A 72,089-nucleotide genomic window follows, 5' to 3' on the forward strand; every position below is an offset into this window, starting at 1 on the left:
CAGTAATAGCTGAAGAGGGACAGGTGACTGGAACTGAAACTGAAACTGCAGCAACTGTTGATTGGAATGTAGTTGAATTAGATGAGCCTACTAATTTGGTCATTGCACCAATGCCTGACATTGAGATGGCCAAACTTTTTGGCATTCCAGTCGATGACAGAGATAAGTAGGAGAGGGGCGAATCTAGTTTTCCTGCTAATGCTAGTGAAGATGTAGATGGACAGTTGATGGAACAAGCTGCAGATGAAGTAGATGATGCACATGATGATGAGCTGGTGCATGTGTATGACAAAGAAAACCCTGTCATTGAAGTAGGCAAGTTGTTCCCAAGCATGAAGGAGTTTAGGATGTGTTTCAAGACTTATGTAGTGAAACATGAGTTTGATGCCAAGACTGTTTGGACTGATAGAAAGAATTTTATACGAGGTGCAGAGGATTTGATGGTAGTGTCAAGCCTTGAAAGTGGTACATATCTGCTAGACTGCAACCTGATGGAAGTACTGTCAGGGTTAACCAAATCCCCAATCAACACACTCGTATTACAAGTTCACAGAGAGTATCAACCATGACATCACAACTTTGGGTTGCAGAAAAGATCACCCCAATTTTAGCCAAAACACCAAACACTACTGCCAAGAAACTCAAAGTAGACATGGAAAAGATGTACCCCATTAAACTAAAATATACCACAGTGTGGAAGGCAAAACAAAGGGCAGTGAAAAATTTATATGGTGATTGGGCAAATACATTTAGGATGCTTTACAACTTCAAAGCAGAGGTGGAAAAGAGGTCACTTGGCAGTGTTGTGGAGTTAGATACAGAGGTATCAGCCAAAGGTGAAGTCAAGTTCTCCAAATTTTTTATGGCTTTGAAGCCTTGCATTGATGGCTTTAAAGCAGGGTGCCGTCCATATTTGAGCATAGACTCGTCATTTTTGACAGGCAAGTGGAATGGTCAGTTGGCAGCATGCAATGCTCTAGATGGACACAACTAGATGTTTCCTATTGCTGTTGGCTGGTTTCAGTCAGAAACAGAGGCTTCATGGACATGGTTCATGATCCAGTTGAAAATATGCCTAGGGACAGTGTCACCTTTGGCTATACACACAGATGCATGTAAGGGGCTTGAAAATTTAGTGAAAAATGTTTTCCCACATGCTGAGCAGAGGGAGTGCTTCGGTCAATTGTGGATGAATTTGATAAAAAAAATTAGAGGAGAAGAATTTCGGCGCATGTGGCCAGCAGCAAGATCTTACACTAGACAGACACACAAATATCATCTCGATAAGATAATGGCAGCATGTGATGAGTTTGGTCTATGGCTGAACATCTATCATTCTTTGTTATGGTACAGGTCAGCATTCAACACTGCCATCAAGTGTGACAACATTAACAACAATTTGGTAGAGAGTTTTAACAACAAGGTGAAGGAGTTAAAAGATTTGCTTGTGCATGAAATGGTTGACCAAATCAGGATCATGCTCATGCGGTTGTGGGAATTGAGAAGAAGGATAGGTGATTGTCTGCAAGGTGATAAGCTTCCAGCATTGGTACAACAGGTGGTCAATAGGAGCAGATGTCTTTCACATTTGTTTGTTGAAAAATCTTCACCTTGGGGTGCTGAAGTTAGAGATAACAAAACTAGAAGGAGACATGTTGTTAACACTGAATTGCATGATTGCACTTGCCTCGAGTGGCAACACACTGGTAAACCATGTGAGCATGCTATTCTTTTCTTAGCATCCCAACCGAAGATAAACATGCACCCATATTTGCATGAATATTATTCGGTAGCAAGATTCAAAGCTGCATATGCTACTCCAATTCCAGCACTTACAGATCAGTCTCAGTGGCCTGAAGTGGACATTGAATTTTTCATGTGTCCTCCCTTGACGAAAAGAAAGGCTGGCAGGCCTAAACAGAGTAGATTCAAGGCATGGTTTGAGAAAGGTTGGAGTAGTAAGAAGGGAAAGAAAGATGAAAAGCCAAAAAGGGAACAAAAAGGTAACAAAAACAGAAGCAAGTTGTGCCAGGAACTTGGGCACAGAGTGGGATCTGTCAAATGCCGTTACACTCCTGATAAGCCAAAGTGTGTTCTTGTTTATTTGTCTGTGTTTTGATTTGGTGCTTTTTTCCAATTACTATATCTAAAACATTTTCCCAATGGCCAGGAGGAAGCGAGCAAGTCAGCCCCTTGTTGTTGAACAGTGTTGGACAACAAATAAAGCAATAGTCAATGCCGGTAGAAAGAAGAGAAGTGTGCCTGAGCCTGAGCAGACTGAAGAAAATCCTGCTGTAGTCAACATTCAGACTGAAGAAACTGATGTGGAGGTGCACACCGAAGAAACTGAAATTGCAGTCAACATTCAGAGTGAAGAAACTGCTCTCGAGGTTGAAACTGAACCTGAGCGTGTCGAGGTTCAGACTGAAGAAACCCATGTTGAGGTATACACCAAAGAAACTAAAACTGGTGTCAACATTGAGACTGAACACACTGATCACGTGGGTGTTGGCGAGGTGTTGAAAAGACCAGTGAAGAAAACCAAGATGATCAGTGAACTTGTGTGTGTAGTAGAACCCAAAACAAGAAGTGCTAAGGCGAAGAAGGGCACACGACGTGGTAGGAAGAGGTAGAACAGATAACAGTTTGAAAATTTGGGGCATGTAATAATATTTGTAACTTGGTGCATACTGGTAGTCACTATGTATCCCCTTATTTCTATTCGAACTTGTTTGTTGGTACCTTGTCTAAACCAGCCAAATAAAATTCAAATTTGGGCTCAAATTTGAATTAGGGATGGGGTATTGATGTTTTAGTTCTATCTAAAGTACCTCAACTGAAATATGTTTGCTTGCTGATCATTCCAAGCCCTTTTGGTAAGTTGAACTCATAGTCATGAAAAGTGTGTTTCAAATGACCTCCAAAGGTAGGGTAAACGGCCGCATATTTAAGCAAGTTTTTTTGGCACCTTGTCTAAACCAGCCAAATAATTTTCTACACATCTATTCTACCTATATAGTGTAAATCTAAAGTCTCACTATTTATTGAATTAATTTTCTATTATTTTCTTTTCTTTTTGAAAAAACAAGGTTTAATAGAAAATTATATATAAAACAAGTTTAAAACATGAAAATGAGAAAAGTAAGTTAAGATCTTTCTTAGTCAACCCAAAATGAAGTTTTGGTGAGGTTTTCACACTTCTCATTTTCAAAACCCCACCTACTCTTGGGTGCCCACTACTCTCTCCCTTGAACTCCATACTACATTGTTTGAGGAATGACAATTTTGTGAAGGATTTTTCGTAAAAATGTATGTAAACCATATTTATATTTTTTTCTCGTTACTATACGACATAATAAGACTATGTGCACAAGTTTTATATTTTTTGATTTTTTGGAATTAGTTATGCTCAACCCTAATCAGTCAAAACCTCTCAAAACTCCTCAAAACCCCGCACACTACCTGGTCATCGATCGTTGTGCGTGGACGGTTGAGATCAGGCTCTAGGGTTAGCTACAGTGTGCACCTATCCGCATGAGACGCGCTGGTTGGTTGACGCGGTGGGGTTCGGATTAGCCTCTCTCGTTGGGGCATCAGGACCGTTCATTTGAATCCAACGGCAAGAGTGGATGCGGTGCATGGACTAAGACTATGCAGTGCCCTTTCCATCGTTGCATGCGTGCCCGTGCCTACCCGCAGCATGCATGCCCACCCGCAGAACTGCGCCCGTGCGTTGCATGCATGACCTCGACATAGCCCCGCTCCGCCACCCCTATCAACGTAGTAAGCTGTCGCATGCCTACCATTAGAACCGATGCAGCATCGCATCAAAGCATGCACCCGGCCACAATGTACCAGCCCGATGAAGACAACCAAAAAGCCAACGCTGCATGGCGTGCTCTTCTATGAGGACGCAATACTGGCATGGGGTATCGATGCAGTTCAAACGGCGTGCTGCCCATTACAAGATGGGCAAATGAAGGCGTCTCCCATCTTGTAACGTCACCTCTAGCCAGGCCCTAGCAAGATGGGCAAATTAATGGGCTACGTCATGAATGCACGAGCGGCACACGCAGAGAACACGGGGCAGGCGTGTCCCCTTGACCCACGACGGCACAGACGCGTGCGTGAGCCCGTCCCCCTTGACCCGCGACCGGTGGCACAGAAGCGTCGCAGCCCGTTTCCCACGGCCACGCTCGTGTACACACTTTCATGGGGCACCACCAAACGCCGCCCGCCCATTAATTCTAGGGTTTCTACGGGGTGAAACCACGTCGCACTTGGGCTATTTAAGCCGGGCACTATCGTCTTCCTCTCCCTCCTCATCCATCATTCCCCATCCTCTGCCTCTTCTGCCCTCCTTCTTCCTTCTTCTCCATCAAACCCGATCGAGCCCTCGAGCCACCCCGCCACCATGCAGTACGACGCCCCCACCTACCGCTTCCCCCCAACCATGCCGGAAAGGCTCCACCCGGCCGGAGCGTATGTAGAGAGAACCCTTAGGGTTTGGGCGATCTCGAGGTGGAGGGGCGCAAGGGAGTTAACAGAGTTCTTCCTTGCGGCCGGCTTCCGCCACCTCCCCCGCGACTCTCCTCGGATGTACCATCTTGAGGAGGTCAACCACAACGGCGTTGTGGTTGGGCTCCTTGCCACGTTCACCAACCCTTTCGATGATTTCCATCTCCTCGGGCAAGCGTATTGGGTTGGTTGTGAGTTCATAGCTTTCACCACCTACAATATCTTCACCGACTTCCACGACATCTTCCCCAACAACAGCGTATGCACACGCTCCCGTACCCCATCAACAACCCCAACAAGGAGGAATGAAGGGCGGCGCCCGCAGGAGCGAGGTGGCGTTGTTCACCCAGAGGAGGAGGAGAAGAAGAACCCGAAGAAGAACCCGTGTTTGGTGCCCCCCGATCTATCTAGCTTGCTATAGATCTATCTATTTGTTTTTTAAGTTGTAATCGTTATGCTACAAGTTGTATTAGTACTTTAAGTTGTAAGGCTATCATGGAGTTGTATAAGGCTATCGTGGAACTATGGGTTGCAATCGTTATGCTTCTATATAATCGTTATGCTACTATATATATTGCGTGTTTCGCGCTATTATTTGTGGATTGTTATGGGTTGTTCTTGCTTATTATTCGTGTATTGCTACGGGTTGCTACGGGCCCGGGTTGCTACACCCCAACCACCACAGACACCATCTTCAAAATATTGGCCAAACCATGGACATGCAACTAGGAGCCCCATGCAAACCCACTATGGACATGCAACTAGGAAATGCAAACTAATTTACTTCGGGCACTTCATGCAAGCATGCAACTCATTTAGTTCATGGAACCGTAGACATGCATAAAAACAATTAACACTTAGTTTAAGTGCATCAAAAAATGATCCATCACAAAATTTAGTGCAAGAAAAAGGCCAAAGTAAAAACAAGTAACATTTTATTTACCGAAGTTAGAGGTGGGCTGATGCCCCTACGCGGGTGGGCTGGTGCCCCTACGCGGGTGGGCTGGTCTCTATTTTGGGCATGGTTATTTTCTCAGGACCCATTTTCTCACGGCCCAACATCTATTCGGCAGCCCAGTTTTGTTTTTTACTAGAAACTGAATTTGGGTGTGTACTCTGTTAACTGAAGAACAAAAACAGAGGAAACAGAGCATGAACACTGAATAGGGCCCCTCAGAATATCATTACAATAATTCAAGCAAGTTTTGCTTCACACGAATTCAAATTCATCTAACAAATGATCCCTCGCTAACTCAAACTACTGGGAACCCCTGAAACTAGCTGACTAACTAACTGAAACTCTAACAAATTCTAGCGATTGATAAACATCAAGTAAAATAAACCAATAGAAATGAAACAACCAAAAAATGCTCCAGCCATCATATTTGCTTGCTGCTTCAAATTGATCAGATGCTTTAGTTGCTTGCCGATTTTCTTCAATTCACACTTCAGTTCTGCACTGTGCATCATCGGATCGGCTCTGTCCGCCAAATTGGGGGCTTGTTCCACGACAAGCCGCCCCCCAAAATTGAGCTCTTGGGTTGGGGTTGATCCCTCCAATTTCAACCTTTCAACATAGTCATTGAGCCACTCAAAATGCCCACATTTCTTCAGAACCTGAAAAACAGGGGGCCGGCGGTGCATGAATCCTAGATCCACCACCCAGATCCACCGCCCTAATTCCAGGAAAAAAGAAAGAAATCGGGAGAAATTAGACCACAGGATTGGTCAAGAACACAGATCTAAGCTGCCCCGGCTGTGGCTTGCTCAAACATTTCACAAACTCGCGCCCACGGTAGCCATTTTCTTCCCTCACACAAGTCAAACGCTTGAGAGGCTCCATGCGCGGGCAATCGGGGCATCTCTTCAATGGCAGTGGACCATACTGCGTCCATGATTGGCGGGTGGCCAAAGTCGAGCTAGACATCACTCGCCGGCGGCGCGCTTCGTTGTCGGAGCAGAGGAATAAGAAGGTGGGAAAGGAAAGGGGCAGGGCAAGCAATGGAGGGGAGCGGGTGATACGGCTCCATCGTATCTATAATTTTTTATTGTCCCATGCCAATATTATTCAACTTTCATATACTTTTGGCAACCTTTTATACTATTTCTGGGACTAACATATTGATCCAGTGCCCAGTGTCAGTTCCTGTTTGTTGCATGTTTTATGTTTCGCAGAAAATCAATATCAAACGGAGCCCAAACGGGATAAAAATGGACGGAGAATTATTTTGGAATATTTGAGATTTTCCGGAGGAAGAATCAACGCGAAACGGTGTCCGAGGTGGCCACGAGACAGGGGGGCGCGCCCAGGCCTGCCACTCTCGTGGGCCACCTGTAAGGCGGTTGATGCCCTTCTTTTGCCGCAAGAAAGCTCATTTTATGAGAAAAATCTGGGCGAAAGATTCACCCCAATCGGTGTTACGGATCTCCGGATATTAAAGAAATGGTGAAAGGGTAGAATTTGGGAACGCAGAAACAGAGAGAGATAGAGAGAAAGAGAGACAGATCCTAATAGTTCCAATCATAAGTGCATAGAATTCCAAGTCAGGGATGACATGCTAGCAGTGGCCTCTCCCACATAAAACTTGCTATCGGTCTAGTAAAGTAGTCAATTGCTTAGGGACAATTCTGCAACTCCTACCACCACTTTTCCACACTCGTTATATTTACTTTATTGCATCTTTATCTAAACATCTCCTAGCTTTTATTTACGTGCTCTTTATTATCTTGCAAACCTATCCTATCACACCTACAAAGTACCTCTAGTTTCATACTTGTTCTAGGTAAAGCGGACACTAAGCGTGCGTAGAGTCGTATCAGTGGCAGATAGGGCTAGAGAGAGTATTTGTTCTACCTTTAGCTCCTCGTTGGGTTCGACACTCTTACTTATCGAAAGAGGCTACAACTATTCCGTACACTTGCGGGTCATCAAGACCTTTTTCTGGCGCCGTTGCCGGGGAGTCATAGTGTGGGGTGAATATTCTCGTGTGTGCTTGTTTGCTTTATCACTAAGTAATTTTTATTTGTTGTTCTTAGTTGTTCTCTATCTTTAGTTATGGATATGGAACATGAAATACCAAAAAATTAGGTGTAGATGCTACTCATGGAGATGGGGAACCCCCTAAAACCCTCGATGCTTGTTATGTGAAAGACATTATGTACTACTTTAGTAATCCTGAGAAAACCTCATTCAATTATGTTATGGGAGACACGGTGGATCAACGTGAATACTTTAGGGATTATCGCTTGACACAAAAAGGGAAACTATTATGGGATCAAATTCATATATTACGTTGGTATGCTCGTCAACTATGCTTGATACATGATTATACTTGTTGCTCTAGGATGAAGGCTCCACACCTTCCCTTTTCATGCAAATTCAATGATAATAAAACCTTAGCTTCTTATGCTAATGGTATCTATGATTACTATGATGTGGAACAAATAGAAGAATTTGTTGCTTTTATGGGTGCTTATGAGATTGAAGCTATGTTTAAAGCGTTTGACGATTTTGATGATTCAGTTTATAGACCAGAAAATTTAGCTATACTTAGATATTGCTATGAAAATTATGAATACAATTACAATATTAATGCATTTATTGAGAAAGTCTCCGCTGTCCAAGAAGAGACTAATATTTTGCAGGAAGCTATGGAAGAAGAAATTGATGAAACTGTGAGCTCATTGGATGAAAAAGATGATGAGGAGAGCGAAGTACAAAAGGAGGAAGAGCGGATTGATCACCCATGCCCACCTTCTAATGAGAGTAACTCTTCAACTCATGCATTGTTTAATTCCCCTTCGTGCTTACCGAAGGATGATTGCTATGATGATTGCTATGATCCTGTTCATTCTCTTGAAATATCCCTTTTTGATGATGCTTGCTATGCTTGTGGCCAAGAGTCCAATATGAATTATGCTTAGGGAGATGAACTTGTTATAGTTCCTTATGTTAAACCTGAAATTGTTGCTATTGCACCCACACATGATAGTCATGTTATCTTTTTGAATTCTCCAAACTACACTATATCGGAGAAGTTTGTGCTTATTAAGGATTATGTTGATGGGTTGCATTTTACCGTTGCACATGATGATTTTGATAGATATAATATGCATGTGCTTGCTGCTCCTACTTGCAATTATTATGAGAGAGGAACTACATCTCCGCCTCTTTATGTTTCCAATATGATAGAATTGCAAGAAACTGCTTATACTATGCATTGACCTTTACTTGGTGTGCATGAATTGTTCTGTTATGACATGCCGATGCATAGGAAGAGAGTTAGACTTCGTTGTTGTATGACATATGTTAATTTGTGCTCACTACTAAATTACAAATCACTATTAATTAAAATTGGCTTTGATATACCTTGGGACCCGGGTGGATCCATTACTTGAGCACTATATGCCTAGCTTAATAGCTTTAAAGAAAGCGCTGCCAGGGAGACAACCCAAAAGTTTTAGAGAGTCATTTACTTCTGTTGAGTGCTTTTATATAGTTTAAAAACAAAAATAAATAAAGAGGGGAACCTAAAAACTTTTCAAAAAGGAAAGTGAAAGTGAGAGAGACAAGCATTGTTGAAGTGGGAGAGCTCCTTGAACTTTGTGAATCTTAATTACAGACACTTTTCATCAAAAATAATTATCCCCTTGTATAATTCCATTGTATTATAAAAATAATTTGCCAAGGTTTTCCTTTAGGATGTTTACAATGCTTGTTGGTTTGTACGGTGCAGGACAGAAACTTTGGATGTAGTGTGCAATTTTACATTTTTAACTGGAACGTCAAATGGTTCTGATTCCTTTTGCACTGTCTTGCTGTACAACTTGTTTATTTTTCCTAAGTTTGGTAGAATGTTTGGGGTACCATAAGTATGGTGAATGTTCAGATTGCTACAGACTGTTCTGTTTTTGACAGATTCTATTTCTGATGCATAGTTTGCTTGTTTTGATGAATCTATCAATTTATATCAGTGGATTAAGCCATGGTAAAGCTATATTACAGTAGACACAATGCAAAAACAAAATATGAATTGGTTTGCTACAGTACTTAGAGTGGTGATTTACTTTATTATACTAATGGATCTTGCCGAGTTTTCTGTTGAAGTTTTGTGTGGATGAAGTGTCTAATCGAGGATGTCTCGATATGAGGAAAAGGAAGAGAGGCAAGAGATCAAGCTTGGGGATGCCCGAGGCACCCAAAGTAAATATTCAAGGAGACTCAAGTGTCTAAGCTTGGGTATGCCCCGGAAGGCATCCCCTCTTTCTTCAATGAGTATCGGTATGTTTTTGGATTCGTTTCGTTAGTGCGATATGTGCAAACTTGCAGTGTCTTCTGCATTTAGTTTTCACTGTTCTTTTATGCACCATGATGTTCTGAGATAGTCCTTGGTTGATTTATAGAATGATCATTGCACTTCACTTAGATCTTTTGAGTATGCCTTTATAGAATGCTTCACGTGTTTCACTTATATCATTTAAAGTTTGGATTGCCTGTTTCTCTTTACTTAGAAAACCGCCATTTGTAGAATGCTCTTTTTCTTCACTTATATTTGGTAGAGCGTGGGCATATCTTTTGTAGAAAGAATTGAACTCTCTTGCTTCACTTATATCAATTTAGAGAGATGACAGGAATTGGTCATTCACATGGTTAGTCATAAAATCCTACATAAAACTTGTGGATCACTGAATATGATATGTTTGATTCCTTGCAATAGTTTTGGGATATAAAGATGGTGATATTAGAGTCGTGCTAGTTGAGTAATTGTGAAACTGAGAAATACTTGTGTTGAGGTTTGCAAGTCCCATAGCATGCACGTATGGTAAACCGTTATGTAACGAAGTTGGAGCATGAGGTGCTCTTTGGTTGCTTTCCTTATGAGTGGCAGTCGGGGACGAGCGATCGTCTTTTGCTACCAACCTATCCCTCTAGGGGCATGCGTAGTAGTACTTTGCTTCGAGGGCAAGTAGACTTTTGCAATAAGTATATGAGTTCTTTATGACTAATGTGAGTCCATGGATATACGCACACTCACCCTTCCACTTTGCTAGCCTGTATTGTGCCGTGCAACATTCGCCGGTATCATGAACCCATTATTTACCTTCCTCAAAACAGCCACCATACCTACCTATCATGGCATTTCCATAGCCATTCCGAGATATATTGCCATGCAACTTCCATCATCATCATATACATGACTTGAGCATTCATTGTCATATTGCTTTGCATGATCGTAAGATAACTAGCATGATGTTTTCATGTCTTGTCCATTTTTTGATGTCATTGCTATTCTAGATCATTGCACATCCCGGTACACCGCTGGAAGCATTCATATAGAGTCATATCTTTGTTCTAGATATTGAGTTGTAAGTAAATAAAAGTGTGATGATCATCATTATTAGAGCATTGCCCCAGTGAGGAAAGGATGATGGAGACTATGATTCCCCCACAAGTCGGGATGAGTTTCTGGACTTTATAAAAAAATAAAAGAGGCCAAAGAAGCCCAAATAAAAAAAGAGGCCAAAGAAGCTCACCAATAAAAATAAAAAAAGGAAAATAAAAAAATGAGAGAAAAAGAGAGAAGGGGCAATGTTACTATCCTTTGACCACCTTGTGTTTCAGAGTAGCACCATGTTCTTCATAGAGAGAGTCTCCTATGCTTTCACTTTCATATACTAGTGGGAATTTTTCATTATAGAACTTGGATTGTATATTCCAATGATGGGCTTCCTCAAAATGCCCTAGGTCTTCATGAGCAAGCAAGTTGGATGCACACCCACTTAGTTTATTTTGTTGAGCTTTCATATATTTATAGCTCTAGTGCATCCGTTGCATGGCAATCCCTACTCACTCACATTGATATCTATTGATGGGCATCTCCATAGCCCGTTGATACGCCTAGTTGATGTGAGACTATCTTCTCCCTTTTTGTCCTCACAACCACCACCATATACCACCATAGTGCTATGTCCATGGCTTGCGCTCATGTATTGCGTAAGAGTTGAAAAAGCTGAAGCGCGTTAAAAAGTATGAACCAATTGCTCGGCTCGTCATCGGGGTTGTGCATGATTTGAATGCTTTGTGATGAAGATGGAGCATAGCCAGACTATATGATTTTGTAGGGATGAGCTTTCTTTGGCTATGTTATTTGATAAGACATAATTGCTTGGTTGGTATGCTTGAAGTATTATTGTTTTTATGTCAAATGATAGACTATTGCTTTGAATCACTCGTGTCTTAATATTCATGCCATGATTAGACATATGATCAAGATTATGCTAGGTAGCATTCCACATCAAAAATTATCTTTTTTATCATTTACCTACTCGAGGACGAGCAAGAATTAAGCTTGGGGATGTTGATACGTCTCCGTCGTATCTATAATTTTTTATTGTTCCATGCCAATATTATTCAACTTTCATATACTTTTGGCAACTTTTTATACTATTTTTGGGACTAACATATTGATCTGGTGCCCAGTGCCAGTTCCTGTTTGTTGCATGTTTTATGTTTCGCAGAAAATCAATATCAAATAGAGTCCAAACGGGATAAAAACGGACGGAGAATTATTTTGGAATATTTGGGATTTTCCGGAGGAAGAATCAACGCGAAACGGTGTCCGAGGTGGCCACGAGACAGGGGGGCGAGGCCCACCCCCCTGGGCGCGCCTGACACTCTCGTGGGCCACCCGTAAGGCAGTTGATGCCCTTCTTTTGCCGCAAGAAAGCTAATTTTATGAGAAAAATATGGGCGAAAGATTAACCCCAATCGAAGTTACGGATCTCCGGATATTAAAGAAACGGTGAAGGGGTAGAATCTGGGAACGCAGAAACAGAGAGAGACAGAGAGACAGATCCAATCTTGGAGGGGCTCTCGCCCCTCCCTTGCCATGGGAGGCAAGGACCAGAGGGGAAACCCTTCTCCCATCTAGGGAGGAGCTCAAGGAAGAAGAAGAAGAAGGGGGGCTCTCTCCCCCTTGCTTCCGGTGGCGCCGAAACGCCGCCGGGGGCCATCATCATCACTGCGATCTACACCAACACCGCCGTCATCTTCACCAACATTTCCATCACCTTCCCCCTTCTATCTACAGCGGTCCTCTCTCACGCAACCTGCTGTACCATCTACTTGAACATGGTGCTTTATGTTTCACATTATTATCCAATGATGTGTTGCCATCCTATGATGTCTGAGTAGATTCTCGTTGTCCTATTGGTGGTTGATGAATTGCTATGATTGATTTAATTTGCTTGTGGTTATGTTACTGTCCTTTGGTGCCCATCATATGAGCGCGCGCGTGGATCACACCATAGGGTTAGTTGTATGTTGATAGGACTATGTATTGGAGGGCAAGAGTGACAGAAGCTTCAACCTAGCATAGAAATTGATGCATACGGGATTGAAGGGGGACCAATATATCTTAATGCTATGGTTGGGTTTTACCTTAATGAACGTTAGTAGTTGCGGATGCTTCCTATTAGTTCCAATCATAAGTGCATAGAATTCCAAGTCAGGGATGACATGCTAGCAGTGGCCTCTCCCACATAAAACTTGCTATTGGTCTAGTAAAGTAGTCAATTGCTTAGGGACAATTCCGCAACTCCTACCACTACTTTTCCACACGCGTTATATTTACTTTATTGCGTCTATATCTAAACAGCCCCTAGCTTTTATTTACATGCTCTTTATTATCTTGCAAACCTATCCTATCACACCTACAAAGTTCCTCTAGTTGTTGGGGAACATAGTAATTTCAAAAAAATTCCTACGCACACGCAAGATCATGGTGATGGCATAGCAACGAGAGGGGAGAGTATTGTCCACGTACCCTCGTAGACCGTAAGCGGAAGCGTTATGACAACGCGGTTGATGTAGTCGTACGTCTTCACGATCCGACCGATCCAAGTACCGAACGTACGGCACCTCCGAGTTCAGCACACGTTCAGCTCGATGACGATCCCCGGGCTCCGATCCAGCAAAGCGTCGGGATGAGTTCCGTCAGCACGACGGCGTGGTGACGATGATGATGCTCTACTGGCGCAGGGCTTCGCCTAAACTCCGCGACGATATGACCGAGGTGGAATATGGTGGAAGGGGGCACCGCACACGGCTAAGGAACGATCCGTAGATCAACTTGTGTGTCTATGGGGTGCCCCCTGCCCCCGTATATAAAGGAGGGAGGGGGAGGCCGGCCGGCCCTTGTTGGGCGCGCCAGGAGGAGGAGTCCTCCTCCTAGTAGGAGTAGGACTCCTCCTTTCCTACTCCTACTAGGAGGGGAAGGAAGGGGGAGAGGGGGAAGGAAAGAGGGGGGGCGCCGCCCCCCCCCCTCCTAGTCCAATTCGGACCAGAGGGATAGGGGGAGCGCGGCCCTTCCTGGCCGCCCCTCTCTCTTCCCACCAAGGCCCATGTGGCCCATTAACTCTCCGGGGGGGTTTCCGGTAACCCTCCGGCACTCCGGTTTTCTCCGAAATCACCCGGAACACTTCCGGTGTCCAAATATAGTCCTCCAATATATCAATCTTTATGTCTCGACCATTTCGAGACTCCTCGTCATGTCCGTAATCACATCCGGGACTCCGAACAAACTTCGGTACATCAAAACTTGTAAACTCATAATAAAACTGTCATCGTAACGTTAAGCGTGCGGACCCTACGGGTTCGAGAACTATGTAGACATGACCTAGAACTATTCTCGGTCAATAACCAATAGCGGAACCTGGATGCCCATATTGGTTCCTACATATTCTACGAAGATCTTTATCGGTCAAACCACATAACGACATACGTTGTTCCTTTTGTCATTGGTATGTTACTTGCCCGAGATTCGATCGTCGGTATCCAATACCTAGTTCAATCTCATTACCGGCAAGTCTCTTTACTCGTTCCGTAATACATCATCTCGCAACTAACTTATTAGTTGCAATGCTTGCAAGGCTTATGTGATGTGTATTACCGAGAAGGCCTAGAGATACCTCTTCGACAATCGGAGTGACAAAACCTAATCTCGAAATATGCCAACCCAACATGTACCTTTGGAGACACCTGTAGTACTCCTTTATAATCACCCAGTTACGTTGTGACGTTTGGTAGTACCCAAAGTGTTCCTCTGGTAAACGGGAGTTGCATAATCTCATAGTTACAGGAACATGTATAAGTCATGAAGAAAGCAATAGCAATATACTAAACGATCAAGTGCTAGGCTAACGGAATGGGTCATGTCAATCACATCATTCTTCTAATGATGTGATCCCATTAATCATATGACAACACATGTCTATGGTTAGGAAACATAACCATCTTTGATTAATGAGCTAGTCAAGTAGAGGCATACTAGTGACTATGTGTTTGTCTATGTATTCACACATGTATCTTGTTTCCGGTTAATACAATTCTAGCATGAATAATAAACATTTATCATGATATGAGGAAATAAATAATAACTTTATTGTTGCCTCTAGGGCATATTTCCTTCAGTCTCCCACTTGCACTAGAGTCAATAATCTAGATTACACAGTAATGATTCTAACACCCATGGAGTCTTGGTGCTGATCATGTTTTGCTCGTGGAAGAGGCTTAGTCAACGGGTCTGCAACATTCAGATCCGTATGTATCTTGCAAATCTCTATGTCTCCCACCTGGACTTGATCCCAGATGGAATTGAAGCGTCTCTTGATATGCTTGGTCCTCTTGTGAAATCTGGATTCCTTTGCCAAGGCAATTGCACTAGTATTGTCACAGAAGATCTTCATTGATCCCGATGCACTGGGTATGACACCTAGATCGGAAATGAACTCTTTCATCCAGACTCCTTCATTTGCTGCTTCCAAAGCAGCTATGTACTCCGCTTCACATGTAGATCCCGCCACGACGCTTTGTTTAGAACTGCACCAACTGACAGCTCCACCGTTTAATAAAAACACGTATCCGGTTTGCGATTTAGAATCGTCCGGATCAGTGTCAAAGCTTGCATCGACGTAACCATTTACGACTAGCTCTTTGTCACCTCCATATACGAGAAACATATCCTTAGTCCTTTTCAGGTATTTCAGGATGTTCTTGACCGCTGTCCAGTGATCCACTCCTGGATTACTTTGGTACCTTCCTGCCAAGCTTATTGCTAAGCATATGTCAGGTCTGGTACACAGCATTGCATACATGATAGAGCCTATGGCTGAAGCATAGGGAACATCTTTCATTTTCTCTCTATCTTCTGCTATGGTCGGGCATTGAGTCTTACTCAATTTCACACCTTGTAACACAGGTAAAAATCCTTTCTTTGCCTGATCCATTTTGAACTTTTTCAAAACTTTATCAAGGTATGTGCTTTGTGAAAGTCCAATTAAGCGTCTTGATCTATCTCTATAGATCTTGATGCCCAATATGTAAGCAGCTTCACCGAGGTCTTTCATTGAAAAACTTTTATTCAAGTATCCTTTTATGCTATCCAGAAATTCTATATCATTTCCAATTAATAATATGTCGTCCACATATAATATCAGAAATGCTACAGAGCTCCCACTCACTTTCTTGTAAATACAGGCTTCTCCAAAAGTCTTTATAAAACCATATGCTTTGATCACACTATCAAAGCGTTTATTCCAACTCCGAGAGGCTTGCACCAGACCATAAATTGATCGCTGGAGCTTGCACACTTTGTTAGCACCTTTTGGATCAACAAAACCTTCTGGTTCCATCGTATACAACTCTTCTTCTAGAAATCCATTCAAGAATGCAGTTTTGACATCCATTTGCCAAATTTCATAATCATAAAATGCAGCAATTGCTAACATGATTCGGACAGACTTAAGCATCGCTACGGGTGAGAAAGTCTCATCGTAGTCAACCCCTTGAACTTGTCGAAAACCTTTCGCAACAAGTCGAGCTTTATAGACAGTTACATTACCATCAGCGTCAGTCTTCTTCTTAAAGATCCATTTATTCTCAATGGCTTGCCGATCATCGGGCAAGTCAACCAAAGTCCATACTTTGTTCTCATACATGGATCCCATCTCAGATTTCATGGCTTCCAGCCATTTTGCGGAATCTGGGCTCACCATCGCTTCTTCATAGTTTGTAGGTTCACCATGGTCAAGTAACATGACTTCCAGAATAGGATTACCGTACCACTCAGGTGCGAATCTTACTCTAGTTGACCTACGTAGTTCAGTAGAAACTTGATCTGAAGTTTCATGATCATCATCATTAACTTCCTCACTAATTGGTGTAGGTGTCACAGAAACCGATTTCTGTGATGAACCAATTTCCAATAAGGGAGCTGGTACTGTTACCTCATCAAGTTCTACTTTTCTCCCACTCACTTCCTTCGAGAGAAACTCCTTCTCTAGAAAGGATCCATTCTTAGCAACGAATGTCTTGCCTTCGGATATGTGATAGAAGGTGTACCCAAATGTTTCCTTTGGGTATCCTATGAAGACACATTTTTCCGATTTGGGTTCAAGCTTATCAGGTTGAAGGTTTTTCACATAAGCATCATAGCCCCAAACTTTCAGGAACGACAACTTTGGTTTCTTGCCAAACCATAGTTCATAAGGAGTCGTCTCAACGGATTTTGATGGTGCCCTATTTAACGTGAATGCAGCCGTCTCTAAAGCATAACCCCAAAATGATAGCGGTAAATCGGTAAGAGACATCATAGACCGCACCATATCTAGTAAAGTACGATTACGACGTTCGGACACACCATTACGCTGTGGTGTTCTAGGTGGCGTTAGTTGCGAAACTATTCCGCATTGTTTCAAATGTAGACCAAACTCGTAACTCAAATATTCTCTTCCACGATCAGATCGTAGAAATTTTATTTTCTTGTTACGATGATTTTCGACGTCACTCTGAAATTCTTTGAACTTTTCAAATGTTTCAGATATATGCTTCAATAAGAAGATATACCCATATCTGCTTAAATCATCTGTGAAGGTGAGAAAATAACGATATCCGCCACGAGCTTCAATATTCATCGGACCACATACATCTGTATGTATGATTTCCAACAAATCTGTTGCTCTCTCCATAGAACCGGAGAAAGGTGTTTTAGTCATCTTGCCTATGAGGCACGGTTCACAAGTACCAAGTGATTCATAATCAAGTGGTTCCAGAAGTCCATCAGTATGGAGTTTCTTCATGCGATTTACACCGATATGACCTAAACGGCAGTGCCACAAATAAGTTGCACTATCATTATTAACTCTGCATCTTTTGGCTTCGACATTATGAATATGTGTATCACTACTATCGAGATTTAATAAAAATAGACCACTCTTCAAGGGTGCATGACCATAAAAGATATTACTCATATAAATAGAACAACCATTATTCTCTGATTTAAATGAATAATCGTCTCGCATCAAACAAGATCCAGATATAATGTTCATGCTCAACGCTGGCACCAAATAACAATTATTTAGGTCTAAAACTAATCCCGAAGGTAGATGTAGAGGTAGCGTGCCGACCGCGATCACATCGACTTTGGAACCGTTTCCCACGCGCATCGTCACCTCGTCCTTGGCCAGTGCTCGCTTATTCCGTAGTCCCTGTTTTGAGTTGCAAATATTAGCAACAGAACTAGTATCAAATACCTAGGTTCTACTACGAGCTCTAGTAAGGTACACATCAATAACATGTATATCACATATACCTTTGTTCACCTTGCCATCCTTCTTATCCGCCAAATACTTGGGGCAGTTCCGCTTCCAGTGACCAGTTTGCTTGCAGTGGAAACACTCAGTTTCAGGCTTAGGTCCAGACTTGGGTTTCTTCTCTTGAGCAGCAACTTGCTTGTTGTTCTTTTTGAAGTTCCCCTTCTTCTTCCCTTTGCCCTTTTTCTTGAAACTAGTGGTCTTGTTGACCATCAGCACTTCATGCTCCTTCTTGATTTCTACCTCCGCAACTTTTAGCATTGCGAAGAGCTCGGGAATTGTTTTGTTCACCCCTTGCATATTATAGTTCATCACAAAGCTCTTTTAGCTTGGTGGCAGTGATTGGAGAATTCTGTCAATGACACTATCATCCGGAAGATTAACTCCTAGTTGAATCAAGTGATTATTATACCCAGACATTTTGAGTATATGCTCACTGACAGAACTATTCTCCTCCATCTTGCAGCTATAGAACTTATTGGAGACTTCATATCTCTCAATCCGGGCATTTGCTTGAAATATTAACATCAACTCTTGGAACATCTCATATGCTCCATGACGTTCAAAACGTCGTTGAAGACCCGGTTCTAAGCCGTAAAGCATGGCACACTGAACTATAGAGTAGTCATCAGCTTTGCTCTGCCAGACGTTCAAAACTTCTGGCGTTGCTCCTGCAGCAGGCCTGGCACCCAGCGGTGCTTCCAGGACGTAATTCTTCTATGCAGCAATGAGGATAATCCTCAAGTTACGGACCCAGTCCGTGTAATTGCTACCATCATCTTTCAACTTTGCTTTCTCAAGGAACGCATTAAAATTCAACGGAACAACAGCACGAGCCATCTATCTACAAACATAGATAATCAAAATACTATCAGGTACTAAGTTCATGATAAATTTAAGTTCAATTAATCATATTCTCAAGAACTCCCACTTAGACAGACATCTCTCTAGTCATCTAAGTGATCACGTGATCCAAATCAACTAAACCATAACCGATCATCACGTGAGATGGAGTAGTTTTCAATGGTGAACATCACTATGTTGATCATATCTACTATATGATTCACGCTCGACCTTTCGTTCTCCGTGTTCCGAGGCCATATCTGCATATGCTAGGCTCGTCAAGTTTAACCTGAGTATTCTGCGTGTGCAAAACTGGCTTGCACCCGTTGTAGATGGACGTAGAGCTTATCACACCCGATCATCACATGGTGTCTGGGCACGACGAACTTTGGCAAGTGTGCATACTCAGGGAGAACACGTCTTGATAATTTTTAGTGAGAGATCATCTTAAAATGCTACCGTCAATCAAAGCAAGATAAGATGCATAAAGGATAAACATCACATGCAATCAATATAAGTGATATGATATGGCCATCATCATCTTGTGCTTGTGATCTTCATCTCCGAAGCACCGTCGTGATCACCATCGTCACCAGCGCGACACCTTGATCTCCATCGTAGCATCGTTGTCGTCTCGCCAACTATTGCTTCTACGACTATCGCTACCGCTTAGTGATAAAGTAAAGCAATTACATGGCGTTTGCATTTCATACAATAAAGCGACAACCATATGGCTCCTGCCAGTTGCCGATAATTCGGTTACAAAACATGATCATCTCATACAATAAAATATAGCATCATGTCTTGACCATATCACATCACAACATACCCTGCAAAAACAAGTTAGACGACCTCTACTTTGTTGTTGCAAGTTTTACGTGGCTGCTACGGGCTTAAGTAAGAACCAATCTCACCTACGCATCAAAACCACAATGATAGTTTGTCAATTTGACTCCGTTTTAACCTTTGCAAGGACCGGAAGTAGCCACACTCGGTTCAACTAAAGTTGGAGAGACTGTCTCCCGCAAGCCACCTATGTGCAAAGCATGTCGGGGGAACCGGTCTCGCGTAAGCGTACGCGTAATGTCGGTCCGGGTCGTCTCGTCCAACAATACCGCCGAACCAAAGTGTGACATGCTGGTAGGCAGTATGACTTATATCGCCCACAACTCACTTGTGTTCTACTCGTGCATATAACATCAAACCATAAAACCTAGGCTCGGATGCCACTGTTGGGGAACATAGTAATTTCAAAAAAATTCCTACGCACACGCAAGATCATGGTGATGGCATAGCAACGAGAGGGGAGAGTATTGTCCACGTACCCTCGTAGACCGTAAGCGGAAGCGTTATGACAACGCGGTTGATGTAGTCGTACGTCTTCACGATCCGACCGATCCAAGTACCGAACGTATGGCACCTCCGAGTTCAGCACACGTTCAGCTCGATGACGATCCCTGGGTTCCGATCCAGCAAAGCGTCGGGGATGAGTTCCGTCAGCACGACGGCGTGGTGACGATGATGATGCTCTACCGGCGCAGGGCTTCGCCTAAACTCCGCGACGATATGACCAAGGTGGAATATGGTGGAAGGGGGCACCGCACACGGCTAAGGAACGATCCGTATATCAACTTGTGTGTCTATGGGGTGCCCCCTGCCCCCGTATATAAAGGAGGGAGGGGGGAGGCTGGCCGGCCCTTGTTGGGCGCACCAGGAGGAGGAGTCCTCCTCCTAGTAGGAGTAGGACTCCTCCTTTCCTACTCCTACTAGGAGGGGAAGGAAGGGGGAGAGGGGGGAAGGAAACAGGGGGGGCGCCGCCCACCCCCCCTCCTAGTCCAATTCGGACCAGAGGAAGAGGGGGCGCGCGGCCCTTCCTGGCCGCCCCTCTCTCTTCCCACCAAGGCCCATGTGGCCCATTAACTCTCCGGGGGGTTTCCGGTAACCCTCCGGCACTCCGGTTTTCTCCGAAATCACCCGGAACACTTCCGGTGTCCGAATATAGTCGTCCAATATATCAATATTTATGTCTCGACCATTTCGAGACTCCTCGTCATGTCCGTGATCACATCCGGGACTCCGAACAAACTTCGGTACATCAAAACTTGTAAACTCATAATAAAATTGTCATCGTAACGTTAAGCGTGCGGACCCTACGAGTTCGAGAACTCTGTAGACATGACCTAGAACTATTCTCGGTCAATAACCAATAGCGGAACCTGGATGCCCATATTGGTTCCTACATATTCTACGAAGATCTTTATCGGTCAAACCGCATAACGACATACGTTGTTCCTTTTGTCATCGGTATGTTACTTGCCCGAGATTCGATCGTCGGTATCCAATACCTAGTTCAATCTCATTACTGGCAAGTCTCTTTACTCGTTCCGTAATACATTATCTTGCAACTAACTTATTAGTTGCAATGCTTGCAAGGCTTATGTGATGTGTATTACCGAGAAGGCCTAGAGATACCTCTCCGACAATCGGAGTGACAAAACCTAATCTCGAAATACGCCAACCCAACATGTACCTTTGGAGACACCTGTAGTACTCCTTTATAATCACCCAGTTACGTTGTGACGTTTGGTAGTATCCAAAGTGTTCCTCCGGTAAACGGGAGTTGCATAATCTCATAGTTACAGGAACATGTATAAGTCATGAAGAAAGCAATAGCAATATACTAAACGATCAAGTGCTAGGCTAACGGAATGGGTCATGTCAATCACATCATTCTTCTAATGCTGTGATCCCATTAATCATATGACAACACATGTCTATGGTTAGGAAACATAACCATCTTTGACTAATGAGCTAGTCAAGTAGAGGCATACTAGTGACTATGTGTTTGTCTATGTATTCACACATGTATCATGTTTCCGGTTAATACAATTCTAGCATGAATAATAAACATTTATCATGATATGAGGAAATAAATAATAACTTTATTATTGTCTCTAGGGCATATTTCCTTCACTAGTTTCATACTTGTTCTAGGTAAAGCGAACACTAAGCGTGCGTAGAGTCGTATCAGTGGCAGATAGGGCTTGAGAGAGTATTTGTTCTACCTTTAGCTCCGTGTTGGGTTCGACACTCTTACTTATCGAAAGAGGCTACAACTATCCCGTACACTTGTGGGTCATCAGCGGGCTGGCTCGGGCTCGTGGCTGGCTCGGGTCGGGGCATGCTGATGAAAAGGGCATGCTTGTGTGGATAAGTTGTGGGTCCCACCTGCATGCGAGTAACTAGTGGCTTCCGTGTGTCATAACTCAAATCGCTAACCCTCGTGTTTTTCATTTCACGGTTAAACAGAGTCATGTCGCATTGGAGCTATTGTTGGCTTTGAAGACGTCGCATCACAACCATTCATTCCAACAACACCGCACTCCTTCCAATTCGCATGAAAAACGTCGCACAGGAGCTATTGGCCTGCTTGATCACATGCATCTTATGGAGATCCACGAGACCTCAAGGTGTTGGCTATCCAGACAAAGGCAAAGGCAAATTAGCTTTACGCAAAAAAAAGGCAAATTAGCAGAACAAAAAGAAAAACGCAAGAGATGGTAATTACCATTGTGTGAGAAAGGAAATTGTGGCAATCAATTAAGTTGATTGATACCGACGGCCCCGGCTCTCGCTCTGCCAGGCTATGCTGGGAATGTCAGAGGAAGGGTTCCTCCCTCCCTCCCCCCGCCACCGCCGGCCTTCCTAGGCCCCGCCGCTGCCGCCAACCGCCGGTCGCCCCCGCCCCCCCGCCCCCTCTCCCTTCCCCCGGATCCGCTCCGTGCCGCCTCCCCTGGAGGTGGCCAGGGCGGCGCGAGCCCTGCCCCGCCCCCCCTCTTCGCCGCCCTCGTCTCTCCTTCCCTCCCTACCGCCGCCGATGGGCGCCACCGGCGCAGGCCAGGTGGTGTTGGCGGCGGTGGGGCCTGCCTGTCCCCACGCGCGCGGCTCCCTGCCCGGGGCATGGGGCGGCGGCGGTGCTCCTCGGCTTGATGACGGCCGGCGTCCCGGTAACGGGGGCCGGCGGCTTGCGCGGTGGTGGTACGGCCCCTTGGCGGCGAGACGGCGTGGTGGCGCAGGTTGGTCGGTGGCGCACCCCGGCCCAGATCGGGGCCCGTGGGCCCCATCTGTGTCCTAGCAGGCCGGGCCCCGGCGTGGCTTCGTCATCGTCTGTGTGGTGAGGAGGTGGAGTAGATCGGACGGGGGCCAGCGACGTCGACGGCGTGCCAGCTGCGGCGCGGAGGTGGGAGTTGTCCGGGCCTCTGAGGGTCCGGCCGGGCCTGTGGGGCCACGGGCCCGGTAGGCTCCTGCTTTGGCATCCGGTCGGCTACCGTCATGGACGGTGGAGGTGGGGCCCTCTAGTTTGCTGACGGTGCTACTGCCCTAGTCCCGGTTCCCCTTCTTCGTTGTGCAGGCCATCTTCACGGTGCTGTGGTGAGACAGCGTGGGAAGCTTCGTGTCCGTGTTGGCGCAGGGTCGTGTCGGTTTGGTGGCGAGCTCCGGAGTGCCTGAGGTGGAGGATGGGATTGGGAGAAATCCCTGTTAGCTTGGCCGACATCGACGCGGTGGCGCCTGAGGGTACCACTGGACCTTCCTGGAGGGCGTCGGGGCTACCCTTCCTCTCTCACCACCGCGTACCGGGGGAATCTCTTGGCAGCAGCGTCGTGATCGTCGCGTCCCTTCTTGGAGGTGTTGATTGGTACCGGCGCTTCGGAGTCTCGAAGCTTGGGGGACGATTTCCGGTGGACGCAGCGGTCGAGGCTTCGTCGTTTTTTGTCGATCCACCGTTATCGGAATTTGTTTCTTTTCTTTTTTTTTCTCTTTCTTTTCTTTTGGACGTGATTGTGCTACTTCCGCCCCAGCAGCTATCGTTGATTGTATTGGATGATTGCTTTGTAATATAAAGCGGGAAAACTCTTTTTCTTAATTAAGTTGATTGATTGATTGACTGGTTGATTGAGTGCATCTCTGTATTGCTAGACAGCACACACCCACACATGCACCTTCGTGCTTGCAAATGACCAGATCCGCAATTTCCGCGGTGCCTTTTCATTTTCTATACATGATGAGAATGTAGGACGATGTGAGTAACAATAGTAACTAACTTATCTTTTTTCAAGAAAACCTCCAATCTATACATCAACTCTCGAGGTAGTAAAGAAAACACTGGAAGTAAAAAATACATCAGGTATGTAGACCACCTAGCGACAACTACAAGTACTGAAGCAAGCCGAAAGCGCGCCACCATCATTGTCCCTGCCTCATCGGAGCCGGGAAAACATTGTTGTACTAGATACTGGGGAAGTCGTCGTGCTAAGGCCCCATAGGACCAGTGCACCACAATAGCAACCGCCATAGATGAAGAGAAGCGTATATCGAAAGGATCCACCTTGCAGACTACACATACATAGACGAACGTAGACCGGATTCACCGAAGACAAAGGCTGACTGGATCTTACAAGATCTGCCGGAGACACACCTCCACACATCCTTCGACGACGCTAGAAGCTCCGCCGAGACGGGGCTAGGCGGGGAGGACCTTATCCCATCTTCAGAAAGCCGTGACCGCCTCGTCTTCCCGAGCATGACACAAATCTTAACAAAACTTTTAAAAAATAACTAAAAACAGAGTCCTCCGGCCAGCAAGCGTTGGGATTCACCATGCCTCCATGGTCCAAGAACCGTAGGAGATGAGGCGGACCGGCGGCGGCGCCGGCGAGAGGCAGGGAAACCCTAGTGCCTTGGTCACATGAGGCTAGAGCGAAGGGGTGTTTCGTCTGTAACTAACTTATATGCACTTTATTTGCGAAAGCTTATATGCAATTGAAAATGGTGCGGCCCGGAGTAACTCTGATCAGTGTTCGTTTTGAACCTTGTATATACATTTAGACTGCGACCAAAGTGCATATTATCAAAAAAAAATCATATAACCCAAATTTAGTCTGACTGGATGATATTGACTTTATGATATGTCAATATTGTCTTTTGTCAGCTCTAGTCTATTTTTCTTGCTAATTTTAGCCAACTCATCTGTCATAAAATGACAGTACAAAATATTTGACTGGCTAATAATTTGATAGGACAAGCTTAAACATCATCCAGACACACCCTACAACTAATGCAGCTAAACTATCCAGACACACCCTACAACTAATACAGCTAAACTACAATGAGTGAAAAAAAAGACAGGCGCTAAACTGCATATCTCAAATAGATCTACCTTTGACGGGCTTGTAACCCGTCAATACGTCTGTCAACCTGTCAGTGATGTGTGTTCCATAATCGAGAACAAAAGTATTGTCTGCTCGATCGAGGGGTTCTGGCACAATAATGCCGTCACACCAGTCACCAGTGCCACCATGGCCGCAGGCCCAACAACCGCGACTCGGGTGATGGTTGTTGGTGCTCATCGGTGGTTCGCCGAGCAATGCTAGAAGTACGGGCGTTGTACGGGGGATTTACAGGCTCGTTGACTGTGATTGGTTGGAATATGATTAAGGGGGACGGCCCCACCCTGAAAATCAGGGGGGGAGCAATTAGATTAGGCCATGTTGTCATCCTGTAAAACTTTGTACGATCATCCTGTACGTGTAGTATTATTGGTGGTTCGCCACTTGCTTTTGTGAACGCGCTGCATGCGCACGTCGAAAAGCCGCGTCCGTACATTTTTCTAATCATCTACTTGCTCACAACTTTACAGCTGCTGGCTTTACGCTTGCTAGTACCAAGTGGGGGCTTATGCCTGGTAGATCCAATAATTAGATCCAATAATTAGGCTCCAACAAGTGGGTTCTCATCTATACTACTTCCTCGGTTCCGATTTACTCTCGTGGTTTTAATTCAAATTTGAACTAAAACCACGACGAGTAAATCAGAACGGAGGGAGTACTTCTTACTAAAATACCCGTTAGCCGTAGGGAGAGAAGAACAATAATTCCCGTTCGCGCGCTATAAAAGCAGCACTGCAGCTTGCATTGCTTTGCTACGCCGAGTTCACTTCTTACTCCTACTCCTCAACACCCCACCAAAGCGTTGTTTGTGAGAGGATCATATCGGCCGGCCGGAGATAATGGCGGAGACCGTGCTGAGCATGGCCAGGTCCATGATGGTGGGCGCGATTAGCAAGGCCGCCTCCGCCGCCGCGGACGAGATGAGCCTCCTGATGGGTGTGCGCAAGGATATCTGGTATGTGCACATGCACTTCTTTTGTTTTTCTCATGCACTTCCCACTGCCTCTTACATCCTTTTGTCGGTTAAGAACATCTTATTAGATGAACATTAGTCAGACATATAATTTTTGAAACAACCAAAATGTTTTACTCAACTCTTGTATATAGAATGGCACCAGGTATTCATGGTAGGCTTGAAATCTATTCATGGAGGTGCATATTTCTTCTTCTTCTTCTTTGCATGTCACAGGCTGCAACAATGACACAAAGCGAGCTGTAATAAAGTTACTTTTCCATTGTTGATAGGTTCATCAAAGACGAGCTAGCAACGATGCAGGCTTTCCTGGTGGCCGCTGAAGATATGAAGAAGAAAGACTTGTTACTCAAGGTGTGGGCAGAGCAAGTAAGGGAGCTATCATACAATATTGAAGATTGCCTTGGTGAATTCATGGTGCATGTGGCAAGTCAAAGCTTGTCGCAGAAGCTTATGAAGCTCAAAGACCGACATCGAATCGCGGTGCAAATCCGCGATCTCAAATCAAGAGTTGAAGAAGTCAGCAACAGGAACACACGCTACAACTTGATTGAGAAGAACCAAATTACCAGAACAAATGATGAGAGGGATTCTTGCATGGAAGATATTCGCAACCATTCTGCTAGCAACATGGATGAAGCAGGACTTGTGGGGTTTTCCAAGCCCAAACAAGAGTTGATAAAGCTTATAGATGTCCATGCCAAAAATGGTCCTGCTCAGGTAGTATGCGTCGTCGGCATGGGCGGTTTGGGTAAGACTACTCTTACAGGGAAGGTTTATGAAAGTGTGGAGAACTTTTCATGTTGTGCTTGGATCATTGTCTCGCAATCATTTGTCAGGATGGAGCTTCTCAAGGTTATGATCAAAGAATTTTTTGGCAAGGAAGCATTGAAGAAGCAACTTGAAGGTAATGTAGTGCGAGAAGAGGACCTCGCCAACTATCTGAGGAAAGAGCTGCTTGAAAAGAGGTACTTTGTTGTACTTGATGATTTGTGGAACATCGATGATTGGAACTGGATAAAAAATATCGCTTTTCCGAGTAGTAACAACAAAGGTAGTCGAATATTGGTAACAACACGAGATGTTGGTTTAGCTAAGAAGTGCTCATTGGAGTCTTCCATACCACTTATCTACCACCATAAACCCCTAGAAACAAATGATGCCATATATTTGCTATTAAGGAAAACTAGGAGAAGTGAGAAGGACATGGAAAATGATGTGAAAATGAGGGAAATAGTTACCAAGATAGTCAAAAAGTCAGGACTGTTACCACTAGCTATTCTCACAATAGGAGGCATGCTTGCCACTAGAGAGGTTAGTGAATGGCAAAGTATTTACAACCAGATCCCCTTAGAGCTAGAGAGCAACCGAAGTCTTGAAGCAATGAGGAGGATGGTTACCCTAAGTTACAACCACTTGCCTTCTCACCTGAAGTCATGTTTTCTATATTTAAGCATATTTCCTGAGGATTTTGAAATCCAAAGGAGGCGTGTGGTAGAAAGATGGATAGCCGAGGGGTTTGTTATCGTCAGGGATGGGCTAAGTGCCGAGGAGGTTGGGAATAGTTACTTTGATGATCTAGTCAACCGAAGCATGATTCAGCCATCAGGAGTGAACATAGAAGGGGTTGTAAAGAGCTGCCGAGTCCATGATATCGTTCGCGATGTCATGATAGCAATTTCTAGGGATGAGAATTTTGTGTACGTGGCAGGGAATAATTTGAGTAGTGTTGTAAATAAGACCTTCCGCCATGTAGCATGCCATGGTATCATGTGCCAAAATATCGGCATGGACTGGAGCCACGTCCGGTCACTAACTGCGTTTGGTGAGAGATCATTGGGGCCATCACCATCAGTTTGTTCACCTGACATGCGAATGCTCCGGGCCTTGGATCTAGAGAATGCACAGTTTCAAGTCACACAAAAGGATATCAGCAACACAGGATTGTTGCGCCACTTGAAGTATCTGAATTTTTCTAGCCCTCAAAGCTATTCGCATATTTATAAACTTCCTAGATCCATAGGGAAATTACAAGGCTTGCGTACTTTGAACATAACAGACAGTTATATTACAGAACTGCCAAATGAGATTAGTAAGCTCAAGAGTCTGCACAGTCTCCATTGTAACAGAAATAGTTCCTATGAAAGGTTTGACCTGGATAACCCCAAGGAATGCTTGCTGGCCATATCTTGTCTGCCCATGCAGTTCCTACCTTCGGTTGATCCTAGTGAGCGTGTTGAGGTAGTTGCTGAGCTACATATGGCATGGTCTAGCCGTTGGTCAAAGTCAGTTGGTGTGAGGGTGCCAAAAGGAATCGGCAAACTGAAAGAGCTGCAAATACTAGAGGTTGTGGACATCAGCCGAACTAGTGGCAAGGCAATTAAGGAGCTAGGTGAGCTTGTGCAACTGAGAAAACTGAGCGTGGTAATACAAGGGGCCACCAAGCAAAAATGCAATGTACTGTGTGATGCCATTCAGAAGCTCACTTGCCTCCGGTCCCTTTCAGTGGGTGGTGCACTCGAGTGGCTGCATGTTGTCTCCTCTCCTCCTCCTCTGTTGAGGAATCTGAAGTTGGATGGATGTCTTGGAGAGATTCCTGGCTGGGTTGGCAATCTGATGCATTTGGTGAAGCTTTGCTTAAGGCGCAGCGTAATAAAGGAAGAAGGTAAAATCATGGAATTACTTGGGCAACTTCCCAACCTCATGCACCTTCGTCTTCGTTGGCACTCTTATATTGGGAAGAAGTTAGCGTTCAAAACGGGAGCATTCCCAAATCTCAAGAAGCTTGAAATTGATTATCTGAGAGAACTGAGAGAGTTGAAATTTGAGGTTGGCACCTCACCCCAGCTGGCAATGATAGATATCAGTCGGTGCAATTTGGCATCAGGAATTATTGGAATCAACCAACTTCCAATGCTCAAGGAGATCTCACTTGGTGCCCGTGGTCGAGTGGAGAAGTTTGCTCTGCTGCAACGTGAAGTGGACGCACACCCCAACAATCCCGTGCTGCGACTGTTCGAGGAACCGAGCAAGCACGACCTGGGTGACATTGTCCAAGGATCCACTAGTGTAGTACATGTGGATGAAGCAACGGAGGGGGAGGAATCATCATCTCTCCATCCCGAGCATGCAGCAGAGGGGGAGACGAAGGGGAGCGACAGGTCAGTAGTCATCTTCTCTTTGGTTCACTAGTATTAGCAGATAAGTATGGACTGAACTAATGATGTCCCTTAATCTGTTGTTGGTGTAGCAGGCAAGACCCTGACATATGGGAGGTCGAGGGCTCTGCTTCGGTGGAAGACGATTTCTGGTCCTGCAATTCCGACGACGACGATGCTTGATGGTGGGTTGATGCTCCTCCCTTCTTTGTTCAGATCCATTGCTGCTTCTCGAAGACTAACGCACAGGTCCAAGGCACCTTTGCTGGTACCTACAGGTATAATTTCCGTCTGTTTATTTCCTGCCATATGATCCATTCATAGTTCCGTTTGGGTATCTGACGATGATATATATAGGCCTTCGTTTTCCTTCCCATTGCTTCTGAATTTCTGGTCGCTGCCGCCGTCTTCTGAATTCTGATGCCATGTTGGTACAGCTCAAACCTCCTTCCATTCGGACTTTCTTTCGTGCACACCAACTGTTTAACTCGACGTCTGTAAGAGATTATGTCTGTGCTACTGAATTTATAATTAAACACAACTATCTTATAGATCCATATTTGGTTGTCATAAACTCTTCTTCAATGTGATGTCGTTATTTCCATTGCAATTTACATGGAGGACATATGAAGCTTATATGCCATAGTTCCCTGACTGCAGCCTGCAGGTGGCTGCTTTTTATGTCCGTGGTTTCTACTTGGATTTTTTTCCTTCGAAGCTAATCCACTTTGTAGCTCAGACGAAGATCATATTATTTGTTTGTTTGTAAACAGATAGAAAAACAAATATTTCAGTGTTCACTCTTCAGAGTAAAAATAACAGAAATCTTGATTTCTTGGAGGAACCGGAGCAACTCTGCTAGATGGGAAGTGAGCAGGTAGCTTCTTAGCCATCCTATGCTGCCAAGGGGTACCGAATAATATCAAGCGAAGTTGTAAGGCATGGGATTTCTTTCTGCTCCAGGAGGGAGTTAACACTCGACAGTCCGCCTCCAAGCATGATAGCTGGTCAGTTAAGCAAGTAACAACTCCTTTTCTTTCTTTGTAGTTAGTATCATGTTACATTGTTCAGTGTGATTTCTCATGTTGTTTTCGGCTTCAACACATAACAGATTTGCTGGTAAAATTAACTCATGCATGCTCTCTTTATGTATTTCAGTCGGGGAGGAAAATGATATGGACTATACAACACAAGATACCATTATCAATTAAGCTGCACTGCTATGATGCAACAGGTCATCGTGTTCAACTTCCAAATTCCTACGCTGGCAATGTAAGAGGAGTCGTCCATTCCGTGCTGACAGGTCAGTTGCTAATGTCTCTTTTGTTCTTGCAGTAGGTACTAGCTATAGACACATTTCAATTCATCTCTTCTTTTGTTTTCTCTTACAGCGAAGATCGCATTAGCTGCCGCCTGCAGGTGAATGTTATTTCCTTATATCCATGGTTTTCTACTTTGATTTTGTTTTCAGCTTTTTATTTACGACAAAGCTAAATTCCTGCCGACTGGAAATCTGCGACAGGTCCGAACGCCTCGCGCACCGTCGGATCCGCATCCTGCGGCCACCTTCTCCACCGCATCTATCCCTTTCCCCACCATATCTCTCCCTTCTCCCCACCAGTCTCCCCTTCCCCCGTGCTAGATCCACTTCCTTCCCGCGGCGAATCCACCTTCTCCTACTCCCCAAGATCTTCCATCCACACCATGAAGGAAATGGAGGAGGTTGACCTCACCATGGTCGGGTGGTGGTGATGATGGTGCAGCAATCACGAAGCTGTAGTGCCTCCCGTTCTTCAACGGCGTGAGCGAACCCATGGGACATCGACAGGGGCGATGTTTTTCCGCACGGGCAGGTGGTGCATGTAGTCATCGGGATTTATCATTCCCGCAGCCCTCAATGCCCACGGCGGAGGCACCTTCTCCTCGAACCTCCGGCGCGCCCTTCAACGGAGCCCGACTCGTACATCCACAACGCCTCTGTCGTCGCCCGCTTCCTCCCCGACCTGCTGCTGCGAGCCTCTCAGGTGCGTGTGTGGTGTTCGTCTCAATTCTCCGGCGTGGGGGAGGTGTTGCGGTGAAGCACGAGTATCAACAGGGAGCAGTGTGTGCGTGTGCGGCTCTCCATTGTCAGGCGCGGGGATGATGGGCAGAACTTACATCGAATAGCTGCTCTCTATGACCCCTTCCTCGACCTCTCACTGATGTTGGTCACTAGTGAGTCTCAATCGATCTTTTTTTGCAAGAACATATGTGCACTGAACATGCTTGTTGAAATGACCAGTGTTCATAACTACCCAATTATCACTTTCTTTGTTGCTTCACGTTGTGTGGTTGTGACTGTTAAAGCCTCAGTCTGTTACATCAGAAAACAGAGGATGTTTCATACATGCCTTTGAGCTAATCAGCGACATACACAAAGAGATGTCCACCATATGTAGCAACAGCTTGCTTGTCATCCACTGTGTCTTCCTATTTTTCTTAGTTTGTTGAGGAAGAAGAGAAACCCGGTCCTTTGAAGAAAGTGCTTTTTTTTGTGGGATTAGTGTGTATGATGTATCCAGTGCTTGGTATTTGGTAGTGTAGCGACACACAAAAATAGTTACCATCTTGTTTTAGGTTCATAGATTCCACCATGGCACCGGTGTGTTTATCAACATGGTTTAGCAGTGACCACGGTCAGCGGGGCATCTTGTGTGCTATGAGATATTTTTTAGCAGTGTTGAAGATCATGTGTGTTTGCGAAAATAATGTTTCTTAGGTGTAGATTTTTTTGTGTGGCTCAGTGCATGCCCAATGCACTAGGTTCTGAAAGACATGAAGATGAAGCAAGCTTGCTTCACAATCTGATTTGTTTAACTATTTCTTTGTAGTTGTACAAACATTTTTTGGTAACTCTCATATAATATGATGAGTCACTCTATTTCTCTTTCACTGGCACATACATCAATTTCAACTAGATCACAATCATGTGCCGTGCATTTTCCAGATCCCAATGGCCAAACAAAGGAAAGTGATGGCTGTTGCAAACATGGATGAAACACAAAAGAAGCGCAAGGCACCAGCGGTGGTGAGTGTATAACTCATGTTATGTTAGCCTGTTTAACTCGTTATTTACGACATGGTAGCTCAAACTTTTTTTCTTGATAAGTTATATTTGCTTCGGCCTGATAACTTATGGTGTGTCAGCATGTTTAACTCGACTGCTTCAACACTCATATTTTACTTCAACTTGATAGCTTATACAACTTGAGTCAGATAACCTATGTTGTGTCAGCCTGATAACTTTTAGTGTGTCAGTATGAGAATATTCGCTTTGTTAACCTGTTTAACTCATTCTGTGTTTAATATGGTGACTTAAACGTTGTTTCTACCTCATAATCCATACTGATTTAGCCTGATAAGTTATAACATGTCAGCATGTTTGATTCGAACCACTTTCAACCTGATAACTTATGCAACTTGATCCTGATAATATTTTTAGCGTGTCAGCATGATAACATTCACTTTCTTAGCATGTTTAACTCATTCTATTTTTAGTATGGTAACTTAAACTGCTTCTACTTGATAATTCATACAGCCTGGTAAATTATACCGTTTCAGCAGGTTCAACTTGAACCGCTTTCAACACTTCTATTTTACTTCAACCCGATAACTTATGTTACTTGGGCCTAATAACTTATAGTATGTTAGTGATAACTTATAGTGTGTCTGCACGATAACTCACATTTTGTTAGCCTTTTCTTTCAACATGGTAATTTAAATGTTTCTACCTGATAATTCATGCTACAATTGCGTGTGTGGGTGGTGCTCCATTTCCAGGCGTAGTGGTGGTGGGCGGAGGAGAAGTTGTTCTCTGAAGGAGGGCATTAGCAGCATGCTCAACACCCACGTCTCCATCCTCGACCTCTCTCTCAGGTTTTTGTCACCAGCGAGACTTGATCCTTTCTGTAAGGGCATTTTGTGCACCACAAATGCTTCCTGAAATGATGAAGCGAGCATGACTAATTGGAAATCACTTTTCCTTTGCTGATTTTTTCACCTCACATGGATGTGGTTGTGCCAAAAGCTCAAATCGCTTCAACAAAAAAATAGGGGGTTGTTCCTTTGACAACCGCCTTGACTTACTCGACAAATTGTATAAATCGGAAATTGACGACACGACACAATAACTTGGTTGTGATCATTGTTCTGTTTAGTTTGTTTAGGAAGAAGAGGCATCCCACTGTTTGGTAGTGTTTTTTTTTGCAAGATGGACCATGTACAAGTGTCCATGATCCATTAAAAGTGTAGGATTTACGACCTCCACTGATTATGATTAACAAACACCGTTTATATTTCTATTCTCTGTTGTCGTATGATACTTTTGTTTTGTGTTATTGGAAATTACGGGTATGGAGTGAAGTTGGGGAAAACGATTATATGAGGTTTCTTTCTGGGCCAGCTGTGTTGTTCTTTGTTTCCTGATTTTCTAGTAATGTTTTAGCCTGTTAACTTATACTATGTTTAGCCTGGTGGCTTCTAGTGTGCCAGCGTGATAACACTCAACATGTATTGAACTTCGCATCACTTTGCTTAGCAAAATCTGTATGATTTTGTTTGTAATGTGTTAGCCTGTTTGGCTCTTTTTTTAGCATGGCATCTAAACTGTTTATCTTGACAATTCATATTTTTAACTCGAATTTGTTTGAACTCAGCTTGAGCCCGATAACTTATTCGATGTTAGTCTGGTAGCTTTCTACTGTGTCAGCATAATAACACTCACTTTGATAGCATGTTTTAACTCATTTTATTTTTCAGCATGGTAATTCAATTGTTTCTACCTGATAATTCATACGTTTTTGGCCTGATAATTATACCATGTGTAGTAGTTTAACTTGATCTGCTTCAAACACTTTAACTTTACGTTCAACCTGATAACTTATGCAACTTGATGCTGATAAATTATAACATATCAGCATGATAGGTCGTGATGTATCAGAATGGTTAACCCGGACTGTTTTTTCAGCAATCATATTTTTACTTCATCTTGATGACTTATGCAGCTTGAGCCTGATAACTTATAATATACTTCGTATCACCCTGATAAGTTCAAGTATGTGGGCATGATAACAACCAATTTTGTTAGCTTGGTTAATTCATTTTTTTCAGAACGGTACCCTAAACAATTTCTACCTGATAATTCATACTTTTTAGCCTGATAATTCATACGTTTTTGGCCTGATATATTATACTGTGTGTAGCAATTTAACTTGTTCCGCTTTCAACACTTAATTTTTTACTTTCAACCTAATAACTTATGTAACTTGAGGCTGATAGTTATAATATGTCAGCCTGATAAGTTGTGATGTGTACGAATGATTAACTTGAACTACTTTTCAACACTCATGTTTTTACTTCCACTTGATTACTCCTAGGGTGTCATGATAACAATCATTTTTATTTCCCTATTTAACTCATTTTGTTTTTTAGTGTGGCAACTCCAATTTTGTTTCCACCTGATAATTCATATTGATTTAGCTTGATATATTACATTGTGTCAGCATGTATAACTCTAACCGCTTTCAACACTTATAATATTACCTCAACCAAATAACTTATGTAACTTGAGCCTGATAAATAGAAAATGTCAGCGTGATAACTTGTGATGTGTTACAATGTTTAACTCGGACTGCTTTCAACACTCATGTTTTACTTCATCTTGATGACATAGGCAGCTAGAGCCTGATAACTTCAAGTATTTCAGCATGATAACAACCATTTTTTTGTTAGCTTGGTTAATTGAATCTATGTTTTTCGGCATGGTATACTACCTGATAATTCATATTGTTTTAGCCTGATAAATTATACCGTGTGTACAGTTTAATTTGATCTGCTTTCAACACTTTATTTTTACATTCAACATGAGAGAGCTTTATGCAACTTGATAACTTATATAGTGCCAGAATGTTTAACTCACACTCTCTTAGCTCGTTCAACTCATTCTTTTTTTTCCAGCATGGTAAGTTAAATTGGTTCTACCTGATAATTCATACTGCTTTGGCCTCATAACTCACATTGCTTCGGCCTGATAACTTATAGTATGTCAGCATGCTTAACTCTACCGTTGTGATTTTGTGGTGACATGCATATGTGATCATATCTCTAGATTTAGGAAGAATTTTACATAGTTAGCAGATTGATTATGCTAAATTATCGCCATGGCATGACGCAGGTTACCCAGCTTGCTAGGTAGTAGCAAAAACACTACAGTAGTGATGTAGTTACGTGGGTGGTTGCGGTAATATCTAGTATTCGTATTGATAATTGTCCATGAGTAGTTTAAACAACCGATGTAATGTTGCCAGTAAAAAAACATATGAACAATATGGGTAACTCGGGTAACTCTTTACAGAATCAAGTGATAACATTCGACCTACAGAAGTCATTGAAACGTTGCCAAAAACTTCCAGTTTAATTTGATGCATGATAAGTCTTGTGTGAATAGATTGATAACTTATGTAGCTTATGCATATGCATGGTAACTTTTGACAAAAAAAATCATCGAAACATACCAACATGGGATCTAGTTTCGAAGATCTCGTCGTGACAATTTTTTTACGTGAAAACAATTTTCAATCGGATCAACGGTTTGAGCTACAAAACATTTTGAGATCTGAATTTCAGAGGAATCTTGGCTGACGTCAGCATTTTTGTCCTGTTTATAACTAGTATTGGTGAGCGACTGTATGCATGCAAACCTGCGCTGGAAATGGCATCGCATGCTGGCAGGGGGCAATAATTCGGTAATGAAACAAAAGACCGGGTTTACGATCGTGTGGATGTAATGCTTAGCGAACAGTCGACTGTTTGTTAGTCACGTCCTTTTATTTATTCTGATACTGTACCAAATAAAAACACCGCACTTGGTTTTTGAAAACTAAAGCACAACGTCTCAAAACAGAAGCAGTTCTTTATCATTAGTTCAATGATTTGAAGAACCCTTCTGTTACCACGCTTTATAGGAAATTAGAATTTTGCAAATCCGGGACAAGCTGGAGCATGGCATGATCAAACTCATGATGCAATTAATGCGGCTTATGGCAGCGCATTACATGATTTTCTGCTGAAGGTTGTATAATAGCAAGGACACAACCGGAGTAAGGTATAACCCAGTGGAACTAATAGAGGTGTGCATCGGCTAACCTTCTTTTCCTTCTTCGTATCTGGGTAAATGCGAGGAAGAATTTAGGGTTCATAATGTTTAGTATTTCAAAATGTCAGGAGTCTCGATATTTAGGAGGAGCTGGAGCAACTCTGACATATGAGCTTTGAGTGTGGTGCATACTTCTGCAAGATGAGAATGTTCTGAAGTGTGGACTGTGATCACCCTAATAACTGGTCAGTTCATCTACAGCTCCGTCTCATTGTTGTCATGTTGGATTTTCCATATACTTATGGTTATTGGTATTGAATTCATCTTGTGAACATGCATCTGCTGATGAAATGTACTAATTAATGCTCTGTTTTTTTATCTCAGCAGGGGAAAAGATTGTTGGGATATCCTCCTCATGTGGGCTGTGAGGAGATGACCATTTGAGGCCTTTTAGGCAGCCCAAAGAGGTGCATAAGCCCACTACCCATTAGGGTTATGACCTAGGGTCATTTTGGACTTTGCACATGTGTGGATGGGGATGCTTTACCCTCCATCCAGCAGCCACCACCAAGTGTGACGAAAATCAGTTCATCCTCCAAGAGAGAAGAAGAGAGAAAACCAAGAGAGCAAGGGAAGAAGAGGAAGATTGAAGGAAGAAGCAAAGGGAGCTCCTCCCCAAGGTTGTGATGGTCCAGATCCACTACCTTGTCTCCTTCAAGCTTTGGTTCCACCATCTTTGGTGAGATTGTTCCAATCCCTAGTTCTTGAGCCCCAAATCCTATTGTATTCATTCAAGATTCAGAAATCTTGATGTATGAGATCCTCTAGTACTGTCTAGAGAAGAACTTGTTGTATCCCACATTTAATAATAGTGGAAGAGGATTTGGATGGCTCCGGCCTGTGGTTTTTCCCATCAAGTTGAGGGGTTTTCCACGTAAAAATCTGGTGTCTCTTTGTTGATGCTTGATGCTGTCAGGAAAACTTACTCCTACCACAAGACACTAGGCTGAGGAGTGTTTTGTCTGCTGAGTAACATTTTCTGCCTCCATATATGCTGCTGCATATGTTTCCTTCCGTGCTAAGCAACGATCCTTAAGTTAGTACATGATGTTGTGCTGAGATTACTTGTTTCCGCTGCAGTTTTCAGTCAACCGCAAGTGCATTTGTGTGCTAATTCCCAACAGAGTGGCATTAGAGCCTTGGTTGCTTAGAAGGTTGCAAATCCCAGTTGCTTTATTGTTGCTGGAAGTGCTGCTCACAATGGCTTTGGAAGAAAGCGCTACTACAAGTGGCATGATAAAACTTGATTCTTCCAATTACTCATTATGGAAGCCCATGATAGAAGACATCCTTTATTGCAAGGATTTGTATGAGCCAATTGTGAAAGACAAGATACCCACAGATGTCACGGAAGAAGAATGGAGAGTGTTGCACAGAAAGGCAGTAGGTATGATTATATCAACCACAACATTTTCCACCATGTTGCAAATGACACAAATGCATATGAGATGTGGCAGAAGTTGGAGTCCATGTATGAGAGGAAGACATCAATGAACAAGGCATCGGTGATCAAAAGACTTGCAAAGCCTGAGTACCAAGATGGCACAAGCGTGATTGAGCACTCAAATGTCTTCCAATGCCATATAAATCAACTTTCAGCCATGAAGATCAACTTTGAGGATGAGGTGCAAGCATTGTTGCTGCTGAGTTCCATGCCTGATAGTTGGAACACGCTTGTTGTGTCACTTAGCAATTCAGCTCCGGATGGGAAGCTGACTTTGGAGATGGTGAAGAACAGTATGCTGAATGAAGAAGCCAGAAAGAAGGAAAAGGGTGATGCCTCTTCTTCTGATGCGTATGTGGCTGAAACCCATGGGAAGAATGAGAACCGTGGATGCAGCAATACAAGATTTCAGCAAGGCAAAAGCAAATCCAGGGGGAGATCAAAGTCAAAACAGAGAAAAGATATCACTTGCTTTCGTTATGGCAATCCGGGACACATAAAAAGCGAGTGCAGGAAGTACAAGAGAGAGCTTGCAGAGAGGAAACTCACAAAGAAAACCGAGCAAAAGGCTGAGAGCAGTTCAGCCATGACCGCAACAGATGAGCACTATCTAGTCATTGAAGATGAAGATTGCTATAGTGCTATTCGTGATGATGCCATGAGTTGGGTTGTGGATTCAGGTGCGTCCTGCCACATCACATCACACAAGGAGTATTTCACACCTTACACTAGTGGTGTTACTCGCCAAGTGAGGATAGGAAATAGTGGTTCGTCAGCAATTGTTGGCAAGGGCTCTATATGCATTGAAACAAACACAGGTTGCAGATTGGTGCTCGATGATGTGAGGCATGTTCCCGACATAAGGCTGAATTTGTTGTCAGTGGGCAAGCTTGATGATATCAAACATCCTAGTTATTTTGGCGAAGGAAAATGGAAGCTCACCAAAGGCTCTATGATTGTGGCTCGAGGAAGTAAGCAAGGTAATCTCTATGTGACTAAAACCAAGTTGTGCAATGAGGTGTTGAACATTGTTGAAAAAGACATTTCGGTTGAATTGTGGCACAAGAGGCTTGGGCATATGAGTGAGAAGGGCATGCATGCTCTTGCTCGCATGGAGTACCTCCCTGAGTTGAAAGGTATATCCTTGAAACCGTATGCACATTGTTTTGCTGGCAAACAACATAGGGTTGCATTTCGTACACTCCCTCCACATCGTGCAGAAAATGTTCTTGATATTGTGCATACTGATGTTTGCTCCATGACTGAAAAATCTCATGGTGGAGCATTGTACTTTGTGACCTTTATTGATGACCATTCCAGAAAGGTTTTTGTGTATGTGCTGAAACACAAATACCAAACGTTTGAAGCCTTCAAGGAGTTCCATGCCAAAGTTGAAAGAGAAACTGACAGGAAATTGAAGTGCGTGAGATCAGACAATGGTGGTGAATACAAAGGTCCTTTTGAAAGGTATTGCAGAAATGTTGGCATCAGGCTTGAGAAGAGTCCACCAAAGACACCTCAGCTCAATGGTCTTGCAGAGAGAATGAACAGGACACTCACAGAGAGGGTCACAGCTATGCTCTCTCATGCTCATTTACCTAATTCATTTTGGGCTGAAGCATTGATGAATGCTATGTATGTGGTTAACCTATCTCCCTCAGTTCCTCTTGCAGGTGATATTCCTCAGAGAGTTTGGTCAGGGAAGGAGGTATCATACAAGCACTTGAAGGTCTTTGGTTGCAGGGCATTTGTACATGTTCCAAGGGACGAGAGATCCAAGCTTGATAGCAAGACAAAGCAGTGCATCTACATCAGCCAACCAAGTGAAGAGTTTGGCTACAGGTTGTGGGATCCGGTAAATAGGAAGATTGTGAGAAGCCGAGATGTGGTGTTCATTGAAGATGAAACAATAAAAGATATTGGGAAACCAGAGAAGACAATGACCAGCACACCTCAGGTTGATATGGATCCAATCCGTCCTCCTCTCGTGCATGACAATCATGGGGGAGATGATGACACTGAAGACAGTGGAGATGCAATTGATCAAGGCAGTACAAGTCAAAGTGACGAGCAGCCATCAAGTGATGATGATGATGAAGTTCGTAATGATGATGCCAACGAAAATCCACCTGATTCACCACCAGTGCATCAGCAAAGAAGAAGTGAAAGAGGTCACATTCCTTCTTCTAAATATCCACCACATCAATATGTGTTGATGGCAGATGCAGGTGAGCCCTCATGCTATGAGGAGGCAATGTCTGATGAGAACAAGAAAGAATGGTCAGAAGCCATGCAGGATGAGATGAATTCCATGTATGAGAATGATACTTTTGAGTTGGCAAAACTGTCAAAGGGCAAGAAAGCACTCAAGAACAAGTGGGTGTACAGAGTGAAGACTAAAGAAAACACCTCACATCCAAGGTACAAGGCCAGATTGGTTGTGAAAGGATTCAGTCAGAAAAAGGGCATTGATTATAGTGAGATATTCTCTCTAGTGGTCAAGATGTCTTCGATCCGAGTTGTGCTTGGCATGGCTGCCACCATGGACTTGGAAATTGAACAACTTGATGTGAAGGCTGCATTCTTACATGGTGACCTAGAGGAGGAGATATACATGGAGCAGCCAGAGGGATTCATGGTTGCAGGCAAGGAGCACTTACTTTGCAAATTGAAGAAGAGCTTGTATGGCTTGAAGCAAGCTCCTCGGCAGTGGTACAAGAAGTTTGAGTCTTTTATGACTGGGCTTGGTTACCATAAAGCACAACCTGATCATTGTGTCTTTATGAAGAGGTACGCCGAGGGTGAATTCATTATTCTCTTGTTGTATGTTGATGATATGCTGATTGTTGGAAATGGCACAAAGAGGATTGCTCTCCTCAAGAAGGCATTGAGTAAATTATTTGCCATGAAGGATTTAGGACCAGCTAAGCAAATACTTGGCATGAAGATCTCCCGTGATAGATCAAAGAAGCTGCTTTGGCTCTCACAGGAAAGATACATTGAGAAGGTACTTGAAAGGTTCAATATGAAAGATGCAAAATCTGTTATCTCTCCGCTTGCAGGCCATCCCAAACTGAATTCAAAACAATGTCCTACAAGCAAGAAGGAGAAAGAAGAAATGAGGAAAGTACCTTACCAATCTGCTGTGGGCAGTTTGATGTATGCCATGGTATGCACTAGGCCTGACATTGCCTATGTAGTTGGAGTTGTTAGCTGGTTCATGACAAATCCAGGTAAAGCTCATTGGGAAGCAGTGAAGTGGATTCTCAGGTATCTCAAGGGTACTTCTACATCTTGTCTATGCTTTGGAAATGGTGATCATGTATTGTAGGGCTATAAAGATGTAGATTACGCAGGTGACAAGGACCGTAGGAAGTCCACATCCGGATACCTGATGACTTATGCAAGGGGAGCAGTGTCATGGCAAACAAGATTGCAGAAATGTGTTTCTACATCAACTACAGAAGCTGAGTACATTGCAGCAGTTGATGCTGGCAAGGAAGTTTTGTGGATGAAGAACTTCTTGCAAGAGCTCGGCATGAAGCAAGAGAAGTATGTTATGTTTTGTGACAGTCAGAGTGCTATTCATCTTGCCAAGAATTCAAGCTATCACTCTCGAACCAAGCACATTGATGTGAGGTACCATTGGATTCGAGATGTTGTGAGTTCCAAGTTGTTGAAACTTGAGAAGATCCATACCGACGACAATGGTTCGGATATGATGACCAAGATATTACCAAATGAGAAGCTATAATCATGTTGCAAGGTAGCGGGCATGGCGGTGCCCCCCTCATGAGTCGGAGGGGGAGATTTTTTGGGATATCCTCCTCATGTGGGATGTGAGGAGATGACCATTTAAGGCCTTTTAGGCAGCCCAAAGAGGTGCATAAGCCCACTACCCATTAGGGTTATGACCTAGGGTCATTTTGGACTTTGCACATGTGTGGATGGGGATGCTTTACCCTTCATCCAGCAGCCACCACCATGTGTGACCAAAATCAGTTCATCCTCCAAGAGAGAAGAAGAGAGAAAACCAAGAGAGCAAGGGAAGAAGAGGAAGATTGAAGGAAGAAGCAAAGGGAGATCCTCCCCAAGGTTGTGATGGTCTAGATCCACTACCTTGTCTCCTTCAAGCTTCGGTTCCACCATCTTTGGTGAGATTGTTCCAATCCCTAATTCTTGAGCCCCAAATCCTGTTGTATTCATCCAAGATTTAGAAATCTTGATGTATGGGATCCTCTAGTGCTGTCTAGAGAAGAACTTGTTGTATCCCACATTTGATAATAGTGGAAGAGGATTTGGGTGGCTTCGGCCCGAGGTTTTTCCCCTCAAGTTGAGGGGTTTTCCACGTAAAAATCTGGTGTCTCTTTGTTGATGCTTGATGCTGTCAGGAAAACTTACTCCTACCACAAGACACTAGGCTGAGGAGTGTCTTGTCTGCTGAGTAACATTTTCTGCCTCCATATATGCTGCTGCATATGTTTCCTTCCGTGCTAAGCAACGATCCTTAAGTTAGTACATGATGTGGTGCTGAGATTACTTGTTTTCGCTGCAGTTTTCAGTCAGCCACAAGTGCATTTGTGTGCTAATTCCCAACAAAGACGTGGAAAATGCAATTGATTGAGCTTTACATACATATTGTTATGCTGCAATTGGTCATCAAGTTCTCTGCTGGCTGGTGGCCTCTCATATGGTGCAAGGTGAAGCTGAGAAAGATCTCCACATTTCGCCGTTGTGAATGGAAGATGAGTGCATTGATCTTAGGGCTTCAGTGTGACGGAGGGGAGTAGCAAGCTGCAATGCCATTTTGAGATCTCTGAAGGAATTTACAAGTTTCAATTGTTAGCCCAGATGAATAATCCGTTCTTGGGGGAACACCATGGAATGTAATGGCTGATCAGCCAGATGAAAAAAGCTGCAGTTGTGAATACAGACTTAATTTGTTTTCTAGTACTCTGTTTTCCTAGAGATGGTTTGTTGGTGTGACTATGTCTGTGCTTGTTTGCCAACAAAGAGAATGATGGTTGCATCTCTTGTTATCCATTTTCTGCAAATTTAAAGCGATGAAATGATATATGCCATTAACTTTATGAGAAGCAGTATTTTTCCATCCTTAAGTTAGTGAACATGCATCCTCATTTCAACTGACAGTCTAAGCATGGATTGAGCAACAGGAGAGATAGGGCCCCGTGTACAGAAAAGTGGGCGAGCCGGTGGTCTAGAAAAGAATGCATACTATCCAGTTTCGGAATTTGCACAAATTTAAAGTTGATGCAAACTAAGTTTCGGATATTGAAAAAATTAAAGTTGATGCAAACTAACTAGGGTTCTCCTCTGCTGCTATATATCTTTGGCTTTCGAGACGCTTCTTCAGCTATGCAAACTTGCATGGTGAATAAAGTTGATTTCTAAGAACATTTACTTGGGAAAGGGAAAACGGCTGTCATTAAGGCGATGGTGAGCCCAGCTGTTCAGTACACACTTGGTATACTTTCAGAGTTTACAGTTTTACATAGAGACACAAGAACGAAGCTGTATGTTTCGTCAGTGCTGTGAAGTCTTCCCCATTCGTCCATTGATCGAAACGGATCCAAGGTCTAACTATGCTTACAAACTTATCAATTCCAACTTGAGAGTAATACAAAAACGAACTTGCCAAGCACCAAGCAGATAGATCCAAGTCTTAACCACTCTTTACAGCGTTTTCTTGACCGGCGAGTCAGATTAGATCAAGTGACGAACAGTGGCCAATCAGACTTCAGACACCATCTAACCTTGCCCACCACTGTGTATATCATGTATGATTAAGTTGAGCGCTGGTGCCCTCCAATTATTGGAGGTTTGGTTTGAGCAATGCATCACAGTCCACACTTCAAAACATTCTCATCAGTTGCAGAAGTATGCACGACACTCAAATCTCATCTGTCAGAGTTGCTCCAACTCCTCTTAAATATCGATACTCCTGACATTTTGGAATACTACACATTATGAACATTAACTTCTGCCTTTCATTACGATGGTTAATTAACTAGTATATTAGCAATGCTTACCCTTGACTGTGTATAAAATATAAAGACTTAGCAGAGAACACACTTATAGTCATTGCTAATTAAGATGCGGTGGGTTGAACAACAAGACCCGCCCGGGCTGTATTGGTGGAGTCTTCATTTAGAAATTCAGGCCGACTGTAATAATCATGATGATGTTAGCTATAGCTTGCTGGCAATGGCAATAATTGAGCTGCTAAACGATAAAATTGACGTTTGTTACGAATTAAGTAACCCCCACCGTACATGTAATAATCGCTTGTTGAGATGTCATCTAGCGACCCACTTGATATGTGTTAGAGTAAGATGCTTATAATTTTTTGTGCTAACGGAGCAGCTCAATCGTGGTAGCTTAGGGCATCTTCAACGACCACCCGTAAATTTTCTCCCGCATCCGTCCGCGGACAGGAGGAACCAGTCCGCGGACACGGACGAGGTCGTTAGCCGCATACATTTTAAACTTTTTTTAGCCAAATACCAAACTCTTTTTCAACAAACCGGATGAAATTCATGCAAATACGGCCAGATTTCATATAAACATGACGGATTTCATACGAAAACGGTTCCATTCTAGACATATTTAACTAAAAAGATAAAACTATGTGTACGTATCACGCGGAGCTCCACTCCCACGACACGGATACACTACACTAGTCTACGGCCGGTCGCGGCGGATCCCTTTGTCTTCGCCATGTCCGGCGGCCCGCTAACCGGGCTGCCTGGAGTCCCGGAGACATATTCTTCCCCCGCATCTTTCCTATGTCCGGCTGCGCCGCTCATCAGAGTAGCAAAGAGGGTGCTTCAGCCGGAGGGAAAGGGTGCTTCCGTGGAGCCCAGACGGGTGCCAAGGTGGCCTTCTTGGAACCCAAGCGGCGGCGGCCTCCCGTGTTCTACTTTACCTGGATGTTGGCAGTGGACTCAGACACGCTGGCCACCGACTCATTGATCTCCATGCACCCAACATCTATCTCTGTCGACAGGGCGCGGCTACGCATGCGTTAACGGTGGATGGCATGGTCGCATGCACGGGAGGCGCGGGACGACGTGGCGTCATCCACGGCAGCGATGATGCCCGTGCCCGCCGTGCTCCCCCTGTGCCGGGCTGGCGTAACTTGCCCCTTCACGAGCTGCCCTGGAGCGGCGAGTTGTGAAGCACGCACTGGCTTTGGGGTGATAACTTGCTCTATCAGGCTTGGCAAGGGAGGTGGAGCGGCGAGCTGCCTCGCTCGTATCCGGCGGGTTCGGCGAACCACCCAGCCGGAGAACTACTCTTCCTGCTCGTCAGATGCCAGTGAAAGAGTCGATAAAATGGTGGAAGGAGGAGATGGGGAGCGGCGGAGTGGTGCGGTTCTTTCACGGCATCTGGCCTCGTTTAAATAGAGGACGGACGGGAGGAGTTTGTCGGGCGTTGCCTTTACTGTCGGCCCGCTCATGAATGGATATGTGGCTGTAGTAGGTTTCTCGGCTTCCACGCGGGTTTAATGGAGGCGTTTAAATGCGACGAGGAGGCGTGTTCAGCCGGGCGTGCAGTGGGCGGCGCATCGGCCGGTGCGTTACTTTAATGGCGGAGATAGTGAGAGGTCGCGTCCGCACTGAGCCGCCTTCAATGTGGAGCGGTGTGCTCTACAACGGCATGAAAGCGGACAGTTAGAGACGGCGGGAAGCACGCGCGAGTTTTTTTTTTGGCGTACAAGGACGGTGAGAAGTGGGTACGAGAGTGGCCCGGACTCCCACAAACCTCATCCACGTTTGTGTTCGGTTTACGGGAGAAAATGCGGCTGGACCGTGTTAGATGGTTTTCACGGTCTAAACGACGTGATCTAAACAGATGCGGGAGGTTTGTGGGTCGACGTCGGAGTACATTGATAGTCGCATGGGCATTGGGCATCAGAAAGACAGAAACTCACAAGCCATGTATGTATGCCATCGGTCGTTGCGGCAAGAGGGGAAGCGCGTACATTAAGAAATTGCAACCATAATTAATGGCCTCGATTAGAGGACAAGACGAAGGTGTCTGCTTGCTAGACAGCTAAATTAAACTAGAATTTGCTCAAAAAAAAGCTAAATTAAACTATACATGCATGTTACCGTTTGATATAAACTCCGGACGATATTCACATGGGCTCGCTGTCAGCCTGTCACCAACTCAGGGGTTTCGCTATAAGAGCACTGCAAACATGCCCTGTTAGTGGCAGGACAAAGAGCACCGAGTCATAGTCCACAACACACACACACACACACAGAGATAGCGATTGTGAGGTGTGAGCTCGATCAACTGACTTGTTTCATATCGGCAGGCCCGAGATAATGGCGGAGACGGTGCTGAGCATGGCGAGGCCCATGCTGCGCGCCGCCATTGGCAAGGCCGCCTCTGCCGCCGCTGATGAGATGAGCCTCCTCATGGGTGTGCGCAAGGATATCTGGTATGTTCACATGCACTTCTTCTGTTCAGGCCATGCACTTCACACAGCCTCTTGCACCCTTCTTTTCTGTTGCTCTCGTTGGATATATAAAATCTTGAAACTGAAAAAATGTTTTAAATCATATATATAGAATGACACCAGGTATTCATGGTAGGCTTGAAATCTCTTAATGGAGGTGCATTTTTTTTCCATTTATGACATAGGCTGTGGGAACAATTACATGCGCGTTGTAATTAATTTTCTTTCAAACCATTATCTATCAGGTTCATCAAAGACGAACTAGCGACCATGCAGGCTTTCCTGGCGGCCGCTGAATCAATAAAGGAGAAAGACATATTACTCAAGGTGTGGGCAGAGCAAGTAAGGGATGTCTCGTACAATATTGAAGATTGCCTTGGTGAATTCATGGTGCATGTGGCAAGTCAAAGCTTGTCGAGGAAGCTCATGAAACTCAAAGATCGCCATCGAATTGCGATCCAAATTCGCGATCTGAAATCAAGAGTTGAAGAAGTCAGCAAAAGGAATATACGCTACAACCTGATTGAGAAGAACCAACTCATTAAAGCCATTGAAGAAAGGGATTCTTGCATGGAAGATATTCGCAACCACTCAGCCATCAATATTGATGAAGCTGAACTTGTGGGATTCACCAAGCCAAAACAAGAGTTGATAAGTCGCATAGATGTCCAAGCTATAAACAGCCCTGCTCAGGTAGTCTGTGTCGTCGGCATGGGTGGTTTGGGTAAGACTACTCTCACAAGGAAGGTTTATGAAAGTATGAAAAGCTATTCATGTTGTGCTTGGATCATTGTCTCTCAGTCATTTGTCAGGATGGGGTTCCTCAAAGTTATGATCCAAGAACTTTTTGGCAGTGAAGCATTGACGAAGCAACTTGAAGGGAATGTAGTGAGCGAAGTGAATCTCGCCAACTATCTTAGAGAAGAGCTACTTGAGAAGAGGTATTTTGTTGTTCTTGATGATTTGTGGAACATAGATGATTGGAATTGGATGAAAAGTGTTGTTTTTCCTAGAAGTAACAACAAAGGTAGCCGGATAGTGGTAACAACACGAGATCTTGGCTTAGCTAAGAACTGCACTTTGGAATCTTCTAGCTCACTTATCTACCGCCATGAACCCTTAGAAACAAATGATGCCATTAGTCTCCTACTTAGGAAGACTAGGAAAAGTCACGAAGAAATGAAAAAAAATGGGAACATGAGAAAAATAGTTACTAAGATAGTCAAAAAGTCTGGACAGTTACCCCTAGCTGTCCTCACAATAGGAGGCATGCTTGCCACTAGAGTGGTTGATGAGTGGGAAAATATTTATAAACAGCTCTCCTCAGAGCTAGAGAGAAACGGGAGCCTTGAAGCAATGAAGAAGATGGTTACTCTGAGTTACAACCACTTGCCTTCTCATCTTAAGTCATGTTTTCTATATTTAAGGTTATTTCCTGAGGATTTTGAAATCAAAAGGAGGCGTCTAGTGGATAGATGGATAGCCGAGGGGTTTATTTTTGCCAGGAATGGGGTGAGTGTTGAGGATGTTGGGATTAGTTACTTTAATGACCTAATCAACCGAAGCTTGATTCAGCCATCAAGAGTGAACCTAGAAGGAATTGTCAAGAGTTGTCGAGTTCATGATATTGTTCGGGATGTCATGATCTCAGTTTCTAGAGATGAAACTTTTGCATGGTCTACATCAGATAGTGTAACCGGCATAGCAGTGGATAACTTTCGTCATGTGGCATACCAAGGAGGTTGGAGCCCAAATAGAGGCTTGAATTGGAACCATGTCCGGTCATTGACTGTGTTTGGTGAGAGACCAATGAAGCCGGCCCCTTCACTATGTTCGCCTGACTTTAGGATGCTTAGAGTGTTGGATCTGCAAGATGCCCAGTTTAAAATCACACAAAAAGATATCAACACTGTATGGTCATTAAGTCATTTGAAATATCTCAACATCGGGTTTTCTTCCGATGTTTACAAGATCCCAAGAACCATAGGGAAACTACAAGGCTTGCAGACTTTGGACATAAGAGAGAGCTCAGTCGCATCACTACCAACTGAGATCACTAAACTGCAAAGCCTTCGTAGCCTCCGTTGCAGCAAAGATTGTACACATGCTGATTTATACTTACTTTACCCTGCAAACTGGTTCTTGTCCACATTCTGTATGCCTATTCTGTTCACTCCTCCTTTAGTTAGTCCGGAAGAGCGTTCACGCATAATGATTGAGTTTTACATGGCCTGGACTGGTGGTTTTAGCAGCTCTAATGGTGTGAGGGTGCCCAAAGGGATCAGCAACCTAAAGGAGTTAGAGATACTAGAGATTGTTGATATTGAACGGACAAGTAGGAAAGCAGTTAAAGAGCTCGGGGAGCTAATAAAGCTCAGAAAGTTAAGTGTCACAGTAGGGACAAGCAAGCAGAAGAGCAAGATACTCTGTACATCCCTTGATAAGCTCATTTCCCTCAGATCCCTTCGTCTTTCTGTGGACACTAGTTATCGGAGAAGCGGTGCATCACTTAAGTGTTTGCATTCTATTTCTTCCCCTCCCCCTCTCCTGAAGAACCTCACTTTGGTTGGAGATCTTGGGGAGATGCCTGACTGGTTTGGGGGTCAGGTACATGTGGTGAAGATTTTATTATCGTTGAGCAATCTGAAGGATGGAGATAAAAGTATGAAACTATTAGGCGCACTGCCCAAGCTCATGCTCCTTGGTCTTGGCGAGGGTTCTTATGTTGGGGAGAAACTGGTTTTCAGAGCGGGAACATTCCTAAATCTCAGGAGAATTGATCTTCTCTTCCTGAGGGAACTGATTGAGTTGATATTTGAGGACGGCACCTCGCCCCAGTTAGAAAAGATAGCAATCAGAGCGTGCAGGTTGGAATCGGGAATTACTGGTATCAAACACCTTCCAAAAATCAAGGAGATTTCACTTGGCTATGGACTTCAAGTGGCGAAGTTTGACGCGCTGCAAGGTGAGGTGGACGCACACCCCAACCATCCCGTGCTACGACTGCAGAAGGACCGGAGCTACCACGATCTGGGTGACGTTGCCGAAGGCTCCACTACTGCAGTACAAGTGGAGGTATCATCTCTTCATCCCGACCCTGCAACAACGGGAGAGAGCTCCTCCTCGCAGGTGGTGGCCGATACGACGGGGAGCGACAGGTCAGCTAATCTCTCTTTCATTCAGCTAATTTCTCACTGAGCTGATGATGTCCTATAGACACTTAGCACAACTGAACATGCTCTTGCTCTCTACTTTTGTCGTTGTAGCAGCCAAGATTCCGAAGATGATTTTTGCTCCTGTATTACTGCCCACGACGACGATGCTTGATTATCGATCGAGGCTGCTCGTTTCTTTCTTCAGCTCCATTGCTGCCGCTCTGTACAGATTCTCTGGTACAGATCGAACATCCTCTTTGTTTCTTTCAATCCGCAATGCTGGTAAATAGTTTGTTTTTCGCTTATCAATTATTTCTGACAGGAACTTGATGTACCGCTGTGCTCTCATGGAATCTCGCCATTACCACTTGGGCTCAATTATATATGCCCCTCTTTCTCAACCTGGTCTGGAAGATGGCATTATCAATCAACTCATGAATCATCAAGAGACGCAGCCTGCATTCTCTGATCTGCCCACTACATACAAATGCTGGAAGATGGCTCCTTAAATTGGTCTGATGTTTACTCAGCTCACCCGAGAGTAGAAAATCCTGTCTCTATATAGTATATACCTTACCTGCATGTAAGTATTAACTGATGATGTTTATTACATACACACTGACAATCCATTTCTATTCTGTTCTGCTTTCTTGCCTTCTATAACAGCAAAGATGGGTGTCTAGTTGTAGTTGATGATCGATCTCTTCTCCACTCCATTGTTTTGTTCTTCGCTCGCCTCAATTGACCCGTGCTGCATACTGGTCTGTTCTGCCACACTCAGGTCACCAGGAGCCTTCACTGGAACACCATGAAAGCATGCTTTGATTAGTTGATTCAGTTTGGGTTTCTGACGATGTTTCTCTCTATATAGGAGGTTTTGCTCGTTTGCACTTGTTGCTGGTGATGATACGGCCATCCATTTCCACTTATCTGCTGGACATGTAAGGACTAACTTATACTGTAAACTTTGGCGTGGTCTTCTGATTCGAATTTCCGCTAAGCATTTATTTCTAATAATCCACTTTGTTGCAGAGAGCCCCACGACCTGGAGTGAACAAAGATCCTAACATCTTCTGCCACTAAGGAATGATCTCGAGTGAATCTGAAGCTTGAATTCCATTTCCAACCCAGGAGAGAGCTAGTTCGCGGTGCCTTGACAGTCAAAGTGCCTCTGAAACGTGAACCGTGAAGTGATCATGCAGATAACTGGTCAGTTATTTATTCATAGTTATCGTGTTGTTACGTGTTCATATACGTGCAATTTTTCATGTTGTTTTCAACTTGTGAACACGTACTACATTTGCCAACGAAATAAAACTAATGCATGCTCTGTAAATGCATTTCAGCTGGGAAGAAGACGTTGAAAGTGCAATGGACTGCATACACCACACAAGATGCTGCTACCAATGAAGCTGCATATACATACTGTTAAGCTTCAATTGGCCAACATCTCCAACATCTCTGCTGGCCGGCGGCCTCTAATATGGTGCAAGGTGAAGCTGAGAGGGATCTTGTCATTTCTCCACTACGAATGGAAGAGGAACGCATTGTTCTCGGGGCCTCGATGTAACAGAGGCGAGTAGCAAGCGGCAACTCCATTTTGAGATCTCAGAAGGAGTTTTCAAGTTGCAATTGTTAGCCCAGATGAAAAACCGGTTCTTGGAGAACACCGTGGAATGGACTGGATGATCAACCTGACGAGAAGACCTGCAATTTTGAATACAGGCTTGCTCTGTTTTCTAGTGCGTACTCTGTTTTTTTAGAGATGAATTACTACTCTCCATTTGTTGCTGCCACAATGTCTATGCTTGTTTGTAAACAAAGAATGATGATTGCATCTGTGGTTATCCATTTTCCAGCAAATTTGACTTGATGAAACAATACGCCTGCTGCCCTGCTATATATGGTATTAACTCTGCGATTTTCATCAGTTTCGCTTTCCAAATTACAGTTTGCCAGCAAAAAGGTCTCGCGACGGTATCCGACATCCACAGTTTTATTTCGGTATGAGCAGTATTTTTCATCCATAGTCAGTGACCATTTTGCACAGTGTCGGCAGTTTCTTGGACCGCGGGGAGCCTGCAGGCTGAACTGAGCAGTCAGCAGACTGACTGAGATACAAACAGAGATCTTAGTGGCTATCCGAGGGAATCACCGGGCTCATTTATGTGTCCCTCAACCTTTATCCTCATCAGTATGCCAACAGCAAGAACATAAAAGAGCAACAATCAAAATGCTCGAGAATATTTCGAAACCACTCTTATGCAGGGATTTGATGGTTTAGAATTTAAAATGGCCCTATGTACAGGCCCTGTCCAATAACCATGCCACTATATAACTGCATGCTCATCAGCCAAGTGCAAGGTGTTCAGACTTGTGGAGAAAATCATCAGCTACATGTCCAGTTCATGGCTAAACGAGAAAGTGTGAACTTCCTGCAGCAGGATAGCTACACCATGACCATGAACATGAGCGATACCGACAAAATACTACTCCATCCGTTCCGAAATAGATGACTCAACTTTGTACTAATTTTAGCATAAAGTTAGTATAAAGTTGAGTCATCTATTTTGGAACGGAGGGAGTAGCTTAGATTGTTCAGTTTAAAGCAGCTGCTGTGTGATTGGATTGGATTGGATTCAGCAACAGGAGAGACGGGGTAAAGATCAGTGAGCGTGCAGACCTCATGCCGAGACCGGCTGCTGTTGGTGCCGCCGAAGCCTTCTCGTTGCCGGCGGCCGCGCTCTTCAGTGGCTGTGGCTTCCTCCGGCTTTTCGTCAGAATGGCCGTGTCGTCGCGTGACTCGCGTCTGTTCGTCGGTGCTAGCGGTGGCGGCGCTCATCGATCGATGCCCCCGTCTTTTTTTTTTAGCCATCGATGCATCCGACTTAACCCGGGCCTGGTACAAGTTTTTTTTTTTCTGATGAACAATTTTTACGGTTGCACTTCTCGTGTCGAGATCTACAAAACTAGATCTCATGATGACAGCTTTGGACAAAACTTTTTTTACAGCAAAATCTGTGCTCCAAAACTATAATAAAACATTCTTCAAAATAATACTGAATTGTGCTTCAAACTATGCTAAAGTGTTATTTACTTTATTTCTGGGCGGCCCAGTTGTGCTTTTTCACGCATGTGTTACTTGTGAAAACTGAAAAAGAAGACCCAATAAAAGGGAAATGACCATCTCCCCTCCCCCTCCCGCTCGCTCCCACGAGCAACGCGGAGGGGAAACCCTGGCCGCCAGCCCCCGGGCCCCCTCCCCCACCTCTCCCCTCGCCGCCGCCGGCTCGCGCGGAGCCCTGTCTGCGTCGGCGGCGGCGGGGCATGTCTTCCCTTGCTCCGACGGTGGCTGGCATGGGCCGGCGAGGTCGAGCGGTGGCGTGGCGCTAGCAGTGGGCGTGGCGGCGGGCGGCGATGGCTGGGTCGGTGCCTGACGGCGGTGTGAAGGGCCTGCGATGTTCGTCCCTCTCGTGCGCGCGGCGGGCGCTGGTGCTCGCAGCGTGGTGCGCCAGATCTGTGGCGGCGGCCACTTTCGGAAAGCACATTGGCTACCCTGCGGTGGGCGGCCGTTGTGGATGCAGACGGGCGCCGTGCCTGGCCGCATGGGCGGCGGGTCGGCGGCGGACATGGAGCTGGCAACGGGGGTCTTCCCATTGGCCCCCTGAGCGGGATCTGAAGCAATGGCCTCCTCCCATGTGCCTCTTCCTGCCCCGCCGGTCTGCATTGATGGCATCCATATGCATGGCTCTGGCATTCGGTTGGGAAGGGAGGTTTGGATGGGCATGGACCAAGGGAAACCCTCGGCTGGCTGCTGCAACCACGATGTCGGCGGCGCTCCGGCGTCGTTCTCCTCTGGTGGCGGCATCGAGGTCCTTCCCTCACCCTCTACCTCTGTGACCTGGGCGAAAGTCCAAACTCTTCGCTTGGGTGGTGATGACGCACCTACGCCGTTATTCTTCTCGAAGGCACCACCTTTGGTCGGCGGAGGGGCGGTTGAGGCTTCGGTGCGTGTGGGGGGCGGTCTTCTTCAACAATGTTCCTGCCGGCTGCCTTTGGTTGACATTGATCCGGCAGCGGCGGTGGCAATGTATGGGGTGTGGCGCTATGACAGGAGGTGGACTTGATGTTGTCTTCTCCCCGGCTTTCGTTGGATCTGGCCTTCCGCTTGGGGTGAGCGGCTTTACTTGCTGACGGCATGGTGTCCTACGGTCCAGATGAGAGGGCAGGAGGCCTTCTTCGGAGGTAGAGACAGCTGGTTGATCGACCATGGGCTCGTGGAGTTGACAGAGCATGGCCTCCTCCGACTGCGAGTCACTGCACTGCCTTTGTCATGTCGTGTGCAGGATCGGGTTCACCGAGGGCCTCGATGCGTAGGCTTGCTTCTTGCATTCGACGCTCGTTAGTGGCTCGTTCGGTGTCTTGTATTTTTACCGTTCTTGCTCTTTTCTTTTTCCTTTGTTGTATGGCCGGTTATATGCTTGGAGTGTTGCTTTATAATATAAAGCGGGGGAAACCTTTTATCATTAAATTGAAATAACAAGAAATAAAAAATAGAAACCCAAAAAAAGGAATTTAGAAAACCAGAAACGAGGAAACAAATAAAAATTAAAAAAATCAAGAAAAAAGAAACCGAGAGAAAAGCTAGAAGCCGGAAAGATATGAGACAAAAAGTTGTACTTCACACGGAAGCCAACTCTGCTTCACTTTTTCGAAGCTTCACTTTTACTGATAAGCACAACTAAGCTTCACATTATATAAAAGCACAACCGTGCTTTTCATGCTCAGACAGATAAAAAAAGGAGAATAATAAAAAGAAAGCAAAAGAAAACCAAAAACAAACCAAAAAAATCTATAAGCATTCAAATACCCCAAAAAATGAGACTAAAGAAAACTATCCAATGTGAGAAGCGCCAGCATGCAACATGTGGCGGTGTTGAATCGTTCCACATAGAACGATGGGTGCTCCGCGTAGTAAAAGTGTTTGCTAGGACCCCCTACTCCCGATTTGCCGCATTATGTGGGAAACTACCACTGCTTCGCACAGGCAAGTGATCCGATCAAACCAAAAAGGGCATGTCCATCTGTACGTCGACAACATGCTACAAGAACCTGGTTTTGGGAACCTTCTAGGAGGTTTTTGATCGACTTTTCTTTTTCTTTTTCTCTTCTATTTTACAATTTTTTGGACTTTTTATTATGTTATTTTTATGAAATGGTTTTTTTTCACCTTTTTATGAAAATGTTAGATTTTTTATAAAAATATTCAATTTTTTTGTAAAAGTCCAGAAACAATTACAGGCTAAAAAATGTTCATGTTTTCTAAAAGGTGGTAAAAATCATTTGTGTCTCTAAAAAACATATTTGGGATGGTTGTTCATGACTTTAAAAAATATTTTTTTTTGAAAAAATCCCAATTTTTCAAAACGTGTTCACTCTTTAAAAAACTGTTCACCCTTTTTTGAAAAAAAAGTTTGAAGTTTTAGAAAATGTTCATGTGTTTCAAAAAGTGTTCATTTTTTCACAAAATTTTCAATTTTCAAATATTGCTCATTTTTCCAAAATGTTCACGGTTTCCAAATTCTTTAGGTTCTCAATTTTTTTCCTTTTCATAAAATGTATTTAAAAAATATTGGGGAATTAAAACATTTTTAAGTTTCCCAGAAAAGTCCATGTTCAAAAATTATTCATGTTTCCGAAAAATGCTAGGTCACCTTATTGCGAGGTAGTAGCGACTCTCGCCTACACAACTTGCTTGGTTTGGGTAGCCAATAATCCGTGTAAGAGTGGTTAGCTGGCATTCAAGGTTCTACCTAGGATGGAGAATGAATATCGATTTCTTCAACCTTTTTGTGTGATTTTCGGAAGTTGTGTGTGTTTTCTGTGTTGGTTTTCACCTTTTGGTGTGTTTTTTGTTTTGTCTTTTGTCTTTTCTAAGGCATGTTTGTCTGAGCAAGTTTGACAAACTGAATACCATTCACATATGTCTGCTATATGCGATAGTTGAATGTTTCTCATGTAACATGTTGTTGGCCTGGACTCTTGTGGCCTTAGGGCCATGGAGGTGCGGTGGATATCTGTTCTTGCCAGCGGGAGGGCTTTGTTTTTGGATGCTTTTGTGAGATTTGTTAAGGTTTGTGTCCTACTTAGTGAGTCGAGGCCGTGACGGCACATAGCTATTAACTGGTGATGCTTATAATATATACTCTAGTATTTCTTCTACTTTATTGCCCTGTACAACAGCAAGAATTCCAGATAGTTGATGATTTATCTCTTCTTCCTTCCATTCATCGGTTCTTTGCTTACCTAAATCGATCCCTGTTACATGTTGGCATGTACTGCCTTACACTCAGGTCACCAGGAACCTTAACTGGAAAACCATGGTTGCATGCTTTGATTAGTTCATTTAGTTTGGGTTTCTGACGATGTTGGTCTCCCTATGACAGGAGACGTTGCTTGTTTTCACTTGTTGATGCTGATGATACGTCCGTCCAACGGTACTTATGTGTTGGACGTGTACGGGCTGTCTTATACTGTAAGCTTCATTGTGGTCTTCTGCTTCGATTTTCCCTTATGCATTTATTTAGTATAATAATTCAGTTTTTTGTAGGGAGCTCATCAACTTTGAATGAACAAACACACTAACATCTTCTGTCGCCAGGACAATGAATGATCTCAAGTGAATCTAAACTCTGAAGCCTGGGATTCCATTTCACAGCCAGGAGATAGCCAGTTTGTGCTTTGCGGGGTGCCTCGACAATCCAAGTGCCTCTAAAACGTGAATCATGAAGCGATCATGCTGATGACTGGTCAGTTATTTATATATAGTTATCATGTTACATGTTTTTCCTATAATTGCAATTTGTCATTTTGTTTCCAACTTACGAAGGCATAATAATTTTCCGATGATATAAAAGGAATGAAATGCATTTCAGCTAGAGAGAAGTCGTGGAAAATGTATTGGGTTACATCATGCAACATGCTGCTATTACTTATTAGGCTGCATATAGTCACAGCTATGCCGCAATTGGACATCACGCCCAGTTGTCCAAGTTCTCTGCTGGGTGGTCCCTCTGGTATGGTGCAAGTGGAAGTTGAGAGGGGTCCTGACGTTTCACCGCTATATGAGTGCATTGATTTTGGGGCTTCAATGTAAGTATGTAACTGAGGGGAGTAGCAACCTGCACTGCCATGATCTCTGGAGTAGTTTAAGTTGAAATTGTTGACCCAGGTGAAGAATCGGTTCTTGGGGAACAACATGGAATGTAATGGCTGATCAACCTGATGAGGACACCCGCAATTCTGAATACAGACTTACTTTGTTTTCTAGTACTCTGCTTTTTGAGAGATGTTTAGGTCATCTATGTTTGTTGCTGCCACTATGCTCGAGGATGCTTATAGCCTTCAATTGTGCATTACCAAATCTTAGAGAGAGGTGATTCCAGAAGAGCAACTCGGAAAAGAAGGAAATGATATAGTTACCATTTTGCTAACTAGTGTCGTGGATTGTTGGCATGAAGCACCTTCGCAGGCTCAAGGTGATCTTAGGGTCATTTTGCAAGTGGAGAAACTTTTTTTGCGAGATGCAAGTGGAGAAACTTGGTGTGCTTCAAATGAGAACGAGAAGTATAAGCCAACTATGGGACTCAAAAAAAATACCTGCAATTACTATATTGATTCCTCTATTGACATATGAATCTATCACAAGTTAAATATGCACAAAATACGTGACAAATATCATTCATATAACATTGAAGTCCACCACACAATTAACATTTGGTACAAATCACGTTCACATTTTACACTCACACTTCTTATGTCAGAGCTTGAACTTAACAACAACACACTATAGCCTAAGCGTGTGTTAGGCATGAAATTATGATTTTTTACCTGTATTTCTTTGCTGTTTTTCTTTGTGCTAATTAGAATGACTATATTGACCTTGGTGATGACCTTATTGTTGAGTGTAACAAATATTCCCGCATTTCCCCTGGAGCTAGGCGGTAGAGGGTGGCAGAGGATAATGAGAGAGTTGAAATAGGAAAATGGTCGTGTATATATGATGCACACTTTGGAAAACGTTTAATTCTTTTATGATTATTTATAACAATACAAGATATTATGTAATAATTTTTATATTACACTTAGGAAATTTAATCACGTACTTTTACTTTGAACAAACTTAATATGTCAATTGATGCAACTAAGTGTTTATTTATAACTCATTCTTTTAACATAGGATATTAAGAAATATATTTGGTATATCAATTAAAAAAATAAATCACATTTTATATTTATTTATAACTTATTTTATCAATATACATTATTATTAAGTATATTTAGCTATTAAGGTTGCAAAAAAGGATTATATTTTTTTATTTCTTTATAACTTATTTTATTAATGTACTATTTCACAGGTATTATTTATAATCCACTTTAATAACTCATATAATCTGGTAAGATTCTCCTATATGGCTAATATATTTGGATAACATTTTATTCATATTTAATAAACAAATGTACATTAGTTATTTATTATATCTATTTTTCCCTTGGAAACCCACTTTTAAATCAAACGATCGTAGATTGGTTTTTAGAAAAGAAGGATTACCTCCGGCCTAATCATCATAGATGGATTTGAGAAAAAAATATAACATCACAATCCTCCACAAAATAACTTATGCCACTTAGACGAGCTATTGTTTGCCTTCCGCAATACTTAAATATATCTCGTCAAACATCTCTAATTAATAGGGAGTAACAATTATCTTCGTAGAGGCTTCCCAGGTAGATGATTGCCCATCTTGGTTGTACATATTTAGAAAATTCTAGAGTCTATGAGATGTTTACAACGGTTTGTCCTCAAATCCTTGGCGCTACTTGTCTATTGATTTTTTATGGTCAAATAGGTATTTACATGTTCTCATAATGCAGGTGTGCTCTATACTCGCCGGTACTGCAATAGTGCATCACTTGTAATAAACTTAAAAGAGAATTTACGCACGAAATGTTCTCTAGCTTTGATCTATATTCCTCATAAAACCCAACAATTATTAATGACTTTCTCCAAAAAATGATTAGAGACTTTCGTAGTAGAATTTTCCTACCAAGTTTGCACATCACTTGGTTCCATTGATCAAGTGGAAAATCTTGATTTGCTTCAAGGGAATGTAGACCTTGACCATCATGTGATGTGACTAGAGTGATACTGTACTCCGGTAACAAGCTGGCTATGGGGATTACCGAGCCGTGTATTTGACTCACATCCCCATCCCCAATGCCATTACCATCCCCGTACCTTCCCGCGGGGATAAAATGATTATTGGACAGGGCCTGTACGTAGGGCGATTTTAAATTCTAAACCATCAAATCTGCACCATTACCATGAACATGAGCAATACCGAGCAAACACTAGCTTAGATTGTTCATTTTAAAGGCAGGGCAGCTGCTGCGTGCTTCGATTAGATTCAGCAACAGGAGAAACAGGGTATAGGTGGGTGACCGCGCAGACCTCGTGCCGAGACCGGCTGCTGGTTGTGCCGCCGAAGCCTTCTCGCTGCCGTCGGCCGCGCTCTTCAGTGGCTGTGGCTTCCTCCGTCTATGGACGCACGCCCCGTCTCCCACCAGAATCGCCGCGTCTGTTCCTAGGTGGCAGCGGCGGCGGCGCTTGTCGATCGACTTAACCCGGGCCTTGTATAAGTTTATATGGGCTTCTCGATTGAAGAGGAGCCACCACGACAACTGGCCCGGTACTACAGGCCCACATGGCAGATGAGCCCATCCCAAAGATCGCTCCTACGTGGTGACGACATTGGAGGCAATTCCTATTTGGCGCCTGCGGCGCCCGTTACAGTGCAATCTGCAAACGGGCGCCTGCAGCGGTCCGAGCTGGGCCGGCCCGTTCTACGTTTTTTTTTCTGGAAAGGATAAAAAAACAGCCGTGATCCAGATTCGAACTCAAGACCACACAATAGAAAGCAAATCGAAGTAACCACTAAGACACCACCATGGGTCATGCATTCTTTCTTCTTTCCAACTTTTTATTCCTTCCTGCTCGCGAAGCTTTCCCTTTTTCTTTTCTTTGTTTCTTTTTCTTAAATGCGCGAGTATTTTTATTAAAGAAAATTTCAAATTCGCCGGAGTTTTTTTTTCTAATTCTATTTTTTTCGCATTTGGTGAACTCTTTTTCGAATTCAGTGAACTTTTTTTGAATTCGATGAAGTTTTGTTCAAAATCAATGAACTTTTTTAAAATCCGGTGAACTTTTTTCCAAACCCGGTGAACTTTTTCCAAATTCTGTGAACTTTTTTTCAAATCGGGTGAAATTTTTTCAAATCCGGTGAACTTTTTTTCAAATCCGATGAACTCTTTTTGAAATCTGGTGAACTTTTTTTCAAAATCGATGAACTTTTGTTTCAAAATCGTGAACTTTTTTGCAAAATCAATGAACTTTTTTAAAATCACGATCTTTTTTCTAATTAGTTCAAGAAAATTAAGTGGTATAGTAGATGAATAAAATACCGCTGCAGCCCTGTTATTACGCTGTCGCCTCTGGTGCTAATCAACAATGGCAAGTAGGTTGTCTGGCTAGTAGCACTTGTATGTTAACACGATGTGGTAAGTTCGAATCCTGTAGAGATCGTTATTATTTTCCATTTTTTTGCGAGGTTTTTGCGTTCCCTGGTCATCGCGGTTCGTGGGCCGGCCCAGCGTGGGGCGCCTGCAGCGCCGTATAGGAGCTCCCGACATTGGACGCATCGTATGCATCCCACTTATCGCAACCACACAATTGTGACGGGTCTTCCGTGTGGAGGTTGTCTGTTGTTTTTTTTTTCCATAGATTCGCTTTTTCAAACTGATTTATTTCTCGAACCATGCATTCAAATCATGAACCATTTTCACCTTGTGTTCCTTGTGTCGAGATCTACAAAAATAGATCTCACGTTGATAGGTTTCGACAAACTTTTTTTGAGAAAAATCCGTGCTCGAAAACTACAGTAAATCGTTATTAGAAAAATACTAGATTGTGATTCATACTATACTAGAGTGTGCTTTACAATATTTTTGGGAAGCACGGTTATGCATTTTCATGCGTGTGTTACTTGTGAAAATAAAAAAAATACCCAAAAAAGGAAAACCAAGAGAAACAAGAAAAACCAAGAAATAAAAAAACAGAAAGCCCCAAAAAGGAAGTAAGAAATCGGAAACGAGGAAAGAGACAAAAACCAAAAAAAATCATGAAAAAAAGAAACCAAGAGAAAAGCGAGAAGCCGGAAAATATAGGAAACAAAAAGTTGTACTTCACTCGGAAGCACAACTCTGCTTCACTTTTCCGTAGAGGACACAACTGTGCTTTCACGCGAGAGGCACAATTAGAAGCACAACTAAGCTTCACATTACAGAGAAGCATAACTGCGATTTTCACGCTCAGACAGATAAAAAGAGCACAAGAAAGAAAAAACAAAGACAAAATGGAAACAATCAAATACCAAACAAATGAGACTAAAGAAAACCTCCCAATCTGAGAAATGCCAGCGTGCAACACGTCGCGGTGTTGAACCGTTCCACATAGAATGCTGAGTGCTCCGTGCAGTAAAAGTTTTCGCTAGGACCCCCTACTCCCCTATTTGCCACATTATGCGGCAAACTACCGCTGCTTCGCAGAGTCAAGTGATCAAACCGAACCAAAAAGGGCGTGCCTATTTGTACATCGAAAAACAAACTACAAGTACCTGGTTTCGGGAACCTTCTAGAAGGTTTTTAATTGTTCTTTCTATTTCTTTTTTTCTCTTTTATTTCTCCTTTTTTGTTATTTTGGATTTGTTATTGTGTATTCTTTTTCTGAAATAGTTCTTTTTTTTATTTTTTCAGAAAGCATCTGATGTTTTAAAAAAATATTCATATTTTTTGAAAATAAATTCACAAACATTTAGAAGCTAATTGTTTTTCTTATTTTTTAAAGGTGTTAAAAATCTGTTCTTGTTTCCCAAACAAAAATGGTCAGGATGGTTGTTGACGACTTCAAAAGAATTCACTTTTTTTGAGAAAAGTTCCCGATTTGAAAACTTGTTCACCCTTTAAAAATTGTTCATATTTAAAAAAAATGTTCGAAGTTTCACCTAATTTTCATGTGTTTCAAAAGTGTTTTTTACATATTTTTCATATTTTTAAAAATTACTCTTTCTGAGAAATTGTTCACGGTTTCCAAATTCTTTACGTTCACAGAAAATATTCTCCTTTTCATAAAATGTATTTCAAAAAAAATTGGGGATTTAAAACATGTTCACGTTTCCAAAAAATGTCCACATTAAAAAATTATTCACATTTCCGTAAAATGATAGGTCACCTTATTGTGAGATAGTAGCAAGTCTCGTCTCCGCAGTTTGTGGGTTAGCCAGCCCAATAATCTGTGTAAGAGTGGTTATTGCCGGCTTTCCATGTTCTACGGGTGGTGATCGATTTTCATGCACCTTTTGTGTGATCTTAGGAAGGTTTTGAGTGTGTGTTTTGTGTTGGTTTTCAACTCTTTTTTTTTGTTTTTTTGTTTTGCTTTTGTCTTTTGTAAGAGTATATATAACAAATTGAATATCATTCACATATGTCTGCTATATACGATATTGAATGTTTACCATGTAACAGATTGTCGGCCTCGCCCAATGTGGCCTTGCCGGCGGGAGGACTTCGTTTTTGTATGTTTTTTGAGTTTGTTATGGTTTATGTCCTACTTAGAGACGCGGTGGCGTCATGTAGCTATCTTGTGATGATGCTTATTATATATACTCTTATAATCCTTTTATATTTCTTTTGCTTTATTGCCTTCTAGAACAGCAAAGGTGATATGCGTTGAAGACAAATATCCAGATAGTTGATAATTGATCTCTTCTCCATTGTGTTAAACTGTATAGTTATCTGATATGGTTAGTATCTAGGGTTGTAGTTATCCCTTGTAACAACCTGTACTTATCTCTTTGTAAATCCTAGCGGCAGCCCTAGAGGTGCCCTATATATTGATCCTGCGGCCATCGTATTTGGTGTGTCGATCCAATCTCCTTTCCCTTTGCTTCACATGGTATCTGAGCCATCCCGCATAACTGCACGATGGGTTCTCCTTCTTCCGGCGCCATGACTTCCTCGGCTCTTTACATTATTTTCTTGGAGTACACGGGGAGTCATCGCCAGGGGGAATCATTCTGTCTCAGCAGAAGTATATCAGCGATATTCTCCATCGTGCTAACATGGAAAATTGTAACATATCTACCACGCCCATGTCCTCCAGTGAGAAGATCAGCAAGGACAGTGGATCACCACTTTCTCAGGACGACAACACCAAGTATCGCAGCTTGGTTGGAGCTCTTCAGTATCTGACACTCACAAGGCCCGACATCTCATTTGCGGTTAATTGTGTGTGTCAATTCCTTCGTGCACCTACGACTTCACATTTTTCAGCAGCCAAGAGGATTTTGAGATACTTGAAGTATACTCACAGTATGTGTCTCTCTATTCAAAAATCACCCTCAATGCTACTAAGCTGTTTTTCAGATGCAGACTGGGCTGGGTGTAGTGATGACCGACGATCCACAGGTGGCTTTGCAGTCTTTCTTGGATCTAATCTTGTCTCTTGGAGTTCAAGGAAGCAAGCTACGGTGTCTAGGTCAAGCACAGAATCTGAATATAAGGCGCTTGCGAATGGAACAGTTGAGGTGATCTGGATACAGTCAGTCTGGGGTCTTCATGTCTCGACCTCCTGTTCTGTGGTGTGACAACCTAGCAGCCACTTATCTATCTGCAAATCCAGTATTCCATGCCAGAACCAAGCATATAGAAGTGGACTTCCACTTTGTCCGTGAACGAGTTGTAGCCAAGGCACTTGATGTTCGATTTATATCTTCCAAGGAACAAGTCGCCGCTATATTCACAAAGCCTCTCGCCGAGGTGCCGTTTGTCTCAAATAGGCACAATCTGAATCTTTGTGTAGGAAGTTCAGATTGAGGGGGAATGTTAAACTGTATAGTTATCTGATATGGTTAGTATCTAGGGTTGTAGTTATCCCTTGTAACAACCTGTACTTATCTCTTTGTAAACCCTAGCGGCAGCCCTAGAGGCGCCCTATATATTGATCCTGCGACCACCGTATTTGGTGTGTCGATCCAATCTCCTTTCCCTTCCCTTCACACATTGCATTTTCCAGTTCTTCGCTCACCTAGATCGACCCCTGCTACATGTTGGCATGTACTGCCTTAAGCTTAGGTCGTCAGGCACCCTTAACTGGAAAACCATTGTTGCATGCTTTGATTAGTTGATTTAGTTTGGGTTTCTGACGATGTTGGTCTCCCTATTACAGGAGATGTTGCTCGTTTCGTTTGCACTTGTTGATGGTGATCATACGGCCGTCTGATTGCACTTATGTATGGACTATCTTATACTGTAAGCTTCATCGTGGTCTTCTGTTTCAATTTTCCGTTATGCATTTATTTTGTACAAATCCAGTTTTTTGCAGGGAGCTTGTCAACCTGGAGTGAATAAACATCCTAACATCTTCTGCCGCCATGACATTGAACGATCTCACATGATTTCTGAAATCTGAAGCCTGGGATTCCTTTTCCGAGCCAGGAGATTGCCAGTTTGTGGTTTGCGGGGTGCCTCGACAATCCAAGTGCCTCTGAAACGTGTGAACCATGAAGCGATCATGCTGATGACTGGTCAGTTATTTCTTTGTAGTTATCATGTTACATGTTCTTCATATACTCATGTTCCTTCCAACTTGCGAACGCATAATACATTTGCCGATGAAATAAAACTAGCGAAATGCATGTCAGCTGGGGAGAAGTGGTGTAAAATGTAATGGGCTACATCATGCAACATGCTGCATACACGTACAGTTATGCGGCAATTGGACATCATGCTCAGCTGTCCAAGTTCTCTGCTGGGTGCTGCCTCTGGTATGGTGCAAGGGGAAGTTGAGAGGGGTCCTGACATTTCGCTGCTGCAAATGGAATACGAGTGCATTGATTTTTGGGCTTCATTGTAAGTATGTAATTGAGGGGAGTTGCAACCTGCACTGCCCTAATCTCAGGAGGAGTTTACAAGTAGAAATTGTTGTCCCAGGTGAAGAATCGGTTCTTGCGGAACAACATGGAATGTAATGGCTGATCAACCTGATGAGAACACCTGCAGTTCTGATTTCTGAATACAGACTTACTTTGTTTCTAGTACTCTGTTTTCTAAGAGATGTTTAGTTCCTCTATGTTTGTTTCTGCCACTATGCTTGTGCTTAAAGAAATGGGATTTCATATGTTGTTATCCCAGTTCTGAAAAATTAAGAACCTGTTCGAATTCTCTCGACACTGGAGCGGCAGCGAACGCATAGTCAGCAGTGCGGAGCAGAGCAGAGTACTCTGTTTTCTTGAAGATGATCAATTGCTCTCAAATTCTTGATGCCACAATGTATGTGCTTGTTTGTAAACAAAGAATGGATCTATGTTCCACGAAATTTGAGTTGATGAAGTAATGTGCCTGCTATATTTTTTCGAAAAGGGGTGCTTTATTACTTCAAAAAAGTTAAGCATTACACCCAGCCTCTGCATAGCTAAGATGCACACAGCCAAATGCACCTGCTATATATTCCATTAAATGTGATTCTCATCGATTTTGCTTTGCCAAGTTGCCAGCAAAATGCCACGCCGGCATACAAAACCCATAGGTTTATTTTGGTAGAAGTACTTTTTATCTGTCATTTGGACCATGTTTCTCCATTTACCAAAAAAGACTCTCGCCCCGATTTATGTATAAAGCAAAATGTTTCTCCATCTCAACTGTCGATCGTTTCACAACCAGGAGCCTTGTGGCTTTCTGAAGCAACCGTACCATTCATGTGTCCGTGGTCAGTGAGGATGTTGTCGACGAACACACACTTGCAGTCACCACAGATCGAAAGGACATGCCACCCCGTGGAACATGCAATCAACTACACCACACGAGATGGTGCTACTAGTTTTGCTGCATATATCGGCAAATATGACTCAATCGACCACCATGTTAAGCTTCCCAGTTAGGTTTGCTGCTGATATGCTGCAAAGTGATGCCGAGATGCACCCCCAAGTCTTGGCGAAGGAGCAAAGCCCCAACATGGAATGGAATGGATGATCAACCTGATGCACAGACTTGCAAATATGAATACAGTCTTGCTTTGTTTACTACTAGTATTGTTAGCTATCTGTTTTTCCAAAACATGATGATCCGTTGGGCTTGGTGACAATTGGCGTTTCACACTGATCTCAAATCCTATTTTCCTGAACTCCAACAGAGTATTGTTCAGATACTCATGGCACCATGATAAGATCCCTACTGGGTATTCATTTTTTTTTGGGAAACTCTAGTGGGTATTCTCTGTTTGCTGCTGCCACCGTGTCTTTGGTCTTTTCTCTTTGCGCGGACTGCCATTGTATTAGCCTGCTATGACAACTCCTTCTTCCACATGTAACATCCTATGTGGCTATGCATAGATGATTTTAACATATTCTACACGTTTTGATTTGGCTGGACTTACGTGACATACCTAAGTACTGCCTCCGTCCCAAAATTCTTGTCTTAAATTTGTCTAAATACAGATGTATCAAGTCACGTTTTAATATTAGATACATCTATATCTAAACTAATCTAAGACAAGAATTTTGGGACGGAGGGAGTATTTAGTACTGTGAAGGTTCACCAAAATTGCTAGAGCAGAGAACTCGCCGCCGCTGCTGCCTAAGGATTGGGAGAGACTGGATTTATCTTGGTGTGCCAAACATCTCGTCCAAGACACAGCTTCAAAAACTCTACAATCACTTTATGGTTGACTGATGACAGTCAAGTACATACACTTTTTTTAGAATCTAGTACATACACTTTACGGTACACATGAAACTCGTCAACATTTTTTTTAAATGGTACACAACATTTATTTGAATTACATGAACATTTTTTTTGCATTCTACAAACATTTTATCAAAATGTAACATACATTTTTGTAAATATGTAAACACATTTTGAGTGTCAAAACATTTTTTAATCCAATGAAAAAAATAAAAGTAGGGCGAACATTTCATTAACACTACATGACATTTTCAACGCACAATGAGCGTTTTTTAAAATTTAAATATAATATATATTCCATTTCCAGAATTTTACTTGAAATTAGAACTGCAAAAAAAAAAGTAAAAAGCGAGGAAAAAACTTGTTCGTATCTGTGCTAGGGTCGCTAACAGCAAAAGTCTCCGTCTCACTAAAGGGTGCTGTGTCTGGCCCATCTAAAGGGTGCTGCAAGCAAACTTTATTCCGTCTCGCTAAACGCGAAATATAGCCGCTCCCTCTAACGAGCCTCGGACAGGGAGGACTCCAAATCAATTTATGCTTCAACAACTCTATACACAGTTTTATGGTTGCCACAGTAAAGTAGATACACTTTTTTGATAATCTAGTACCTACACTTTATGGTACGTGAAACTCGTCAATATTTTTGTAAATGGCATGAAACATTTCTTTGAATTATATGAACATTTTGTTTTTCATTCTAGAAACGTTTCCTAAAAATGTCACATAAAGTTTTTTTAATATTTGAATATTTTCCGAATGTCACAGATTTTTTTAATCCTATCTAAAATTAAAGTTGTGTGAATATTTAATTCACACTACATGAACATTTTTTAACGCACAATGAGCGTTTTTTAGAACTTAAATGTAATATATCTTCAATTTTAGAATTGTAAAGAAAATTGAAAAAAAAAGAAAAATGAAGAAAAGTCGCCCGTCGCGTGCTGGGTCTGGCCCATCTAATGGGTGCTGCAGGTGAGCTCTATTCTCTCTCGCTAAAGGCAAGACATTGCCGCTCCCACTAACGAGGGTCATACAGGAGGACTCCAAATAACCAAGCCTCTATTCCAGGGAGCTTTTTCGCTCCAAGATTCACCCATTTGGCTGAAAAGGACTTCTCGGTTCTAAGTTTACTGACGCGTGTAATATTTTGGGTTCTCACCGTGTACAGTTACATGGTGGACGTAGATCGCTGACCAAAATTTTGTTAACGTGTGTAGCGCTTCTTTTGGTGCGGTTAGCGATTTTAGGAGCCTGTGGGCCAGCCCATTGACTTGGTTGCGTAAGGTTTCTTCGGTGGGTTGCGCTGCATGCGGGATTGACTACCGTTTGGCTGTTTGATTTTTTCCTCTCCTTTTCTGTAGACACGTGTGTGTGCGTGCGTGTTGCCTCGCTCCATCTCTTCAGATATTTGCGTCGACAAGTCTCGAGCCCAATTTCCGCCACCGCTTCGCCGCCCATTGCGCATCTAAAAGGACAACGGCGGGCTCTCGCCTCATCTTCTCACCATCCCCATCTGGCCCTCCTCTCCCCGGAAGCCATGCGGAGGCCACGACTACAGAGGTCAGCCCATCTAGCCTGCCAGTGCCCCGCATGACCGGATCCCTCCCCGGCGTCGTCGTTCGAGGCACCGCCGTGGTGCCATCCCGTTTCTGCCGCCACGGCCATCTCCACGACGCTGTGGAAGACCTCCTCTCGGAGATCCGCCTTGAAGGCTGGGACGAGCTGCCGCTGCCTGGTTCCCCCGTGTGCGCCGCCGGCATCCCGCTCACTGCCGTAGCGCTGGCATCGGCATGCTTCGCTGCCCTCCACCACACTCCCGGTTGCCACCATGCCACCGACGACGATCCCATGGTGGTGACGACGTGCAGCCTATCCCTGTTGTGTGCCCAACGCCGACGTTGATGGTGGCCGCCAGGACGCATCCAATCGGCAGGCGGTGCCACCGGTGGCTGAAGGTGGAGGCGGGAGCCGCGGAGGAGGGAAAGGGACAGGGAAGAGTGTAGAGATGGCGCCTCTCAATTACAGTTTTTTTTTTCTGCACGGTGAGGCTCTCGATAAGGCCCTATCGCCTCCGTGCTCGATTTCTCTCTCGGTTGGTGGATAGTAGCAGAGAGAAAGAAGAAGGAAGTGTCTGAGAGGTCTGACGGAGAGTGCCAGCCAGAGGACCGCGGTCGTGGCGACCCATAGCCTTACCTCCAGTGGAGGGCCTGGGATTCTTCTTCTGCTCGCTGGCCAGCTGCAGCCTAAAACGGTGCCCTCCTCTTCATGTCGGTTCCTTCCTCCTTTCATTGGGTGCGGTGTGTTGGATTACATGTGCGGTCGCCGGTCGACGGCCAAGGAGCTCTTATGCGCTGCAGGCGCCGTGTGCCCTTTGACCACGCAAAGAGCGCAACCAGTGGGAGGCAAGTCAGTGGGAGATGGACAGGGACGGGCCTGCGTGCCTGTGTTTGTCCTCTCGGGGATGAGGTACGCCGTGGTGCAGTCATGCATGCTTCACCCCTTCCGGCCCATCTCGACGGCGCCACACTGTAGTACCAGCAGGTCGCGCCGAGACCGGCAACGCCTCCGCATGCGGGCAGCGCGCTTTCAAGGTCCACTTGCGGTTCACCACAGGCGCCATCACCGAGTGTACGTGCTCTCCGTCAACAAGAGCACGAACAGCAGCATGTACACTAGGCCGCTGCGCTGTTCGTCCTTCAAGGTTGGTTGCAGGATTATCCGGCAAAAACCAATCATGTACTCACGAGCTACTTCCATCTGAAGGACATACTGTTGTTTGCAAGCCGTGCGCTGTTAGCGCTGTGTGTGTGTGTGTGTGTGTGTGTGTGTGTGTGTATTTCTTTGGTACGTGTTTCATGCATGCAGCTGACGTGCTACTTTGGTTGACTTCTTCTGTTTGAAGTATCAGAGAAATCAAATTCCTATGTACTGTGAGCCTTTCAATTTGCACAAATTATCTATGCATCTTTTGATGTACTTGAGGTGCAGGAATCTACAAGCAAATTTGATAATGGAGAGAGAAGTATTAGTTAATAACATGCGGAGCTCAATGAATCAGAAACTGAACGTTCAAGCAAGAAAAGGCCAAATCGTTCGAGCGGGAGGGGGATCTTCTGCGCTTTCAGGTGGCATTATTATTATTCGAGTCAAAGTGTAGACATAATACTAATTTATTGTTTAAGGTTTTTGCAGAATGAGCTTTTGCGGTACCATGAATTTTAACTATTTTGATGATGTGGTGACCGCATGAGGCACAATCATATTTATTTTTGTATTAGGATCTTTTTGAAGGAGTGAAAACAGAGATGCAAAGAATATTTCAGAATATATTTTCTGGAAGATGATTTAGGCTACCTATCCCCATCTGATGAGCATGGAATCTATTATTGAACTAAGCGGACATAAGTTACAGATAGTTTGGTGCTCCCTTTCTCTGCATTTTTTGTGGCTCTCTATATTATTTTTGTATTAAGCTGATATACACAACTCTGTTAAGCTACTTTAGGACATGACAAGATACATCTTTCAAATTTCATGCCAGACTTTATTCTTTTGCGCCGGTAATTCAATTTATTTTCTTAACCGGGCTGCTTACATAATGGTGAAAGGGTGCATTAATTTATGTTTCACATTTTATTTTATCCATGCAAAACTCCATGTATTATTACGATTTGAGTTGAGGAGGTTTTTCTCTATCATCAGTTCACAAATTTAAGTGAAAAAATTCTATTGATTCCAGTTTGAGTTGATCCAATCTCTATATTGAGAAGCTATCACGAGGTTGACCTTAGATCGATGGTTGTCTTGAAATAGTCCTTAGTAATTACCTTCGTGTTTGGTCCCATTAAACAAACCAAGTAAGCATATCTATTTGCATGCCCCTGCAAACCAGAAAGAGATGATGTCAAACGAGAAACCAATCAACAGTCAAAAATTTAACACATGAGTCTTCCTTTTATCACGTATGTAATTTGAACATAAAGTATTAACAAAGTTCTGTATAATTTCATCATCGACACAAATCCGGAAAGCGATCAAACATGGATGCTATGAATTATTGAAGAATCAAAATTTTATCATGCAATATCAATATGTATTCCCTTTATCTACAATGCATTGATTATTTTTATTCAATATTTATTTTATCTATGAAAGATTTCAGCATTTGTACCAATATGATGTTTATATATACATTGCAACATAAAAATTGAAGTCGAATAAGCAACAATTGAATAATTAATCAAATAGTTAACAGTTAAAGTTTAATATAACCATATGCAGAATTTATCGCATAGGGTATCAACATGCGCGGCCTGTTGTATACAATGCCAATAGGTAGACCTTATTAGTAATATGTATCAGGGTGTAAACTTCCGTTCATCAGTATGTATCATGCATAGCTGCAATAAATGTCCCCTTTTCCATCTTCTTTTACTGGACTCATCTGTATATTCTTTCTGGATTTTAGCCATGGACGATTCCATTGTTACAAATATAAAAATGCACTTTACGATCTGTATAAATACAATATAGTGATGGGCGCGGCGTGCCGCCGCGCGGGCTATGCTAGTAGTAATTATCACTCGCTGGCTTGCAAGAGAGTTATTTTCTCTCCTTTTGCTAGAGTGTTTTGTGATTCTGGCTCGTTCCACCAATTCTTTCAAGTAAAGACTTTTATTTTGGCTTTTGATTATCACTCGCTAAGGTGCTGCTGGCAGTTTGCAGCTTGCTTCAGTAGTTGAATTTGGGTTTGTTGGGGAGGATGATGTTTCTCCTCCTGAGTCTGTACTTTGGGTGTGTAGGGTTCCGGATCTGTAAGACGTTGTTACGCTGTGGTTTCTTTCTATATGAAATGGAGCCCGGGGCGATCCCCTGTTTATCGAAAAAATTTATCACTCGCTATGTAAGATAATGAAATGCGCGATGATATAGAAAAGAAGAAGAGCAGAAAACCTCCTTTTTCACTTAATAATATACAGCCAAATCGGCTGGGTGTTTTGATTTGTTTCATGTAGGATAACAAGCTCATTTTTGCCGTTTAATTGTCATCATTGATTGATACTCTCTCCTTAGTCAAACTCGTTTAAGTTTGACCAGGTCCATAGCTTCACTAGTTTCACACACACACACACACACACACACACACACACACACACACACACACACACACACACATTCTATTTGTGGCTCGTGTTGCATATTATATTTTCTTGTCCGATAGATGTACGATCTGAAATCCAATGCTCCGCGGCACTTTGGCTGCATGCATAGACGGTGATCTGGTGTGTCGTGTCGTATGAGGAGGATCGGATGAAAAATGTAATCTTTGTGCCACCGTACTCTATACAAAAATGTAATAAACCGCGCCAGCTTTGAAACTAAAAACTCCAATAATAACATTATTGAAAGAAATTGGAATGTCAATAGAAAATGTTGATTTTGTCAGAATGAAGGGACGACGGGCCCGCATGCATATGCATCTCACTTGATTCCAGGATCCTGCATATATTATGGCAGTACGTACTTCTAATTAGCACCGTCCAGCCTAAAAATTGCCGTTACTTTGAACGCCAGTAGGTTGCACATG

At 43.4% G+C, this 72,089-nt stretch overlaps 1 protein-coding gene, 1 long non-coding RNA gene and 1 pseudogene across 2 annotated transcripts; all 3 read left to right on the forward strand.

The window, feature by feature from the left end:
- Positions 1 to 26,098: 26,098 nt before the first annotated feature.
- On the forward strand, positions 26,099 to 29,552 carry LOC119289877 (disease resistance protein RPM1-like). The gene is made up of 3 exons (XM_037569062.1): positions 26,099 to 26,193; positions 26,484 to 29,395; positions 29,455 to 29,552. Exons 1-3 carry the CDS (start codon positions 26,099 to 26,101, stop codon positions 29,550 to 29,552), a joined length of 3,105 nt encoding a protein of 1,034 aa, XP_037424959.1.
- A 2,778-nt stretch (positions 29,553 to 32,330) lies between these two features.
- On the forward strand, positions 32,331 to 36,525 carry LOC119289878. Its single transcript, XR_005141638.1, has 3 exons — positions 32,331 to 32,436; positions 33,189 to 33,284; positions 36,371 to 36,525. It is a non-coding gene; the product is annotated as an uncharacterized LOC119289878 (long non-coding RNA).
- Positions 36,526 to 46,359: 9,834 nt separating this feature from the next.
- LOC119284236 lies at positions 46,360 to 51,080 on the forward strand (annotated as a pseudogene).
- Positions 51,081 to 72,089: the final 21,009 nt, after the last annotated feature.

This window comes from Triticum dicoccoides, chromosome 4A, assembly GCF_002162155.2.
Source record: "Triticum dicoccoides isolate Atlit2015 ecotype Zavitan chromosome 4A, WEW_v2.0, whole genome shotgun sequence".
Taxonomy (NCBI): domain Eukaryota; kingdom Viridiplantae; phylum Streptophyta; class Magnoliopsida; order Poales; family Poaceae; genus Triticum; species Triticum dicoccoides.

Excerpts from the sequence above, each read along its gene's own strand:
- LOC119289877 (XM_037569062.1), top strand. The coding sequence starts at position 26,099 with ATGGCCAGGTCCATGATGGTGGGCGCGATTAGCAAGGCCGCCTCCGCC. Across the intron at positions 26,194-26,483 it reads GGTGTGCGCAAGGATATCTG|GTTCATCAAAGACGAGCTAG; the intron begins GTATGTGCACAT and ends CATTGTTGATAG. Across the intron at positions 29,396-29,454 it reads AGTAGTCATCTTCTCTTTGG|GGTGTAGCAGGCAAGACCCT; the intron begins TTCACTAGTATT and ends TAATCTGTTGTT.